The sequence below is a fragment of the Arachis hypogaea genome, chromosome 10 (genome assembly GCF_003086295.3).
Source record: "Arachis hypogaea cultivar Tifrunner chromosome 10, arahy.Tifrunner.gnm2.J5K5, whole genome shotgun sequence".
In the NCBI taxonomy this organism is placed as follows: Eukaryota; Viridiplantae; Streptophyta; class Magnoliopsida; order Fabales; family Fabaceae; genus Arachis; species Arachis hypogaea.
Genome location: NC_092045.1, coordinates 24,958,726 through 25,030,814, shown reverse-complemented (window position 1 = coordinate 25,030,814; position 72,089 = coordinate 24,958,726). Strand labels below are relative to the sequence as shown.

The following is a 72,089-nucleotide window of genomic DNA, read 5'->3' as shown; positions in this document are numbered from 1 at the left end:
TAAAAGCAGAAATACTCTGCTTGTGTCCAGTAAAAGAAATGAAATTGAAGAAAGAGAGATGAGACTCTTGGTAGAGTTTAAATCTGCATTCTACAATCTATCCGGGCTCTTAGAAAAACTCCCTGAAGGAATAAAAAGGAATCTCTGCTATTTGATAAAAAACAGAGAAGACCACAAGTGCCAGCTGTGTGTCTCAGAAATATCTGAAGAAAGCAATAATGAAATAGGATCCACCCACATGATAAAAGAAGAAGACAGCTCATCCACTCACATAAAAGAAGAGGACAGCGCATCTGAAGCATCTCTCGACATTATTGCATAATGACGTAAGCGCTTAGGTCATAGAGCACCGACAATGTAGCTGGTGCAAGATAATAAACAATGACGTAAGCAATGGCGTCATAAGAAGGGTAAGGATGGGAATTGTCCATCAGACCCAACCATTATAAATAGATTGCTTAGGCAATTGTAGAAGGCATCAAACAATAGAAAGCAGGAGGCTAAGAGTACTCATATGCTAGGAGAGCAAGGAGGAAGCTGCCGAGGCGATTCTATAGTTTGAAGAAGAATTCCCTTAGGAAAAACCAATTCTAAACTCCCCTTTGGAGTTAATATCTACAATCTCCCCTCTAGAGATAAAAACATCTTATGTAAAATATACTAAATAAAGGAAGTTTTTCTCCAGAAAGGTACGTCTTTATCCTAATCTCTTAGTTATGAATTATTTAGAAAGTTTAGAATTAATAGAAGAATCTGATTATTATAGATTAACTGCTTTATTAGATAATGAAAAACAGGCTGTTTTAAAAACAGAATTAAATCTCAAATCAAATGAAAATTTTAATAAACAAAATCTTTTAAAAGAAGTTTTTAATAGAAAAAATATAATATACTATGGAAAAATTCAACTTGAAGCCCCTATAAAGATAAAATCCGTCAATGGAGAACTTGAAATAGCTTTGATAAATGATGAAGAATTGAGTAAACAGATTGGGAAAATTAAGGATCAACAAAAAAGATCTAAAATTGGATGGATTCATATTAGTACTATACAAGTCTTAATCAAATCTACATATATGAAAGGAATTAATTCACCAATAAGCTTAGCAATCTGTGACAAAAGAATTACTGATGACCCAATAGATCAAATAATTGAAATTGTTTATGGAAACTTGGCAAATGTAAATGTTAAATTCAATGCCCATCTTGGATATGCTATACCTTTATCTCGGATCCAAACATGGTTAGATTCTTTCAACTCATGATTTGAGCCCTATGCTTCTCAATAGTATCGCTTTCGTTATTTGTAATTCTTTAAACTATATTTCACCACAAATTCTAACTATAGAATTATTCAACTACTTTTCAGATTGATTATTAGATCTTACTACATACATACCATTTATTCATTAAATGGTTGGATGATCATAGCTATTTTTTCTGTTTATTCATTTTCTTCTTCTATTTTAATGGTCAATTTAAAATGGTCATTTTAGTAAGTATGCAGATGATTATTTTAATTTTTATGTAGATGATTATTTTGATTGGATTGAATTTAGTTATATATAATTAAAATATGTTAGATGTTCAATTCATTAGGTAAGTGGATGATTATTTTTATTCTTAAGTAAATGGTTATTTTTACTAAGGGTGAGTGTCGTATGCCAAGTCAAGTAATTACGGTGAAATGGGATGGTGAAGGTGGCGGTGGCCGCCGATTGAAAAAGAAAAGAGTGAAATGCTCTAGTAAATTAGGATTTCAGATGGTTATTTTTTTAAAATAACTAATTAGATTTTTTAAAAATTTGAAGTTTGAAATTAAAAAATTTAAAATTTGAAATTTGATGTTAAATAATTGAACAAAAATTTTTGAATTTCGGTCATCTGTAAAGTGATTTTTATTATTTATTTTTATTGAACTAAATAATCAGTCCATTGTACATATTGTTAAAATTTTTTATTGGTTCTCTGATAGAATTTATAGAAGAAATATTTTTCAGACACAAATATTTGCGAGTGGTACCATTACAACTGTTCATCCACAGCCCGTCATCAATCCTTGCCTGCTCCAGTGCACTGCATTAAACATTTAAACCACCACAATAATAAATTTTCGTACCTGGCTATATACATTCATTTATTTATGCTGCTCAAATCATTCCGTACCAAGGTATTGTCTCATTCGATCTGTTAATTGTAATAAAGAGAAACAGGCATATTAAAATAATAATAATATTACATTAATTTGGGTAATATTTGATCTTATATAATGGTGAATTGTAGCATGATTACGTTTTCTTTGTCTATATTAGTTATATTTGTCTGACAACGTATTTGTTATAGTGTTTAAAAATTTGATGTATAATTATAAAAAAAATAATTAATATTTAAATTAAAAATTAATAAATTTTAAATATTTTATTATAAAAAATAAATTTAATAAAAATTTAACACCAAATAATGAGTACCAAAGAATGGAACATTATTGAGACATATAGCAACAATTTAAATGTTTTCTTTTTGTTTAGTTGTATTAAATATAGTATTTAGGTAAGTTAAAAGAATTATGAATTGTATTTAGGTGAATTAAAAAGAATCTTCTTAGGGATAATTGGTTACTACAATGTGGCATTTTAAAAGATATACTTTTAAAGATTTTTTTGATATCAAATCAAGAAGAATTTGTCATAAGAAATTATAGTTTTTAATATGAAATAGAGTGGATATATATAGGATTTTCAATGAAGACGAAAAATATTTTAATCGAAATAGAAACTAGTAAACCGGTTTTATGAAATTTTACAGTAAGTCAAATTAATAACAAGAGAAGATCGAGTAATGCGAAAATTCTGGAAAAAGAAGTGTGTACTTTACTAACTTTTTTTTGTGTGTAAATGTTGCAAACAAAACCTCTTTCAAAGGTTATAACCAATTATAGTTTTACTAAAGTTAGGTGCGTTCAAAATCAGCTCAAATGTTTTAAGTTTATCTGATACTCTATAAAATTTGAAACATTAGATTATATTGATAAATGATTTAATGATTTATATTTAATTTATTAATAACTTATTAAAAATTACACTAAAAGATAATAAGATTTTTGATATTTTAAAATTGTCTCCATATAAAATTTGAGAATCAAACCCTCATTTCAGCTGCTATCTGCCTTATTATTGACCTCTTTACGATGATCCTGCCGCTTGTTTCTCTTCGTGATGACCTTGTCACTTCTTCCTCTACCTTCTTCCTCACCAGGTATCTTCCTACTATTTTAATTCAATTTTTCGATTTCATCCAAATTCATTTGAATTCGTTTCAGACGTGGTGCCTCTTCAATTCTTCCGGAATCCTCCTTGGCGCCATGATTCTCCCTTCTCTTCTACTATCCAAGTTGACACAATTATCAAGAAGATTCTCACTAGCACAAGTTAATCTTTAAGATTTTATACTTTCGCAATTTTAATTCTGTGTATTTTACAATTAATGTATGTTGATGATGATGACTGTTTTGTTTTAATTTGTGATTTGGTGAATTTTTATTTAATCTGCAACCAGCTTCGTATTTCTCATGTTTCTTAATTTGTTCTGCTGCACCGCACTCCTCTTCACATAAGGATTGGAGTTTAGGGTTTGGCTTGTGCACCCATCTTTCACGGTGCCCATTTTCAACTGAAAATTTTTTCTTTTAATTTTCTCTTTTTTCATAATTCAAAGTTTCATCGTATGCTTTTTTCTGCTAATGGCTTGTCGGCAATGATTATTGTTTCCAATGGAGGAAAATGGATTACTTTTGGAATTGGAGTTAGTTTTAGCCATGGCTCTTGATAAGCTCCTAGTTAAAGGAAATTGCATTAAAAGTGTCGATTTCCTCTTTTCTGGAGAGAAAGAAAACTGCAGTCCAAAATTGAAGAATTGAAATACAAAGTTAAGGAATTCAGTCAAAGCATTGCACTGCAAAAAGTATATTACTTACAAACATAGAGCAACAATTGAGCAATTTAACAATATTAAAGAAAAATTTTAGCCTTTGTTATGAACTATATAGTCTTATTCATGATCTGTCTTAGTAGATAAAAGTTTTTTCACATATTTGTTTGGTATCTGGATCATCTTTATAATAGGGCACTAAGTAATCTTAAATATTGAACACTCATCCAAATTTATGTCATTGTTTTGTAATGGTCTTCTTGAATTAACTGTAAATAGAAATATGGCACTTTTAAAGGTATATGATTTATGATTTCTCTATTTTACATTTTCTTAGGTTCAGGTGACATTCCTTAGTTAGTACTTGTTTAAATGCGAGAAGTTCTCACTAGAGATTGATTAATTGATGTAGACAGTGCAATGCCAACCAATGAAAAGTTTTAGAAAAGTTGTGTTATATACTAATGACAACGACACTGACTCGCTGAGACCCATGCCACCATTGCTTACTAAGGACGACGCCACTGAGGAGTGAGAACGATGATACTAAGCAGTAAGAATGATGACTCAAGCGGCAATGGAACGATGCAGGTGCCACGACGATGGCAAAGAGAACGACGGCGCTCTGAGGCTGAGAACGAACGACTCAAAGAGAGAAGAGAGATACTAAAAATGAACGATGGGGAGAGAGAGGCTTAAAACGACGCCAGGAGATGGGTTGAGACCGGTCGTGAGTGCTAGGCTGGATGGCGACGGCAGAGACCAGAGAAGAGTGGAGTAGGTGATGGTAGTTCTGTGGATAGAGAGGAGGGCGTAGTGAGTTTACAGGAAAAAGAAATTAGGGTTCTACTAGATGAATTTTAAAAATATTTGTGGTAAATATAAAAAATAATTATTATTTTTTTTTTGAAAGCAAAAGCTCAACACAATATTGTGGAGCAACAGTACTAGATAAACACTATACCTTACTTGAATAAATAAAAATACTACAAATAAAGATAAGTTCCCACGTCATCTTCAGCATTGCCATCAACAACAAAGGGGATCAACACCTGTCCACTCATTAACGCTAGTCATGGTCATGTGGATTACCTCATTGACACCTTTGCTTTTATTCTGAAAGATTCTCATGTTCCTTTCCAACCAAATGTTCCACACAATGGCACAAAAACATCTTAGCCGCTGCTTTCGATCCTCTGGACTCCTTTGTTCCTCTGTCCAACTTAGAAAATGCTCTTTCATGGACCCCGGATAAGACCATTAACGACAAAGCCTTGCTATCCAAGCACTCCAAACCTGCCACGCAAAAACACAGCCTAGAAACAGATGATGTACAGATTTCGTGTTGTTATTACAGAACACACAGACACTATCCTCCGGGCTGACAACCCCAAACTGGCTTAGCCTCTCCTTTGTATTCACCCTGCCGATCACAATAAACCAAACGAACAGCTCAACTCTTGGTGGAACCAATCCTTTCCAAATTGTCTTCGTGAAGCTGTAACTGATCACCTCCTCTGGGAGCATTTCTTCCTGTAGCACCTGCACAAAGGAGTTAGTTGAAAAAATACCTTGCCTATCATATTTCCATACCACTCTATCCTCCCTATTATGTACTAGTTTCACAGGTCTCAATACCTCATGTAATTGATCCAGTAGTTCCAACTCCCAGTGGAAGAGCTCTCGCCTCCATTGGAAGTTCTAGATCCACTCTAGCCCATCCCAAAACCCGCAATCCCCAATAACAGATCCACATTGGTTTGAAACAGAGAAAAGCCTCGGGAACTGATCCTTCAGAGATCCACAAAGCAACCAGACATCCTCCCAAAACCGTGTCCGTCGCCCATCACCAATCTCCATACTCAATCCTGTAACCATCTTGTTCCTTATACGTTGATCCGAGATTTGTATTTTGTAGCTAACAAATATCCTTCCATGGGCCTCCTCTAGTAGGCAACACTTGAGTTGACAGGAGCTCATTTGGGTTCAGTCTATTACACGAGCATACAACCTTCTTCCACAAAGGGCAATCTTCCTTCGCGAACCGCCACCACCACTTGAACAATAGTGCTGTGTTACGGATTACAGCATCTCCCACTCCCAACCCTCCTAATTTCTTAGGGGCCTGCACCACTTCCCATCTTACTAATGCTATACCATTTCTACCATCCTCCTTACTCCACGGGAATCTCCGTTGCAATGAGATCAATTTCTCCGCAACAACCTTAGGCATTTTGAACAAGCTCAAATAATATACTGGCAAACTATTTAAGACTGATTTAATGAGTACTACCTTCCCAGCTTTGTTCAGCACCTTAGCTTTCCATAGGCTGAGTTTCTCCTCCACTTTATCTAGTACAGGCTTCCAGGTCTTCACCAACCTCGGATTTGCTCCTAACGAGATCCCCAAATATTTTACTGGAAGGGTGCCCCCCTTACAACCCAGCAAGTTGCACATACGCTGTACCCACTGCTCATCACAGTTAATAGGAATCAAACTGGACTTATCAACATTAATCCTGAGCCCTGACATCAACTCAAAACATCGCAAAAGTCGCTTGTAGTTCTTAATAGTCTCCTCCACAGGTGGACAGAAAAGGATAGTATCATCCGCAAACTGCAGGTGCGACAGTTCTATACCATCTCTTCCGACCAACAGCGGTAAAATACGTCCATTTCTGATTGCCTCTCCAATCATACGATGTAGCACATCAACAACCAGAACAAATAAGAAGGGAGAAAGTGGGTCACCTTGCCTCAAACCTCTTTCCATCTTAAATGGCTTAGATGGCGACCCATTTATCAGAACCGACATAGATGTAGTTGTCACGCACTCCATAACCCACGCTCTCCATTTATGTCCAAAACCCATCTTTTGTAGTGTAGTGTCCACAAAACTCCATTTGACCATATCGTATGCCTTCTGGAAATCTAGCTTTATTATTACTGCCTCCTTTTTCCTCAATTTCAGCCAGTTTACTGTTTCACACGCAATAAGTGCTCCATCATGTATTTTCCTTCCCTTAACAAACGCACTCTGAGTCTCCCCTACTAACCCCGGCATCACTGCCCTCATCCTTCTAACTAGCACCTTCGAGATAACCTTATAAACACATCCCACCATACTAATGGGTCGTAGATCTTTGATCTCCTTCGCACCTACAAACTTTGGTGTTAGCGCCACCCATGTGATGTTGGTATCCACTGGTAAGCTGCAAGTTTGAAAGAATCCCATCACTGCTGCCGTGAATTCAGCCCCAATCTCACCCCAGCACCTCTTGATGAAATTCATGTTGTAACCATCACACCCCGGCGCTTTGGACGACTCGCAATCCCACACAGCCTCTCTGATCTCGTCTGCAGACGGCATCCTTTCTAAATTCATAGCATCTTCGTCCTCTATCTTGCTTACCAAGCCATCTCTGGACCCCATTAAAGGAGAAGCTTCTTGATGATATAAATTCTTGTAGAAGTCTCTGATAGCTATCTTGATTCTCGCTTGATTCCTGACTTGTCTGCCATTTACTACCAGTACATCAATCCTGTTATTTCGCCTCCTTGATGAAGCTATATTGTGGAAGTACCTAGTATTTTTGTCCATCTTCTTCGCATGCCGGGACCGAGACATCTGTTTCCAATGTACTTCCTTCCTTACATACCATCTCTCACAACAAGTAACCAACGCCTTTCTTCTAGCCTCCATCATTTCATCATACACTCCATTGCTCACCAGATCGTCCACCTTCTTGATTTCTCCCTCAAATCTTGTAATTTTGTTATCCATCTCACTAAAGTTAGCCTTATGCCACCTTCCTAACGGAATTGTCAGCGCCTTTAGTTTATCTGTGAACTGTACGTCCCCCAATCCTCTCCACTCCTCCTTGACCATACTAAGGAACCCATCATGTGTAAACCACGAATCAAGGCTCTGGAACGGCCTTGGCCCACCCCTCATCTTTTTGTCCTCCACTATTATAGGGCAATGGTCTGACAACCCCCTAGGTCCACCTCGTAGCCGAGTCTCTGGGAACTCTTCTAACCACTCCACATTTACCAGAACTCTATCTATACGACTGCAAGATCATCCTCGAAACCATGTAAATTTACGATCAGTGAGCGGTAAATCCACTAAGTGCATATCTTGTACCCAAACTTTGAATTCCTCCGTAGACCTCGGTAAGCTAGTTGCATCTTTCCTTTCCTCCACCTGTAAAATTTCATTAAAGTCCCCCAAAAAACAACAAGGGACCTGACAAAGTCCGGCTATATAGCTCAGTTCTTCCCAAACATGAGTCTTCTCATCCCTACTATGTGCACCATATACCAAGACAAAAGCGCAATTGAAACTATTCTTCAACATTACTCCTTCAACACACAACCATCTCTCCCCCTTATAGCAATTATTCATGTTAAAAACACATTCATCCCATATTACCAACAATCTACCAGAAGCACCATCCGAGCCTACAAATCCCCAACCTGAACCATCATGCCCCCAAATTCGTGTAACATCAAATTTTGTCACAACCTGGCATTTAGTCTCAATCAATCCTAATAGATTCAAACTATATTTTTTCTTCAAATCCTTCACCATTTTAAACTTTCCTTCCCCCCTTAGCCCCCTAACATTCCATGCACTAATAATCATTAAAATATTCTCTTACACACCTGGATTTTATGTTTGGGCCTGCATCGTCTCATTTTCTCTTTCTGCTTAGTCACCTTCCGTTTTCGTGCTATTTCTTCATTCTATGCTTGGAGAATCGCCATGATATCGTCCTCCTCATTGTATAGCATAGCACCCGACTCCCTGGCCAGCTCCCAGGTCCTCTCGTTCTCAAGTAATTGTTCCTTCAATATTGAACTCTGGCTACCGTTATTTTTCGCTTCAACTTCGGTTTCTTCGTCCCCAGCTTCATCCTCCACATTGTCATCATGACCATGGCTGCCCACCACCCTTCTTTCATGTTGAACCGGGTACTAGTCCTTGTAACCATCATTCAATGTCACACCTCTATCCTCAAGGAACACAACTTCCCCTCCATTACCCGCCACTTCCACCCGCTGCTGCTCCGCTATGTTAACGCCGCCAACCGCATCCCTGTTCGCTGCAATCTCTCCTCCGCCCTGCATCCCAGCGTCGTCCCAAGCCTCCTCTTCAGCGGTTCTCGGCTCTTTCTCCCCTCCGTGAGTCAGCCGGCGGTGTGGGTCAACAATCGGCCGAGTTCCGCTGTGGCTGTCCCGATCGTGCACGTCGTTCTCGTCTTCACCAGTTCTGGGTACTTCCTCTCCTCCGCGAGTCAGCCGGCGGTGTGGGTCAACAACCGGCCGAGTCTCGCTGTGGTTGTCCCGATCGAATCCGTCGTTCTCTCCTCCACCAATTCTGGGTTCTTCCTCTCCTCTGCAAGTCAGCCGGCGGTGTGGGTCAACAACCGGCCAAGTCCCGCTGTGGCTGCCCCGATCGTGCACGTCGTTCTCTCCTTGGACCAGGACTGCGCCTTCCGATCCACGCTCCTTCCTTCCACCAGACCCGCGCCCAGAAAGATGGCTTGGTACCCGGCTCGGTTGCATCAGCGCCCTACCCGGTTCCATCAGGATGGGCCTTATGGCTATCTCCTCAGGACCTCTTGGTTTTAGGCCCAATCGTGCTCCCTTTCCATCCTCCATCTGCTGGTTACCTGGGGCCCAATGTTTGTTTTGGCCAACATTTTTTTGTTTCTCGGTAATGGACCCCCTGCCCAGCCCAATTGCCTCACATGTCAAAGTTTTTTCAGAATTTACCTCATAGCTTATAACGTTCTCTCCTCTCAAATCATGCATTCCTTGATTCTCGTCGCTAACTGATTGATTTGGTACGGATTCTCCGTGCTTTAGATAATTACTCCCATTAATCCACTCATTCAAAATTGCCTCTGAAATTACGACTCTGCCCCTGTCTTCTTCCTCCTCCCGTGCTACCTTCATCACCACCGCTTCGTCCTGGCTTCCTCCTTGCAAAGAATTCGTCCCTTGCCTCTGCCTTATGACCAGCTCTGAAATCTTAGTGGTGTCGTGATTCCATGCTACTCCCTTTTCTTCATCTCTATTGTTTCCTATGCATTGTAGATTACACGTCTCATGACCAACTTCCTTCACCAGAATATCAAAACCTTCTGAGCCAATTGTAATATGGATCCATTCTTGAATAACATCCATTACACAAGTATCAATCTGCACACGTCCTACCGTGAAAGAATTAAATAATTCTGTCTCCCGATTACATCCAACCACTTCACCCCATTGGCCCCCGATTGTTTTGAACGTGTTGACTGACTATACATGCAGTGGAACCCCGTAACATTCCAGCCATACTCTACGGGTTTCACTATGGTTCGATTCCTCCCACCTCCATACACTGTGAAACAACTGTAAAAGACTATTCATATTAAACGTGTATGTTTCCTCAGCATGTATGACGCTATCAAATGTTAAAATCGCTTTGTATGCTCCCATTTTCCGAACCTATACGGCATTTGGGATATTCTTTGCAACCAATTCCTTCAAAGAACCAAAATTAATAGCCTTCGTCCTGCCTCCTACAAGACTTCGTTGCAGCCATTCCAAATTTTCTGTGGCCACCGCTATCTCAACCTTCTTTGTCCATCCTTTTCCATGCGGGTCCTTTACAACCTCCTTGAGTCTTAGTTCATGTCCAGATGACACCGGATCATGTTGCACTGCTTCCATACGTGGTTCTCGAGTATTGGGTTTTTGTGTGACAGTATCTCCATGCCATCCGGTAATGTTCGTTGCCCCTGACATTCTTCTGTACTTAGCTTCTCCCACAAATACCACTTTTCCTCTCAGCCTCAGTCGATTCATGTCTGCAATAGCTTTCAACGCCCCTCCTTTGGTTGTGTATCGAATAAAGGCAAACATGTATATGGTCCCCTGTTTATGTTTTTGGGATAAATATATATCATTGATGCGTCCCGTCCAGTTGAATAATTGGAACAATTCTTTCTTCGATGTGTCTTCAGGTAGATTACTCACAAAAATGGAGAAAGATTCATGCTCCAGCCGCCGATACTCTTCTCGGTTCCAAACCCTTGGATCCTTACCATGTTCCCTCCCATGTTTCCCACCCACGCTCTCTCTCGCTCTCTCTCGCGCTCTCTCATTTGGAAAAGTCCCTCCGATACTATAATTATTATTATTATTATAAACCCCTATATGGATCATATTTATAAAGTATTCATTGTGCACATAAGAAAAGTTCAAAAGACTTGAACTTATTAAAGACACACCCACTAAAGTTATATGAAAAGGACTGGTGTCACCTAGGGGTGTTCATAGATCGGATCATATACGCAGATCCATAGTAAATATCCGCATCTGATCCAAAAAATGCAGATACGATCCGATTGGTATATTGCTCGGATCAGATAGGATCTGATCCGCATCCTTTACGGATCGGATTGCGGATATCTGCTCTACATCCGCATATACGATCCGCGGATCCGCAGATCCGCACAATAATAATTGAATATATATATATATATATATATATATATATATATATATATATATATGTTTGGTATTATATTTACTTGTTTGTATGTTTTAGTTAGTAATTATTATTCATATATTGTATTATTTTATTTTTGTAATTTAAGAAAAGTTTGATTAAAAATACTTTAGGAATAAATAAGTTTAAAAATATGAAAGAAATATTTTTATTAAATTTTTTACATAGAAATATGATTAAAAAGAGAAGGTTCAATTATGCGGATATATCCGATACTCGATACGATCCGATCCACACATTTGCGAATTGGATCGGATCGGATCCAACACTAAAAATCGCGGATATAATATCCGATCCGATTCGATGGGAATTGTGCGGATCGAATCGAATTTTCGGCTATATCCGATCCGATCCGATCCACATACACCCCTAGCGTCACCAAGGATTAAATTTTTTACTTGGCTTTTCTTAGTTGACAGAATAAATACTAAGAAAAGATTGTATAGATTAAATGTTATTGAATAAAGTAATAATATTTGTGTATTATATAAAAATGATGTTGAAAATTTATATCACCTGTTTTTTGTTGAGTGTTCTTGACAGGTATAATGTGTCTAGTTATAATGTGTCTAGTTGAGTGCCTCTAGTAGATTTTTTACTGTTTTAGATATAATCAAACAACCGTTTAAGAGTTGGACAAAATTACCATGTAAAATGGATGAACTCAAGAAATGACTGATTGGTTTCTTTGTCATTATTTAAAACATTTGATTGAAAAAGAATCAAAAAATCTTCCAAAACAAAAAATAAAGTGTAACAGATATTATCAACAGATCATCTAAAAACTACCAAAAATAAAATGGTGTTAATCTATTTTATTATTAATGACACTGCTAGAGATAATAATGGATTATGTCTTTTAGTTTTGGTTTAATTTGTTTTCCCTATCTTTTATCAGATTAATAGTAAAATTAGTCTCTAAAAAATAAGTCGTTATTTTTTAAATTTATTCTTAAAAAATTTTTATCAGTCAAATTAATTTTTCAAATATTATAAATTAATTTTTTTTATTTTTCAGTCACTTTACTAACAATTTTTATCAATAATTAATAATATAAAATATTAACTAATAACAACATATATAATATTTAACATATCTAATTAGATATTAACTAAATATATTTATAAAAATTTATCAATTTAATTTTTTTTAATTACATAAACTCTAATTTCAATATATATATAACTTAACCAATATAGACTATAGTTAAGATTTATATATTCTATCTAACACTAAATGGGTTTTTATATAGGTGGTTACTCCAATGAAGATTTAATGATTGTCATCATGTGAAGATATATCATTTTGACCATTGGATGATAGATTGTAGGACTTGATTTTATTTGAAGTAAAAGTGTTACCTTTATTTAAAGTGTTACAAAATAAATAAGTTACACTTTTTAAACAAGGATCATCACGAAAAGATGTTTTTGGCATCTTCATGGGAGTAGCTGCCTTTTATATATGTATGTTCACATAAGGATAATGACTTGTCATTATTATTTTGATATAGGCAAAGAGATTTAGATCTAATCGAAGCTTACTGGGGCTCGACAAAACACCATACAACTATGCAAACATAAACGAATAACATAAGAAAGAAAAAAAAATTAAAACTATTAAAATCCAATACGTTTATTAATATCAGATCAGATACGTTTGTCTACTTTTCAAAAATGTCACGATTTCACGTATATACTAAAAATTAATTATTATTAACTATTTATATATAATATCTATTAAAATATAAAATATATATTAAAATTAAATTAATCAATACATATATAAAAATTTAATAAATAATTTTCTATATATATATATATATATATATATATATATAAAAGAAGAGAGAGAAAAAAATCTTGTACTAAAATAAATAATTTTGAACTTTCTCAAATTATGTATAGAAGTGATAACGAGACGGGTAGAGACGAATTTTTACTTTATCTGACCTCGCTTCGATGTACAACAATTCACATAAAACCTGTTTCACTTTTACCCACGAGTAGTAAAACGTTGAACCCTAATCCATTCTTGCGGATACCCGTTCCGTCCCTACTCGCTCCTATAATTATTAAAATATAATAAATAAAATTAAATTTTAAAATTTATATAACCATCATCACATACATAACATAAATTAAAGTAAAAATTTAAATATGATACAATATTATTAATTATTTACTAATTATTTTACATATATTATATATATAACGGGACGGATAGAGGCGAATGTTACCTAAATCCGATCACGTCCCGTCCCTCCCAAGAACCTGTCCCGCTATAATTCCGTCCCGGTGTGGGACAGATAATTACCCGTCCCAAACAGATAAAAAAGAGATAGATACGCACGAATCCGGATAGTATTGTCATCCCTAATTATATAGTCAAATACATTTATGAATAACAGTGAAAAGAAGCCCAAAAAATTAATTACATAAGATATACATTGAATTTCTCAAATACAGCAAGAAATCGTTTAAACTCTTGAAAAGATGCACGCACCAAATTGAATAATTGATAGAATAAATCGTTTTCCAGGAAAAAAAAGGAAATTAATCTTATGGAAATTATTTTAATGCATTCTCTAATCCTACTTTATTTCTATTTCTAAGAGTAAGAGTCAGCGCCTCACATTTGAAATGTGCCTTCTCTCTCTTTTAACTTTTTCCCGTGGAATAATAACAAACAACAGCAATATTATTATTAATATTCTTATTATTATTATTATTATTATTATTAAGATTTTGCTATCCTATATCTTAAGAGTATAAGTTAAATATATTATAAAAAAAATTAATTTTATTGATTACAAAAATAATTTTTTTACTTTTTTAATACATAAAAATAATAAATATTAAAATTTTTTTATGATATGTTTAATCTATATTTTTAAGACATAGGATAACATAATAATAATAATAATAATAATAATAATAATAATAATAATATTGCTGTTGTTTGTTATTAATGTGTGGAATTAAATATATTTGAAAAATATCATGACTGGAATAGAAAATCACTGAAAAAAATAATAAAGATTCATTACCTAAAAAAGAAATGTGAAAATTCCAATGTACTAATAACTGATAGACCGATAGATATAACTTCTAAATGCTTCCATTGGATCTCTGCAACTGGTACTTGCTCTTCTTTTTTTTTTTTTTTTTTATCATCATATTATAGTTATCTGAACTACCGATCCATTGATTCTTGTATTCTTCAGTGTCATAACTGAAAGAGAATAACACCACCACCACCACCAACAACAACAACAACAGAAGCCTCAGTTCATTGAAAAAAAATGCTGTCTGCAACAGCTTCTATTTGTCTGAATTTGAAACCACAACCAGTAATATATGCAAATGCCAATTATCCAATGCATTCCCTAAGATTCTCTCGCCGGTTGGTTCTCTCCGGCGGCCGGAGTCTCACTAGGCCACTTCCCTCAGTTTCTCTTACATTGAGGTGTTGTTCTTCACTCTCAAGTTCATCATCATTCTCTGGTAAGTTGGTATTTGCTTCTTATTTTTTCCCCTGATTCTCTCTTATTTTTTAACAATAAAAAAATGGGTAGATGATTTGATAGTAAAGTTCTAATCTTTACTGCATGTTTAAATAGAATCTTGTGATATATGATATAGCTGGATTTTTATTCTATCACAAAATTGTCATCTTTATTGCTGCGTGAGTGCTTTTTTATTTGAAAAGAAGTAATATCTCAAATCGATGCTTAATAGAGATTTTTATTAGGATAATTTAATTATCAACAAATTTTAACCACCAAAGTAACCTTTTAACATTTTATTTTTTTTAGACAAATTAATTTTTATGTCAAATTTTGATAAAAAATTAGATAAATTAATCTCTATTATTTAATAAAAATATAATCGTCTCAAAAAATTTAAATTTTTTTAGATTAATTTCTCTATATAGACGAATAATATGATATGAAAAATAAATTGTTTAAGAAAATAAAAGTTAGTTTAAAATTTATTTAAAATTTGTTAAAAAATAAAATATGGGACTAAAATTTTTTTAAAAACTAATTTGAAGTATTTGTGGGATGATGGCATGAAAATGGGTGCTGTAAAGTGTTGAGTTTGGAGGCAACGCCAAATTTAAGTATGAACAGTTCTGGATAACTGAATGAGTCCCAGCAAATTCGATTTCTTTGGTGTATTTGGTATGGGGTAAAAGAGTAAAAACGCTGTAATTTCTGAAAATTTAACCCGGTTTTCATACATGAAATTTCGTCCGTCGTGATTTTACTGCCATAGCGAAACACGCTACACTTACTATTCAGTTCAGTAAATAGTGAAATTAATTTTTAAAAGATCATTCATTTTTTAAAATGAGTTTTTGAAATATTTTTTTAATTAAATTTGTTTTTGAAAATTTTTAATTAGTTATATTAGTCATTTTATCACTTTTTTTTGTTAATATTGTCAAAATTTACTAATACAATACGTTAAATAACATCACAACACATACCTAGAGTCTTAATTGACTATTAACATGATAAATTTATAAACTTATATCAAATTAATTTCAAATTGAAAGATTTCAATACCTCAAATTTTCTTTTTAATTAGGTTTTGACTTGATCTAATTTTATAATAAGTTTATGAAATTAGATCAAGTCAAAACCTAATTAAAAACCTAAAAGTTTTAATTAACTATTAATATAATAAGTTTATGAAATTAAATCAAGTCAAAACCTAATTAAAAAAAAACTTGAACATTAAAATCTGCCAATTTAATTTGATCTAATTTTATGAATTTATTATGTTAATAGTCAATTAAAACTTCTAGATGTGTGTTGGGGTGGTACTTAATATGTCATATTAGTAAATTTTGACTAGTTTAAAATCTTTAAATGACGAATTTGATTAAAAAAATTGGAGATTAATTTGGAGAACAGGTCATCTTTTAAGAATTAATTTGATCATTTATCCTTCTTTTAATTAGGATTTGACTCTTCTAAAGGTATATTGTAACTTTAGAGAAAAAAGTACATCATTAATCACTATTAAATTAAGATAGTGAGACTCATAAATAATAAAGAGAAATGCTAGAGACCCAGTAAATTTTGTGATTTATAGTTATCAATTAACTATCATTAGTATTTTTAATGGTGTGAGATTTCATTCAATGGTATGAGATTACTCACTTTTCTTTTGCCGATTAAGTATAGACCATATTTTAATAAAAGTGTTCTCTAAACTTTCTTAATAATAAATATTATAAATTTAAAAATGATTAAAACAATACTTTATTATTTTATTAGTATGGTCACTTTAAAAAAAAATTAATTAATATTGTCAAATGTGACTTTTTATTCTCTTACCTAAACTCATTAAATGGGACAAGAAAGAAAATACACGTAAAAAGATATTGTCACACTTGAAAATTTTGGAGGATTTGTTTCTAAAAATTTGTGTGGATGAACATTATTTTCATCCATAAAAGTTTCTGTCTAATCTTTATCCCAACCAAATACACCAACGATTATATATAATTATACTAAGTGTACACAAAAAATTTAATAATCGCTATAAGATATATATCAAAATATAATATATATATATATATATATATATATATATATATATATATATATATATTTATACTAATTTAGTAATTAATTGTTTAAATACACATAGCATTTTTGCGATTGCGAATGACATGTCCAATGGTTTTGGTTTTGTAACTCTTCACATGTACAATTTTAACATTTTAGTATTTGAGTAAGCATGTACTACTTTTGCAGTTGATGAAGCAAGGGAATTTGTTGAAGCTTCAAGAAATGGGAACTTGATTCCTCTCCAGCAATGCATATTCTCCGATCAACTTACTCCGGTTCTTGCCTACCGGCTTTTGGTTAAGGAAGATGATGGCGAGGCTCCCAGCTTTCTTTTCGAGTCTGCAGAGCCAACTCTTGATTCCTCGAATATGGTGAGTGTGTTTTGTCATGTTCATTATTTTTTCTTGTAGTTCTAATTTTGTCTATTACGCAAAGTTATGGTTGGATTGAATACAGGGGCGCTATAGCGTTATAGGAGCTCAACCAAGTATGGAAATTGTGGCGAAAGAAAATAGTGTTACAATAATGGACCATGAATTGGGGAAGTTAACAAGAGAGACTGTTGATGATCCTATGACGATTCCTAGAAGACTCTCGCAGGGTTGGAAGCCATGTCTTAGTAATGAACTTCCAGATGCCTTCTGTGGTAAGACAGTCTATACTATCAAATGTGTTATATGATATCATCTTGTTAAGTGTACACCAAAAATTATCTATCTATATAAAATATATATTAAAATATAAAATATACATTAAAAATAAGTTAAATTAATACATATTTATATCAAATTATATAGTGATTGATTTAGTAGATGATTTTTTTGTGTATATAATATTTTCGTATATTCATTTATTGATTGCATTTAAATTATTAAAATAGTATCCTAAAATTTATATTATTGGTAAAAACATCCAGTGAAATACAAAGAATAAATAAATTCAAAAATATTTAAAAACATAAAAAATGATAACAATGCTATCTATAAAATATATATTGAAAATGAGTTAAACAATGAATGTATCTATACATAAATACAATGTTTCTGATTTTAGTGTATAAGTAGTATTTTTATAAAAATAATCTAATATTAAATATATTTTTTCAAAAAAGTTAAAAAATTAAACTTTAATGCAATTTTTTTCCGGCATGATTAGAAAAATGATACCTATTATCATTAAAATTTGATAATTTTAGGTAATTTTTTTTTTATTTTGAGTAACCGAAAATTTAAAAAAAAAATCAAGGAATAAAATTCTGTTCTAAAATTTTTCATGCACATTTAAATGCAAATATCCTTTGCTAAATATAAAAGTCGTCTTCCACATATAAAACAAAATATATTTTTCATTTGTTATTTTTGTCATATTTTAAAAACTTTCTAAGATTTATTTGTCTTTGATATCTGTGGGATTATTTTTGTCACAATATAAACTCGAGATACAATGTTGGTAGTTTATCCTATTTCAACATAGATTGATCCTTTTGAAACCAATGCGTTCTTCCCGGTCTCGGCAAGCGCGGCTATATTTCTTGAAAAAGAATAGAGAGCATTATATGAGGCATTCCTTTCTCTTGGAGAGCTGAAATTTTGTTGAACTATGGTTCTGAAATTGAAATCTTGGTTTATAGACTTTGTTCTACAAATGCTTAAACTGCATCATGTCAATATCTAAACTTCTTAAGCTGCTCTTTTAGGTGGCTGGGCAGGTTATTTCTCCTATGACACAGTTCGTTATGTGGAAAAGAAAAAACTACCATTTTCGAATGCTCCGGAGGACGACAGAAACCTCCCGGACATACATCTCGGCCTCTATGATTCTGTGGTTGTGTTTGATCATGTAGAGAAGGTAGCAGCCTTGTTTGCTTGCTTCACAAGTAATATATCATGTAGCAAAATTTCTTCCTTATCTTTTTGTTAGAATTTTGTGCATTTATTCAAGAAGGTAGAAAAAAGTCTTCAAGTTCATTGTTCTTGTAAATTCCTTTTCATCGGCTAATACTGATGAGAAAGAACATGAAAATACTGATTCATAACTAAAAATTGTTCACTCTTCATTCAATTTTTACTTGTTCTATGCTCAACAGAAAACATATGTTATTGTTTGGGTGAGAATTGATCAATTCCCTTCGGTGGAGAGTGCTTACAACAAGGGAAAGGAACGGCTTGCGAAATTAGTCGCCAGATTACAGGATAGTAAACCGTAAGTAATTCATTCTTGCATATCATCATGCGCCGGTTTTTATGGTCCAGTAGAAATTAATTTGAAATTTGGATTTGCTAGTCCGAGGCTGGCTTCAGGCTCAGTGAATTTGCATACTCACCATTTCGGTCCTCCTTTAAAAATCTCAACCATGGCACCTGAAGCATACAAGGAGGCAGTCCTTCAGGCAAAAGAACATATTAAGGCAGGGGATATTTTTCAGATTGTGTTAAGCCAGAGATTCGAGCGAAGAACATTTGCTGATCCGTTCGAAGTTTATAGAGCCTTGAGAGTTGTGAATCCAAGTCCATATATGACTTATTTGCAGGTTTATATGCAACATCTTGATATAATTCTTCATGTAATTTAATTTTTTGAAGTTCAGGTCTTTCATGTTGCGCTCTATATATTTATCAAACAGGCTCGGGGATGTATTTTGGTCGCTTCAAGTCCGGAGATTCTTACGCGTATAAAGAAGGTATGTTTTTCACAATACTTGATCACTAAGTTATTTGCTGTAAATCTTAATTGAATCATCTTAGGTTTATTGAATTACACTGTCATTTTATGTTATAGTGGATACTTATTTTGGTCTTGTTATGAACAGAACAAAATTGTGAATCGTCCATTGGCCGGGACGTGTAGAAGAGGGAAGACACTAGAGGAAGATAAGCAGTTAGAAGTGAAGCTCCTGAGTGATGAAAAGCAATGTGCAGAGCATGTCATGCTGGTTGATTTGGGACGCAATGATGTTGGAAAGGTTTGCAAAATATATTCACTTTTGTAGTCGTAAAATTCCAGCCTCGTTTCTTGCATTCTCTTAATCTATAATCTCCTCCTCTATTGGAGTTAAAATCTTATTAAACTTCAAAGTTAAATCAACCAATATAACATTATAAAGTATGCATATATGTAACTTCAAGAAAATAACATTTTGTGAATATCAACCTTAGAATATTATCTTGAATCTTGAAGAAGCAATATGTCCGATGGTTCTGATATCGGAAATTCTTTCTTTAGGTATCAAAACCTGGTTCTGTGAAGGTGGAAAAGGTTATGAACATCGAGCGATATTCGCATGTCATGCACATAAGCTCGACGGTGAGAATTGAGAACCATCTCTTGTTAAAGCCAGGATATTATATGATGTTTCATTGCTATTGTGTAGTTTCAACAAATAATATTAACATAAATGCATTATGTATTAAAGGTTTCAGGAGAGTTGCAAGAACATCTTACTTGCTGGGACGCCCTCCGTGCTGCTTTGCCGGTTGGAACTGTCAGTGGGGCACCAAAGGTTCATAGTTTTCTTGATATCTTTGACAATTTACAATTTTTTTTTCAAGCCTTGGATGCTCTTGAAATGCATGTTCCAGAAACGTCTACAATTCATGCTTTGGAGGTCCGTTGCTTCTGATGATGCATACTTCATTTTAACTTGATGGCTTGAGCATGCAGGTGAAGGCAATGGAGCTAATTGATAAGTTGGAGGTGGCGAGGCGAGGCCCTTACAGTGGAGGATTCGGATACATATCTTTCACCGACGAAATGGACATCGCTCTAGTTTTGAGGACAATTGTATTTCCAACCACAGCTAGGGATGACACAATGTACTTGTACAAAAACTTGAACCAACGCCACGAGTGGGTCGCTCACCTTCAAGCTGGTGCTGGTATAGTTGCGGACAGTGACCCTGATGATGAGCACCAAGAGTGCCAAAACAAAGCTGCTGGTCTTGCTCGCGCCATCGACTTGGCCGAGTCAGCATTTTTAGACAAATGAGATCTCTGGTGCCTGCTATGACTAGATGTTCTTAGAAATCAAAATTTAATAAACATCCAATAGAAATAGGATTACAGCGTTACAGGGAAGCTCCATACATAATTTTGAAGTTCCTGAACAGTACTATGCATGTTGGATGAGAGCTCTCTCGTTTGTCTTTCTATACAATGCATAGGTGTTTCTTTAAATTAATACCGATAAAATTGCATTACAATTAAGTCATTGCTTTTGATTATTTATTTGTATGAAAATTTTGAAGCTCTTAAGAGATGTACGGAATGTTTAAGATTAAAATTAAGAAGTTCGTAAATTCTATTAAAATAAAGTCAAATTTTAAACGCATGGCTATCCAATTTCCTTGCTATCTTAGGCTCTCAGAGAAAGTCACCATGCATTTACAAAAGATATAGCTAATGGATTGAAGATAATGAGCCAAATTTCCATAAAATAGAATATTAACCTCAGCTTGTTTCAAAAACTGAGCACTGCCTCCATAACAATGACATACAAGCAATCTACCTAAATCAGAGATACCCATTACATGATGTTACATCACTTTCAATAAGCTTTACATAAGTAGAAGCAATGTTAGCTCCATATGCAAATCCCATATGGCTGAAACTAAGGATACGAACACTGGTACTAATTTGTAGGTATATGCAGTTTCCTATGTGAGAACTTAGAACAGTTTACCTGCCTCTTACACTGGCAGGAGATTGGCCACATCTCTCGCTGCCTATATCATCATCTACTTCACTACTATCTAAACAAAGACCATTTTGGTTTACACTCACTTCAGAACTGGCGTTACTGCTTGTAGCATGAGGAGATCCTGAAATGCCTGAAACACTAATTGTTCGACCACGCTGAGGACCTGACCTCACACTATACAAAGAAGAAGCTGGAATGTTTGTCATTAATGGCCGTAAATTGCCTGGAATTGTTCTCCTTATATCCTATCCAATGAGAAACAAGTAAATTGGTGAGAGAAGGATTATATTGCTAGAAAAAATCTATCCAATTCAATAATTAAGCAAAATCATCATAGAATGGGAAATGGATTCTCTCAATTGTTAAGCATAATCTCTCACTATACACTCTCTTTAAATAAGACTAAGAAAAAACATGAGAGAGAAGATATTATATGGTAAGAAATCGCTTAACAACATCAATTGAGAGAATCTATTTCCAAAATAGAATGAAGGTACTTTGATGCCATAAAATCTCTAAATCTTGAAATGCCATGCACTAATTAACTACAGATTGCAGCATTGAAATTTTTAACATAGTTATTTTCATCTAGTGCATAAAATGTTGGGAAGATACATACCATGTGCCTAATAGCCATATCCAAGGACTTCTTTGAAAGTGTTCTTCCAAAGCCCGAGCTATCTGGAGATGAAGTGGACTTGCCAGACAAATTACTAAGGGGAGAGTTTTTGTCATCAGACATTGGTGGTGCTAGTTTTCGCATATTTATTACCCTCTCGACCATTTTGTTCCCTATTACAACAGGACTGACATTATCATTCACTTTGGAATGCCCGCGGCTAACTGCTGGCATAGAATTTCCGCTGATGTGAGCAATTCCATTGGAAGATCGCCCCCTTGAAGGAGAACACGATTGCCGTCTGGGTCTTCCGGTGGAAGCAGGCTCAATAGATGAAGACCGAGAAGTAGGGGCTCCAGGCCTGCCCCTAGTTGCTGACAGTGGCCTATCAGGAAGTGTTGTCCTTAGGTTGGGTGGAGCATCAAGTGAAAAACCTGGCATTTCAGACGGCTTCCATGGTCTAGATCTCACTGTTGGTGAAGTGCCACGTGACGGTACCGGCTTTGATGTCACAGGAGCTGGCTGCCTTGATGTCACAGGGGCTGGCAGCCTTGATGTCACAGTAGCAGGCTGTCTTGATGTTGCAGTAGCAGGCTGCCTTGATGTTGCAGAAGCTGGCCTGGAGTTTGAAGGAATCTTAATTGAAGACGAAGAAACATTGAGTTCACTTGATGGTGTCAATGGTCGCCGAGTAGGGGTAGATGCTCTTGATGTGGACCTGGAAGGAGGCAAAGTAGGTCGGCTAGTTGGTGTTGATGATCTTGCTGTAGATCTTGACAAAGGGGTAGAGGATCTCGATGGAATGGTGGATTTAGCTGCAGGAGTTGCGATCTTAGTAGCAGAGGTGGAAGTCTTGGTGGCAGAAACTGCCGACCTGTTTGTGGAAATTATAGTCTTGGATGTAGGAACTGTGGTCCTAGATGAAGATAAAGTAGCCCGAGTAGGTGTTGAAGGCCTTGATGGTTTTGAAGTTGTGGTCAAGGTAGGACGGCCAGTAGGAGTTGCAGGCCGTGATCCAGGACCTCCTGACGAAGATGGCCTCCTTGTTCCACCACTTGAAGAGCTCAATGGGGAGGAAGCTGATTGTTTAGATACTAAGTTTGTCCTGCCAGCAGGCTCAGACTGAGGATTTGCCAACTATAAAACCACAAGGAAACAAATATAAGAAAAAAAATACCTGAAACTAAAACAGACAACCAAGCTTTATCCCAGTTCGTGGCATCAGAAAAATAGAAAAATCAATGCAATTGGACTAAAATGTTTCAGCAAAGCACTAAAAGAACCCTACTTTATTATTTAAAAAAAAAAAAAACAGTACAACAATAGAGCATCAACAATTTTCTTATCATTATAAAAGGTAAAAACCAAGACTTATAAATTTACTCGAAGGTAACAATGAGATCAATGCATATTTGCCATAGTGCGGCACTCAAAGCAAGGGGTTCTTAGGGAATACATATAATAAGTCATTTCTAGTCAAATCACCTTTTTCAGCTTAAAGTCAAGTTTGTCAATTGTAAGGATACTGCAAAATAATGACATTCAAACAAAAGTTCACTCAAAATACGAACTTATAAGGAAAATTACAATTTCATTAACAATGTCAAATCAGATACAAATGGTGAATGCCTGCCATTTGATTGATAAGACAATTCACATGATCTGAAGTAGCTGCTTACTCTAGATTTTACTGCTGTGGGACGTGCGGCTGGAGTTCCAAGCTGACTCATAACAGTCTTTCGAGATTCCATCTCCAGAGATGGAAAAAGAGGAGTACCAGGAGGAGTTAAAAGCCTGAAAAGATTAACAATAACCATGATAAGTGTCAATTCAAACAACAATCATCACTAGCATATACATAACTTAAACAGGCGAAGTCAGTTACAAGTGTAGGAGGACAGATACTAAATTACATGTGGTAACAGAAACCAGCAATATTAATAGCAGTTAACTATTTAATTTCCAGATAGTTTAACTAATTTTTAAGCTTTTGTTTTAAGTGGTAATTTGGTCAGTTTTAGAGTTCTGATGTCTTATTTGTAAACCCGAAAGATTCTTAACTGTGCTAATGGGTTTCGAATTGCATTCTTAACTGTAATTTTGGGACCAATAAAAGAATTAAGCTAGAAGGTCATGTTATTGGAAAGATCTTAGCAAGCATGGTAAAGCCTAAGCGTTGTCCCAAATGATTCATCCAGTGTATGGAGACCTTTTTCTTGAATCTTGAATGCAGAATAATTAAGAATCTGTTGCTTTCCAAATTGGCTAACAAATTCATTTCTCATCAAAGCATATAAGTTAGCCATATGCTTCTCAAATTTTCTATTCAAATTTTATTATGGGGACTGCCAAAAAATCGACTAACAATGCCTTTATCATCATAATTATGAAAACTTAAAAAGTGGATAAGCAATTGAAAAAAAGTGTATAGTAAAATAAAGAAAAAAGCAACCACAACCTCATCATCCCAACCTACAACTAATTCTTAACAGTTTTTAAAGATCTTTTTGAAAAAAATTTGAAATTTGTCCATTATTCTACATTATTCTCTATTTCTTTGGGAGATGAACAAGAACTCAGATTCATCTTTTGAGAAAGAGTTGCACAAGCTGTTGTTGCTTCCAAGTTGAATTAATCATTTTCAGATATCAAGAGCTTCATTTTATCATTTTCTCAAAGAACAGAATGTGTTCTGACTTTTTGTGAAGAATTTCAAAACTACTCACTTGAAGAAAGTCACTATTTATAATCACATCAAGCCTTGAAACAAGCAGGGTTCAAGGTAGAAGGGACATCACATCTACTTCCCCCAAAAAGGAGGAAACTCAAATAACAAAATCAAAATCCATATACTTATACATATGAAATATCGTTTGGTGTAATATGGAAATGAAAGCAGCCAACACCAACAATGGTACCGTGTATAACTCAGAAAAATATGACAATAGTGAAAATCTATGCAAGACAGGGTCGGATACCGGCAAAAACACTGTTAAATTGAAAAACAATGCTTAGGGATCTAAGGTCCCATAAAAAGGAAAAAGAAATGTCAACAAAAGAAACTTAAAACTCCATAATTGACACTAATAAACACGATGGCAATTGGCAAGCAAGATAAACGCGTTGGATAAAAATTAGGCAAGCCATAAATAGAAAGGTAAGAACATACCAGTCATAATCATTTTTATCATTTTCAGAATTGAGAAAATCATCAGCACCGGTCTTCCTCATAGGTGCCGGCGTTGATGAAGAAATGTTGAATATTGGAGAAGTACTCAGATTCGAATTTGAACCTGCAAACCATTAATCTCGAAATAATAACTTATCCAAGTTCAAAGGCCACTAATCTCAGTCAACTAAAGTCATCTAAACATTAGAAAATAATTAAAAAAAAAAACGAAGAAACTCTGAACATGAAATCTATACCGAGAGCTGAATCGAACTCTTCTGAGGTGTGAAGCAGAAGATCGTTGCGCTCCTTCTCACGTTTCTTCATCTCAAGGAACAATGCGAGTTCCTCGTCCTTCTCTTTCGCGGCAGAAGAACCCCTCAAACCCCCAAATTGTTGCTGCCTCTGCTTCAACGCACCTTGCATTTGCGATTCTTGAGCCCTGAAACTGCGATTCATCTCCTAAAATCGAAAACTCCACGAACCCTAGGGGCAAAATAGTAACTACAAAAAACCCTTCTAAAAAAGCCCCAATCCAAAAGCCACAAGAACCTAACTCACTTCTCTTTTTCCTTTTTCTCGGTAACGTCACCCGAAAAGAAGGTTCCAACAACCGAACGCAACGGGAGCTGAACGAGAAAATGAATCTCACTTTCTCGCGCGCGCTCTCTCTCTCTCTCTCTCTCTCTCCCGAAGTTCGAATCTGTTCGAGAAAATCGAAGATGCTCTTTTCTAGCTGGAACAAAACGGCATTGTAGCTTAAAGAAAAAAATAGGAAAAACCGAAACTCTTTTACACTCTAGAGAAGAAGCGTTGGAGCTGAAACCGCCATTGTCGCGTGGCGAAGGTGAGAATGAGAAGCGCGTGCGAGAAGAGAGAGATCGGGAAACGTAAAACTTTAGCTAACCGGTGAGGAGAGAGAGAGATGAGAGTGAGAGAAAGGAGAGAGAGGAAGTGGCACTGTGTTGTAATTGCAAACGAAGGTTGGAGGGCAAGATTGAGAATATAGGATGAACAGAAACTGTAACAGCTGTTGTTGGTCCTGTCTTCTGACGCCACGTTTTGCGTTGGGGTGTGTAATTACGGTAGTACCCCTTATGCTGTATTCCTTGTTTTGAATTTTAGCAATAGTGTGTCTTTGTAGCCATTCGCATTCTTGTTTATGCCCGTGAGACGGTGAGAGAGTAGGCTTTGACGAATGGTCTTAATTAATTGTTTTAAGTAAAACTTTTAACCCCGCCAAAAAAAGAAAATAAAAAATAGACAATTTATATTTATACGAATAAAACAAATAGTCAATTTTTGAATGAAAAATATATAAATTTGGATGTACATGTACTTGCGTTTAAGAATTCGATTAATATATAACCAGTTATAAATCAATTTTAAATTTGTTATTCAATTTTATTCGATTCAGATCACCCTCTTGGATATGAATAGGGGTGTAAGTTACCGAACCAGATCGAAAATTATCGTAGAATCGAGCTGAATTTTACAACAATCGATTAGAAAATCAAAAAAATCGGTTTTTTATTTTTTTGAACTAAATTGATCGGTTTGGTTCGATTCTCGGTTGACTCGACAGAAATTGAACCAAACCGGACCGAACCGAAGAATGAGGGTTCAGTAATGTGTGTTTTTACTTTGTTGCCCTTTAACCTAGGTATTTAAGGGACACTCAGCCACAACCCTAGCTTTTTTCTTCTCCCTTTACGCGAATCCTAAACGGCTCACCCACAAAAAACTTTTCTCTCCCATTCTTCCACGGTTCCACCTCCGACCTCCATGCTTAAGAGAAGGAGAGCCTGAGGGAGCCAGAGAGTGTTGTTCAGTGTCCACCATCAAGGAAGTCGCCAATCCTTGCTCGAAGGCGTTCATTCATCATCGTCGCAGGGTCGCCGTCGCTGGGTCGCCGTCGCAACAAAGCCAAAGCCGAGCAGCACTCCAACCAGTCCGTCGCCACATTCGCCGAGCAGCAGTCCGTCGCCGAGCAGCAATCCAGTCGCCAAGCAAGACTCCAGTGGCCGAGCAGTCCAACTCGAGCAACACTCCTGTCACCAAGCCCTCCCCTGCAAAAAGCAACTGAACTGAAGAATGTCTTCTTCGGAGGGTAGAGTTTGTGCTTGGTTTTTTTACAGTAAATAATGTATATATTGTCAACAAAATCCTAGTCTGCAATATTTTTAATGATATTTGTACTTGATTTAGTGGGATTTATAGTGATATTGTACTTGATTTAACATGAATAATTGTTTTTAGAAATTCTATTTGCGGTTCTGTTTTTAGAAATTCTGTTTGTGGGATTTTTAGTGAGTTGTACTGTTATGTGAGTTTCTTATCTTTTAATTTCTTCCAATTTACTTTTGTTTTGGTTATTTCTTATTTTCTGTGAGTGTTGTCCACTTGTATAGGGTAGCTTTCCAATTTATCAACCATGAATGATATCAATTTTCCTCTATCTCATTTTCTCTCGAATTCTGGTTAAGTGTTTATCAAATCAAGTTCTTGTATCTTTTATTCCTAGCCTTGCCGTAAGTCCATTGGATCCTTTAGGTTCCTTGAGATTCATTTATTTTTTTTCTTAATCTAAGTTTTGTATTGCCTGCATCAAGAATTCACAGGATCATGCATCGCTTTCTTTTTTTATTTTCATTTTTTTCCTGGATGAAAAATAGAGACATTCATTGAATACATTGCTTGTGAAATAATAACTTGCCTTCTAGTTGTTAGAATATGTTAGCATTACTTATGTATCCTACGTTTCAATTCATAAACACGAATAGAGAAATGGGGAAAAAATAAATTAGTTATGGTTCTGTTTATGAGCTGCTTTGGTTTTGCTTATGAGTTGTGTATCAGCTGCTTATGTCTTAAATTGGTTTTGCTTATCAGTTGCTTTAGTTGTACTGTTATGAGTTGCTGTGGTTTTGTTCTGTATATATATGGCTGTATATAATTAAAAATGCTAATTTTTCATAAGCTGCTTATGAGTTGTTGTGGTTTTGTTGCTGGAAACAAAACTTTTGGTGTTGTTCATGAGTTAAAAATGCTAATTTTTCATTGTTCTGTTTATATATATGCATCCAACAAGCAATGAGGTGCCCAATAAGTGGACGCCTGAAGTTGGGGGTGAAAATGTTGAGTTCGTGGTACGTTCTTCAACGGACAGCGGTGTGCTTACCAAACCCCCACCCCATCCTAGATCAAAGAAGTGGAAGGTTGACTCAACTAATGTGGGTGCAATTCCGGGAGCAACTCCTACAATTCCAGCTCCAAGCACTGTGGAAACTAATAAAGAGGATGGCAAGGATGAAGCTAATGAAGGTAATAGAAAACCTTCTAGACCTAGATCTTGGACTTGGAAACACTTTACAAAGGATCCTAAGTCCAAGCCATCACATCCTAGGGCTAAATGTAATTGGTGTGGTGCATCATATGCATGTGACTCTCATAGAAATGGTACAACTAATATGCGTTATCATTTGTTGAACCAATGTAAAAAATTTTCTAGGAACTCGGGTGACCCTAGTCAAATAATCCTTACCTTCCAACAAAAAAAAGGGGTGAAGGGGTATTTACTGCAGTTACTTTTGATGCTGAAATGTGTAGAAAAGCCCTTGCTAGGATGATAATTATTGATGAGCTACCGTTCAAGTTTGTTGAGGGTGGGGGATTCAGATTCTATATGAGTATTGTGCAACCTAGATTTCCACTTCCAGGAAGGATTACTGTTGCTAAGGATTGTTGGAATCTTTATATTAGTGAGAAGAATAGGTTGAAAACTGTGTTCAAACAACCGAATCAATCTGTTTGTTTAACTACTGATTGTTGGACTTCTGTGCAAAATCTGAATTATATGTGTCTCACTACTCATTACATTAATCATGATTGGAAATTACAAAAGAGGATTATCAATTTTTGTCTTATTAAAAACCACAAGGGAGAAATAATTGGTAGAAAAATTTAGAGATGTCTTTTGGGGTGGGGGATATCTAGAGTGTTCACAATTATTGTTGATAACGCTAGTTCTAATGATACTGCAATATCTTATCTAAGAACTAGAATGGAGGATTAGAATTTACATCCTTTGAAAGGAGAGCATTTGCATGTTAGGTGTTGTACACATATTCTTAATCTTGTTGTTAATGATGGATTGAAAGAGATGCATGAATCTATTAGCAAGATAAGAAATGCTATTAGATATGTGCGTGCTTCCCCTAGTCGTATGAATAGGTTCAAAATTTTCATTAAGGAAGCTAGGATACAAGACAAGTGTACTGTTCAACTCGATGTTCCCACTAGATGGAACTCTACATACACCATGCTTGAAAGTGGTTTGAAGTTTCAAAAGGCGTTCAAGAGGCTAGGGGAGAGAGATACAGAATATGCTCTAATGCAAGGTGGTATTCCGAGGAATATTGATTGGGACAATGCAAAACACTTTATGGAATTCTTGAAAATTTTTCATGATGTTACAAACAGTGTGTCTGGTAGTTTGCTTGTGACTTCTTCTCAATATTTTCATGAGTTTTGTAAGATTTTGCGAGTGTTCAAGGCTTCTTGTGGTAGTCGAGATCCATTACTTGGGAGTATGGCTGAGAGGATGAAGCTTAAGTATGACAAGTACTGGGGTAACATAAAAAATATCAATATGATGATTTTTGTTGCTGTGGTTCTTGATACTAGATACAAGTTGAAGTTTGTGAACTTTAGTTTTGAAAAGCTATGTGATAAGGATAATGCTGATTTTTTGGGTGCAAAAGTGAAAGAGACTGATAAACCACTATTTTATGGTTTATATTGTGTTTAATTATGTGGTTTTATCATGATCCTTACCCACTTATTCATTAATTTAGCATGCATTTATATTTCCTTCCTGAAATTACTACATGGTTGAAAACTGCTTCCTATAGACTTTTTAATTATGCATTTTAGTTCTCCTTTATCCCATTCCATGCCGTAATCTTTGTGTTAAGTGTTTCAAGCTTTATAGGGCATGGATGAGTTGGAGAATGGAAGGGAAGCTAGCAAAAATGGAAGGAACACAAGAAATTGAGGATATAACTAGCGAGAAGTGACGCGGCCGCATGACTCACGTGTTCATGCGAAAGAGGAGAAATCGCAGTGACGCGGCCGCATGGCTCACGCGACTGCGCGGAATGGAAAAGCACAAGTGACGCGGAGGCGTGGATGACGCGAACGCGTGGCAGGGAAAAACGCGAATGACGCATCCGCATGGATGACGCAATCGCGTGACGTGCGCGATCTACATAATCTGCAGGATTCGCTGGGGGCGATTTTGGGCCCTATTTTGACCCAGTTTTTGGCCCAGAACAGCATACTAGAGCAAGAGAACATGCAGAAACCAGAGACAACATTCATTCTACAGAGTTTTAGTTTTAGATCTAGTTTTTACTCCTCATCTAGGTTTTTCTCTCTAGACATTCATAGTTCTTAGGATTTTATTTTTCTACCACTTTTTGCATTGGGATACTGAGAAGGGTTATTACCTCATCAAGACTTCGTCATTCTAGTTCGTTTTCTTTACTTGGCTTTACTCTTCCATGTCCTTTGCTTTGTTTAATTTTACCATTGGAATATTTTTAGGATTATTTAATACAATGATTACTTTTATTTTTAATTGATTATTTTTTTATTTTTATTTACAATGTCTTTCCTTAATTCCTTTTCATATGTTATGAATTTTATATTCACAATGAGCGAGTAGTTCCCTAACTTGATGGGGAGTTGATTGAAAGGAACCCTTGAGTTGGAAGGCTTGAAAGAAAGATTATAATTGGGTTATTATTGGCTTGCCCTCTAGTCACTAACACCAATTCCTTTTAATTAAGTGGGTTGCAACTTGTGAACGGGCATAGCATCCCAACTTGTTTGACATTCCCTTACCTAGTAAGAGATAACTAAACAGGATAACCTTTAATTATCAATTAATCTAGAGAGTAATCCAACAACAGCGGGACTTCCAACTAATCAACTCACAGTCAAGGTTTTTATTTATATTATTCAAATTCTCCAATTTAATTTCCCGTTTACTCAACTCAAACCTTTTTTTTCTGAAAACATCTGATTAATAAAACAACACACTTTCCTACAACTCGTTGGGAGACGACCTGAGATTCATACTCCAAGTATTTTAATTTTAAATTTCTGTGACACTTTTCTAAATTGATAAGTGGATTCGGACGAGTTAAGAACTATACTTGCAACATATATATTTTAATAATTTTTAATTCGCCAATTTCTGCTCGCATCAATTTTTGGCGCCGTTGCCGGGGAGTTGCAACAGTGTGTTAATTTATTGATTGGTATTTATTTTTTATTGCAATTTTTCTTCTCATTCTATCACTATGAGCTGTACGTTTCTTTCGTTAAATGACGCGTTCACTTCCTGATCCAAGCTTGCCAGCATTTGACCCTGAGATTGAAAGAACTCTTTCACATATAAGGCAAGCTAGGCGTCGGCGACTCCTCTTTGAGGACGAACCGGAACTATCATCTAAGGAAGAAACAAGCTCCCTCTCTACTGATCCAGTTCATTTACGTGCAGGTGACATGGCAGCCCCCAGAAGAGTCACTATCCAGGAGGAAGGAGCCCCTGATTTTACGCTCCAACCATTCCAGGCGCACCACCCAGCAGTAGCTGTAGATTTTGAAATAAAGTCTTCACTACTCAACTTGATGCCCAAGTTTCATGGCTTACCTGCTCAAGAGCCTATCAAGCGTCTTAGGGATTTCCAGACCGCTTGTTCTACTGTTAACCAAACCAAACCGAACCGATTACACCCCTAGTTATGAATAGCATTTTCTGTGTGTGTAACTCTGTTAACATTGGGAACCCAGAAAAATAATTAATAATGACAATATATATATATATATATCAATTAAATTTTCTAGAAATTAGTTAGCTTATTAAAAAATATCAATCTAAAATAATAAAAAATTAGTTTATAATTTTTTGAAATAAAAAATACGATTATAATATACTCTATTATGTGTAAAATAATTTGTTATTATTATTATATTAAAAGACTAATATAATAAAAATTTAGCTAACATATGTCCTAAATACATTATAAATATATTGAAAATTTCATTTTTTTATATTTTCAATAAAAATTTTCTTGTTTTATAATTAACTTGAGCCTTAGGCTGCATTTTATTTTGAGAACATCACAAGATAAAACACTGAAAATAACACACAAAGAGTAAAAATATAAAAATTAGTGTTCTTGTATTTTATTTAACGATAAACTAGAACAAATTATGAAAAGTTCAATTTTTTCTTTCATTCAAAAACTTTTAAAAAAAATATAATAATAAAAAATATAATTGTAAAAAATCAACAAAAATATAAAAGAAAAATAAAATATAAATTGTGTCTCTTATTAGTGTTTTTGTATTTTTTTTCTGTTAGGATAGACACAAAATACACTAATTCATTGTCTTTAGACATAATATCTCTGTTCATAACTCATCTGTCAAACACGATTTTGTCTCTGTGTTTCTATCTCAGTATCCCGTATCTATAAACAAACACAGCCTTAGGGCACATGATAGAAAATCCATATAATAAAATCCTTAATTAAATTTAGAAATTTATCATTATGATAAGTGATTATAATAATGAGAGATAAATATTTTATTATTTAATCTAATTTTTTCTTGCTCATAAAATTATTAAAATGAACATTAATAATTCGAATAGGTCAATATATATATAATGGTTTTCATTGGATGAAAAATAATGGATCTCATATAAAGATATGACCGTTATATTGAACTGGCTCTCTCTGAGAATTCCTAATGATTATAATTATTGCAAATTTATCAATAGGATATTCTCAAGATGAACATGTACTAAAGTTCCTTTGACTCGCGACTATCATAGTAATTAACAATATATTTACCATACATTAATTTTGGATACCTAATACAGTAGGGTACTAGTTTAATGGATATTGGGTATATGAATAAAATATTGACCAAAAAAAATTGAATGAATCAATACATGAATTTTTTAGGTCATCCACGATTCATTATAATAATGGTAATATGTTAGAGTTTGATAATTAAATCATACCCTAAAGGTTAACCAAGAGTTGAAAAGATGGAAGAAATTATACTTTGTTCTTCTTTGGTTCTTACTAAAAATATATTACATCATACTATCGAGTCGTTAAGGAGTATTGCTAGACGCCAACCTTAATTAGTAAATTTAGTATGACTAATTTACTATCCATTTAGTGTTGAACTTATGAGGTCACATACTAACAAATATTATGATATTTGCTAAGGTATTATTTAATTATTATTTTAATTTGATCAAATAAATAATTATATTTATTTAAATAAAATATTATTATATTCTTTATTAATACTAAGAAGATAATAATAATATAATAATTGAGAACATTAGAATAACTAGTTATTCTATTTCTAAATTTGAATTCTATGTTTGGATGAGATTCTAACTGATTTTGTTTTAACTTGAATTGTGATATGATATAATTCATAAGATTTTAATTTAAAAATCAGATAAGATAAGATTTAATCTCAAAATCAATAACAAATCTCATTATATATAACACGACATGGGATACATTGACACATGAATTTTAAAATTTTATAAGACACGAAAACACACATATGACATATATAAAAAATATAAAGTACTTTTTAGTGATATTTTAATATTTTCTTGATATAAAATATAAATTAATTTTTAAAATATTTTTAATATTTTATTTTAATTATATAAAGTATTTAAAATATTTTTTTAATAAATAATAGTATATACTATTTCTAAATTTATTTAAAGAATGCATATTAAGAATAAGGTTGGATATACTAACACGTGATGGTATTTTGGTATGTCCAAGTGTGTTTGGAAAAGAATTTTTTATTTTTTATTAAGATACCGTTAAAACAACAGACACGCGTATCGAATGAGGGTGTATGATCACGATTTTAATGCGTGACCTAAAAAGATCTATAGTCACGGTTTTAAAAAGTGACCTAAAAGAGTCTATAGTCACGGTTTTATAAAACGATGACCTAAAACAAATCTATGATCACAATTTTATTGCGTGACCTAAAATGATCTATTTGATATTAATTTGTAATTTGATAAATAAAAATATTGTGTGCTTTTAAAATAATTTTATTAGGTTAATTTAATCCTAAATTACTTTTTCAATCTCATATTTTAATCTAATAAATTAATTTAAATATATAAAATAATAATAATAATAATAATAATAATAATAATAATAATAATAATAATAATAATAATAACAAATTAAAAATGAAATAGAAAAAAGAAGTTGAAAGTGATAAATAAAATAGAGAAAAAAAATAAAGTGTATGTTGTATATGTTAACTTGTTATTGTTAATTAGAACTACATGTAGGCCAGGTTTAATATAGAAAACTAAAATTGAAGAGCGGTAAAAAGGAGAAAAAGGTGTGCATTGAACTACAGTGTCATCACTCTTGCCATTCATTCTCCAGCCTTTCTTGCTCCAACCAACCCCATTGAATCCGTCGTGGCTTGTCACTCGATTCCGTTGCTCAGCTTTCGAAACCCCCTTTTCGAAACTATAATTTTATTCCAAATTTAACCCTATTCATCGTTTCTCTTGTCAGCATTCACTTCAAGCTCGTCGTCGAATTCGGCTCCTCGGGTAGAGGGTGCTATCACCGCTGGTGATTAAAGACTGTGGGTGTCGTCGTTTCTCTTCTTTTCTGCTCAACCCTATTATCATTATTCATCTTCTCCTCGTTGTCGTGAAAGGTTGCTCGTGGCATCGTCATTGATGAGCGTAAATTGAATATACTCGGATACTGGCAAGTGCATTAGGTCGAATCAAGCAATAGCAAGGTGAGTGGATATCGTTCCTACGAGGATTACGAGATTGAACAAGCAAAAATCATATTGAATCACTAACTAAATCAATTAAACCTAGATTATTGAAAGTTGGAAGCGTGTCTTGCTTGAAACTTTGAATGAATCCTGAATGCTGAACGCTTGTGGAGGCAGTGATGAACGTTTACTTGATTGAGAGAAAGGAGTGATTAAGAATGTTAAAGGTTTCAGTGATGTTTATTTTCCAGAAATATTAATCCGTGTGATTATCTATTTTAATGCATGCAAAGATCTTTTCATAATAAACCATATATAATTGAATCCCAATTCCTTGACAATTCAATTTCTCTTTAATTAACTAATCACCAATTCCTTGGTTAACTAATTAAAATAAAGTTTAGCAAAATTCTGATTTAAATTCAAATAATAATAAAAAAGTAGTTATAGTTCAAATTATATGTCACATATTCAAAACTAGTCCTAAACAGTTGAGAATTATAAGAATGAAAAAGTCTCACACTCTTTAAAATACTATTCTCAGTCAAGTTAGAAAGTTATGAGAGAACGTTCAAGCTAATTTCGATATTAAATTTTTCAAATTAATAACAGAATTCTAAATAGAATTAGAATATTTTTCAATACTTCTAACCTTTAAAGAATGAAGACTGAAAACTCAATCTTAAAAATAGGTTAATGCATACTTTAAAATATAATAAAACACTTAGATTAATAATCCATGAAAAAGAAAGCAGAGCTCCTAAGCCTTAACAAAAAGGAATTAGTTACTCATGGAAAAAGATGAAAACTATGCTAACACTACAACAATTTCAGGTTGAGGCAACATTTAAAAAGTGTTGCCTAAAGACTGACAAAAAGTTGCTTTTGATCTATGGCAACACTTTTGGACCTAAGGCAATATTTTTGGGCGGCGTTTCATATGCAGCCGTTGCCTTAGATCAAGGCAACACTTTTTTGTTTCAAAAGCAACGCTTTTGAGAGCAACACTTGGTAAGTGTTGCCTTTGGTTGAAAAGCAATAACACTTCAAAGGTGTGTTTGAGACAACACTTTTGCAGTTATCTCTTCTCTCGTATTTTGGTCACTACTAAAAAGTGTTGCCTATTTGCAATAAAATGCAACTCTTTTAAGTATTGCTTATAAGTTGGAATTTGCAATCCTTTGTAGTGTTGCCTATTAGTTTTGAATATGCAACCCTTTAAAGTATTGCCTTTTCTTTTGGATATGCAACCTATACAAGTGTTGTCTTTTCTTTTGGATATGCAACCTAAACAAGTGTTGCTTTTTCTTTTGAATATATAACCATACAAGTGTTGTCTAATATTTAAAATATGCAACTAATAAAAGGGTTGCCTTTTTGATAAAAATAAAAATTATTTTTGTAATAAAAATACAAAAAATTAAAATTTACAATAAAATTATTTTTTGTTTATACATGTGCAATTATTTTAATTAATAAATAAATTTGTGCACAATAGAAAAAAATTATAAAAGAGACAAAATAACTAATAATAAAATTCTAATTAAATTAGATATTAAAAAATTCAATTAGTATTTCAAATACATGTTCATCAATAATTCTCAACAAAATAATAAAATTCTTGTCTAACAATAATTGTCATAACAAAATAGTAATTAATATTTATCAAAAAGATGTCAATCTACTTGCATATTTTATATCCATACTTGACTTGTCTCATATGCTAAATCTGCAAATAATACATAACAAAAAATAAACAACTTATCATTAAAACTGAAAAATTATAATAAAAATTTCTTTATGATATTAATAAACAATGATCAAAAGCTGCTACTTTACCAATAAATATGATCAATGATCCATAAACAATGATCAAAAGCATAGGTAAATTCTGTGTTGAACAATCTATGTTGTACTCGCTGTGACTCTCGCTCAAAGGATTAAAGACTTAAAAGTAAACAAAATGGGAAAGAAGAGCAATTAGGGTTGGGCAATGAGAAATTTATATTTGATTGAGAAAATTCCTAGAGAAGAACAATGAGTTAATGTATGTACTACATTAACAGTAAGTTATTAAGTTGAACAGAAAAGCTAGTGATAAAATGAAATCAAAATTGAAAACTGAAAATTGGCCAAAGATAGGGCTAGGGATTTTATTCCGAATCAAAATAGCTAGAGAGTGACAAGAGGCAGGGGAGAGAACGTACCATATTTGTGTGAGATAAAGTAATGACAATGTTCTAGATATGGTGTATTAAACTATTAATTGATGATCTGAGAAAACAACACTTCACCACCAAATTTAGAGTATAGTTGCGAAATTGTAAAATAACATATAACCAGAGAAAAACACAACTAGTAAGTACTTAATTGTTGATCAGAGTTTCATAAATACTTCAGATTTTCTCACTTATGTACCAGATATGTGCATTGTATAGTATTCGATACTCGTATTTATATTCGTGCAACATAAACTATAAAGAGAAAAGTGTCATTACTTGCTTGTGATAGAGGCATTTCCCTCAAGCTGGTCATATAGAAACTTCACAAAGTCTTTGTAGAATAAAATAACACCTGCAGTAACACAACAAACCAAAAAGTTAGATGAATATTTTTTTAAAAAAGAAAAAAGGGAAAACATAAGCAAACAAACAACAGAAGCCATATCTGGGTTCCCAGCACAAGGAGAACATGCATAATTGGAGCAACAGCGCGAATCTCCAATATTTCAGATTTCTAACTAAACAAAATATATATATTATAACACATCACCACATGAATTATAAAATAACTCAATTAATTAAAAAATTATTATCTAATAGGTAAAAAATTCACATACCCTTGTAGCAAATTATTGTCTCTTGAAAGGGAAAAAAATTACCTGCCTATACATATAACAAATTATTGTCTCTTGAAAACTTTACAATGACGAGACAGAAAAAAAAAAGTAAAAACACAATAAAATTTAGTTTCATCTACTGATTTTTGCCAAGACTAAAGATCTAAGATGAACAGATTGATAATTAAACTATAGGAAACAAAAAGACAATTAGTAAAAGAGAAAAAATCTTAGTGAAAAAAAAAACTTATTTTTTTAAATTTACCTGTGATTTTGTGTATGTATTTTTAGTGATATTGTAGAATTCCTACACATTCGAGGGTTGATTTTCTCATAATTCCTGAACATTGAGAAGTGAAAAAGCAATAATTAATTAATTAATCAATTAATTAGAATTATGAAGTTTGATAAGATATATCATAAAGAATTTATAGATAGAAATTTATCAATGTTAAAAATGGAGAGAAAAAGAATTTCTATAGCACACAACGCATCACTAATTGCTTTATTTTCATGAAAGTTCTAAGTATAACAGTTTTGACCACTAGCATGAATTCAAAGTTTACTGAGAGTTGAAGAACTTGTCAAGAAACTCTCTTGAACTTTGCTGAATCTATCAACCTCTTACTCCTCCCTGAAGAAGTGATTTAAGCCGGCAAATTCACAATAACAATAAAACATTGCAGTGATTTAATAGGATCATAATTAATTAAACAGTAATTTTTCATCAATGAAGAAAAATTGTCGTTACCAGAATTTCTCATCAACTTCAGCCATAACAAAGCTGAGTAAAGCAAGGAGCCTATCTGTTGTAGTGCATGATATAGGGGGAGAAAGAAGAGTAAAATAAAATATACATCATTGAGTCCAGGAACTCTGAATTCAGGTTATCTTCCTTGACATTGTTGGAGTTAGATTGATGATTCATGTAATTCTCTAAAGTCACTGATATAATCTATTATATAAGCCAACCATCCAAACAAGAAATAAGACAGGAAGTCATCTGATTAAAGGGGGAAAAACAAAAGTTGTTGCAGCGAGTCCAAGGTAATCTTGAAATTTAATAGCCAAGTTTTGGTTCGAAGTTTAGAAAATAAATAAATAACAAACTGAATCACAATGTTTAAGACAACATTCCTTTCTCATATATAACTGTTTGTATCATTGAGCAATAGCCAAGAGTCAAAGTATGAAAAATATACTCACGTCATCGAAATCCATGGAAAGATGTGAGTGCTCACCCATGACACGCACCTAGCCATGGAAACATAGGGAAGAGAAAAATGTATGAACATGGGATGGTACAAATGACCTTAGGAAACTACCAAAAGGTACCAAATGGTATTCAGGCATGAATAACTGACTCAAATAATTTAAATGCCTCCCTCTTATAACCATAAGTTCACCCCAAATATGTCCTACTCCACAAAGAGTTGTGTTCATAAAAAATAGTTAAGGGGTGCATTTCTTTGTGTGCTACTATATCTTTAATAAATTTTCTTGTGTGTATTTTATTAAGAACAGTCCTAAATATATTGAATTATGGGAATGGAACGAGAATTAAGCAATTTCCAGAAGTAAAGGAAGAACCAAAGCAAGGAGCAGTACCATATATGATAGAGCTTGTAGTCCTGCTGAACGTAGATGCAGAGCTCGTTCATCTTTGCCCACTTCTTGAGCCAATTGGCATAGTTTAAGTATAAAATCCTCTAAGTTGAACACGTATGTACCATCTGTCTATTTTTAACTCAAAAAGTCAGAGATACAAAAATTGTTCCTTTTAGAAAAGAAAGCAAATATATAGGGCTAAAACATGCAATATCTATAGAAAGAACTCTGGTTTTTCTTTTTGAGCTAAAGGGTACCCACTTTTACCACCAAAATTAACTTCCACACAGATACTTTTCAAAGGGATTGCATATCGCTGCACAGTATCCACGGAAACCAATCATACAGTGATGTTAACCCTAAAAAAGGTTTAATAACCAAATACCTGGCATTCTATAAAATCAACAAGAGTGTTGTAGCCTAATATCCTAATTTCATCTATTCGAGACTGTTTTAGAAGAGTCCGAATTATCGCTAATAAACTACTGGCATATAGTGGCCTGCAAAATAGGAGTATCACTTGCATACTATTACATATTTTGATTATTTGAAATAGAATGAAGTGGCAATCCAACAATCAAAATCAAATGAACCAAAGCTTTATAGTACAGCAAAAATTGGCTGTCTGAGACTGGTTCAAAATATTTGGCAAACTAAAAAAAAGTAAAACCACTCATTAGGAGGGAATTTATCAGAATAATGACAATTAGTTTAATTACTATATATGTGTCACTGAACTTACATCTGCTCCTTACATGACGATAAGAATTTCCTATATATGCACAAGACAAATTTATTTGAAGGATTTAAGTATTGCACACCACATGGCCAGTTGGGAATCTATTCAGGAGATTCTAATTACGCATTACAAAAACAATACATTTTTTATGCAAGTTATGTTCAATTAAGTTAATTGCCAAAAAAATTAGACCACTATATGTATATCACTTAGCTTGAATTTAAGAAATTAATACCACTGAGCCTGGAGCTAGAGAATCTGTGTGCAAAATGGAAGAATCTCCTCATTATTTTCCATCAGAAGAAGAAAATCTTGGCAGGAGCATCAGCAACTCTGAAAGCTTCTGCGGTTGCCCGTACTAACCACAAGCTAGGGAAAACACTGTAAATTCAGCACAGTACATACATGATGATGAAAGTGAAAATAGAAAGAAAAGAAAAAAATACACAGTACATACAGTTGTTTCTGAACATGTTTAGGCCTCGAACCTCAAAGCATAGCATTATATGCTAGCGACTCGAAAAAGCATATTCAATAAGCACATACACTTGACCCTCTCAAAGAACATATATACATCCTAAACACATTCCTCAATTTCCCCAATCTGAGAATAGAATTAGCTTCCTAAGGTTACCGAGGAGAAAAAAACCCTAACCTGAGACATGATTGCAGCGAGCAGTGAGGATTACAGCAGAGACGGTTCAAGCAGAGTTAAATTCCCAAAAGAGCGGTGGCAGCCTCCAACAACTCAAAACAGAACTAGAAAGAGCGGTGGCAGCCTCCAACAACTCCGGTGAGCTTCCTCAATGACAGTGGTGGCAGGAGCTTCGGCGGTGCTAACCGAGGCTTGACGGCGGCAGGAACGGCGGTGGTCAAAGCTCAGCAGCAACGGAGACCAGGTGCGGCGGCGACTCCACACGCGACGGTGACAATGACAGCTTCACCTCCTCCGAGCGCGCTCTTTCTTCTCCGTCCGTGGCTATGGTTCGCGCTCCCTTCTGTTCGTAGTTCTGTTTCCGACGCGGCTCAAGGACGATCGGCAGTGACGACTAGATCTCCAGCGACGGCAAGAGGATGCACGACGGTGCCTTCTCCCTCTCAGTCCTGGCTTGTGCTCGCACTCTCTCCCATGGCTCCCTCCGCGAACGCTCTCTCTCTCCACGGTTCGACAACGACGCGACGGCGGCGGTGAGGCCCAGTGCGCCGGCGCAGTCTTCTTCTCCGCTCTCCTTTGCTTTTCCCAGATCTCTCTCTCTCTCTCCGGTGATGGTGGTGCGACAGCAAGATGCAGCACGGTCCCTCCTCCCTTCCTGATCTCCCTTCTCCCTCGGACTCCCCCTTTCTTCTTTCTTCGTTTCTAATTGTTGGAGTTAGGGTTTTTAATTGAAAATAGGGCTTGCAATTTTGTTTTGAACTCTAAGGATTTGAATTTCTAAATCGGTAAATAATATATAAATTATAAAGATGTATTTTGTGTTAAGTTAAAAGAAGGAAAAAGTATTTTTTGTTAAAATATTTAGAGAAAAGGTCAAAATTTTAGAGGAAAAATTTTAATTTATTTTTGGCAACATTTATAATGAGAAGTTTATTAACAATTTAAGAATAACACTTATAAAGTGTAGTATATAAATATTATAAATGTTGCTTATTTAATTTACAAAAGCAACACTTTTTATTTGTACTTTTAATTGATCAAAAGGAACATTTATAATCTGTTGTTAAAAAAGAGTTGCAACAACTTTATTTTTATGTAACAAATATTAAGTGTTGTTTTTAATTAGTTTAGATAACATTTTTTTAGTGTTATTTGCAATATATGTTGCAATAGCTAAAAAATGTTGTAGTGTAAAGGGATTCTGATGGAATTCCCTCTCTGTGAACGATGTTCACTTATTTATATCCTATGTCTACCTAAAATTCAGATTCAAAACTAAATCTTATCTTATCTTTTAGGAAGAATAAGATAACTAACAACAATAATTCAAATTCTAATTAAAAACCAAATCAAACCAAATATCTTAACAAAATCTTCCATAATCTTGATCGACATTACATCTCTTGGGAGTGGGCCTTGATTGGTGTTGCATTTGGCATTGTGGCGTGACACACCAACTTCTTCTGGGCTTGGGCTTGGCGTTGCACTTGGCATTGTATCATGGAACACCAACTTATTGTCTTCCTTGAAGGCATTACACGCCCTTTTCTGGCGTTGTATGCCAGCTTCTTCTTGGTTAAAGGTGCTACACGCCCTTGTGGTGGCGTTGCACGCTAGCTTCTCTGCATTGTTGAAGGCGTTACATGCTACTCCCTGCATTGCATGCAAACTTGATTTCATGGCTTGCTGGGCTTTATGGCGTTACACGCCATTCTTTGGCAGTGCACGCTACTTCTCTGGTGTCTTCAAAGGCATTGCACGCTAGCTTCTCTATTTCTTGGGAGGTGTTGCATGGAAACTCCTATGCCTTGGATGGTGCTTCTTGTATTTTCTTGAAAGTACTTAGAAAATATATTAGCAACAGAAAATACCTCAAATCAATAAGTGTAGATGAAAGAAACTGTAATTAGCTTAATGAAAACATAAAAAGACTGCAAGAAAAACTACTAAAGATACAAATGTATCACAACACCAAACTTAAAATTTTGCTTGTCTCCAAGCAAAAAGAAAAGAAAATAGGGTTAAACTTAATGAAGAAGAATTGAATATGTTTGTACAGTCAAGTCCAACTCAATAGTGGAGTTTTTCAATAATCTCTGTGATCATAAATGGTCTTCTCTTATCTTAATGAATCTTGTAATCTTGGGAATCAAGAATTTTCAAAAACTTGAATTTGGATGGTATTATGAGACTCCTCTTAAGCTTATATGATCCTTGAAGTCATTAAATTTACTTTAAACCGAGAGAGATGTTTGAAGTGTTGACTCTAAGTTCATTGTCTCAAGACAAGTCTTAATGTGGGCTTTCAATCGGTAATCCCGAGCCAGTTGACTAAAGTTACCAGGTGATAAAGCACCCCTCAGATTTAATTACCCAAGTCTCTCCTTGACACAGTCACATCACAAGTACATAACTAGGGTTTTATTTTCCCAGAGATCGATGCTCAGAGTTTCTTTGGACTTTTAAGTATTTTGTTTCAAGGTGACTCTTTATTGTGGGCTTTCAATCGATAATCCTGAGCCAGTTGGTCCAAGTTATCGAGTGATGAGGTACCCCTCAGATTTAATTACCCAAGCCTTTCCTTGAAACAATAAACACTACAAGCATATAACTGGGCTTTAGTTATTGGTACTCAGAGCCTTATTGCTTTTTGATCTTTTTCTTGCTTTTCTTTCTTTCTCTCTTTTTCTTGCTTTTCTTTCTTTCTCTCCTTTTCTTTTTGATTCAAGAATTTTAAATATTCGAAATTTTTGTTTATGGAGATTCTGTCTCTCCTTTCTTCAAGCTACTACTGACCACCACATTTTAATAAAACTTCTTTATTCATTCAATTCTCTCTATTAAGAGCAACTCCTTTTTATAATCAATGGAGTGCTTTGGAGGACAAGTACAAGCAGTAAACACTTGGGAGAAGAACAAAGAAAAATAAGAAAATAGAAATATCATGCAAAAGAAAGAAAAAGAAAAAAATAAAGATAAAATAAAAGAAACGAAAGAGGAAAGAATTAACCACCATAATAGAAAAAATTTCATCTTACCAACATTACCTACTTATCATCACTACTATTTTTCTCATCCTCCATTTCAATGGTCACTTCCCACATTCGAGCATGCCATAATTGTTGTTTTTAGAGTTTTTCTTGTCTCCTCCTTTCATCTTTCCTTTCTCTACTAGCTTGGTCCAATCTGGCTTTAATCTCTGTGTATGACAAAAGTTGGATGTGAGTCATGTGCGACTATACAGAGATAGTTGAGTCTAGTCATTGTTTCCAAATGGAGTTATTGGGTGGTCAGCTGAAACTGTTAGAATTTTTTGTAGAATTGTTGTAAGTCAATCTCTTGAGCTTGGAATTGACTTCCTGCTTGAAATTCTAGCGCAGGATGAAGAGAAAACTCTGGTGCAGGAGGAGGAGGAGGTTGTTGTTCTGGTTCTTCTTCCTAAGCTTGCTCCTGAGGGTGCCTTTTCCTTACTCTCTTTATGTTTGTTGTAGAGATTGGTTTGTCTCATAAAATAGGAATGTCTTTCTCAATCACTACTCTCACGGCTTGACAAAGACGGTGAATTAGGCTTAGAAATATGAGCCTTGTTCTGGTATCTAGGCTCCCAGCAATGTGATATATACCTTTGGGAATGAGCCTATCCACCCTCACTTCTTCTCCTTGCATTATAGATGATATCAATATTACTCTCTCTCAACAATGACCTCTGAATTGTCAGTGCGGGGATGATTGAGCGTCAGATGAGCTCAAACCATCCCCTAACTATTAGGATGAGGTCACTCCTTTTTAGTTGATTTGGCCTCCCTTCTGCGTCAAGCTTCCATTGTGTATTCGACATGCATATGTCAGGAATCACATCATCATACCTTGGATTCGTCCTCAACCTTGATTCATAGGTTACTGTTGAAGGGGAAGAAGAAGATAGAGCTCGTAAGCAGAGGACCTTAAGAATGTTTTAAGATCCGAAGTTAAACTATTTGCCCTTTACATAGCTCATGCAATCAGGGTCATTGTCCATCTCCTCGTCAGCCATCCATGCGTTAGCATAGAATTCTTGAACCATCAGAAGGTCCACCTTTTGGGGTGTGTTACAGAATGTTTTCCAATTCCTCTGTGTGATCTTTGCTTAAATCTCAGAGTATTGGTTAGGTTCTAGATCAAATTTTACTTTAGAAATGGCCACTTTCGAGTCTATCCAACTGTTGAAACAGTCTTGATGAGATTTGGGCTGGAATCTTGTTGTGTCATGTGAGGAAGCAGTAAGTTCCTTCCCTTTTCACTTTCTGGAGGATGACATTTTAAGGCACGAAGAACATCAAACTTAAGATCTTTGCTTGTCTCTAAGTAATTAATATGGAGCTTCAGGTGATGGATGATGGGTACAGGGTATAAGTAAAAGGTGTTTGAAGAGTATGAGAAGTGGGTGTGATAGTATGTGTATGATGAGCGTTCAGAGAAGTGATGTGGGTTTATGTAGAGTGCTACGTGATTTCTAGAGGGAGACTTGTGTAGTGTGTGGATGAGAATGAGCAGTGAACTTTGTGGCTTGCATGTATGCAGAGGGTATTAGGAAGGGACAAGGACTAGGTGCCAAAATGGAATATGTTGGAAATAGAGAAAGCATGCATATAACGTGTAGCAGGAGGTTGATGTGGGTGATGCGTGAGCATCTTTCTTATCTTTTCTTAGTAATTTGTATGTGAATTTGCTATATTATTTTGAGATTTAGGTGTTTTAAACCACTATGAATACTACTTTGGGTTGTTTTACAATTTGATTTATTATAGGTAGTATTTAGGCAAGTTTGGCAGAGTTTAGAAAAGAGAAAAGACCAAGAATTGAAGACAAGTGCAAAAAGAATTCGTGGATGCTATTAATCCTGACCTCTTCACACTCCAACGAGCATAACTTGAGTTATAGAGGTCCAAATGACGCGTTTTTAGCTTCACTAGAAATCTAACTCCCAGATATTTCCAACGATATATAATAATCTATGTTTATTCTTTGGATTTGGAGCAGAAGGTGATGCCAAACGCCACATCACGGCGTTTGGCGCAATGATTAGCGCCATATACATCATAAGTCTCAAGTATGGCACCTCACATGCCAAGTTGGACGCCATCATCACAAGCTTCAAACAAAGCAAACTCAAGGATCCCAAGTTAGGCGCCACTCAAGGAATCTTAAGGCAAACTCCAAAGCCCTTACACCAAACGTCAGGCATTTCATAGCACTTCAAATTAGGCGCCACCAATTGCATCCAGGGTGTGGTCTCACATGTATTTAATTTATATTTTAATTTATTTTTAAAATGATATTAATTAGATTTTTTAATTTAATTTCTAAGTTAATTATGTTAGATATAAAAGGAAAAAAGATTCAGTCCTTCGGACTTCTCTTCTCTTCTTCTCCTTTTCTGCACTTTACACTTTTCAGTTTTTACAACTTTTAGGATTCTCTGCACCATGAGCAACTAAACTTCCATTGTTAAAGTTAGGAGCTCTATTTATTTGAATGGATTAATAACTATTATTTTCTACTTCTGATTAATGCATTGATTTACATTCAAGAATCTATTTCGTTCTTCATCCTACGGATAAGTGTTATTGGAAAATAACTCTTTTTTAACTTGAATTCTTGTTGAATCTTGGAAAAGTTATCTCACCTGAATAATAGCTTGAAACTGAATTCTCATAACTCTCTAATTATCTGGATTTATGTGATATGTGATATGTGACATATAATCATATCATCTTTGGATCTTTAGAGTTTTGTGTGGCTTATAAACTAGGGTTCGAACTTAAACCCTCTAATTAGATTTAGTGACAAAAAAATTGGCGGTTAATTGAGTTAGAGGAGGATTAAATTACCTAGGAATTGGAGTTTAATCACTTAAAGTTTGCTATGAATTGAATCTTTGTATGATCAAAGTGGTTAATGAGAATTGCTAATCTTAAAATTTGAACATCTCCAAAACCTTAGCTGTTTTCTCATATAATTCCTCACATCCAATTTACTGTTTATTTTCTCAATTTCTCTTATTATTGTTTAATGCAATTTGAACTCAAAACACTCCTTTGTACTTGTCTGACTAAGTAAATCATTTAATTATTGTTGTTTGGTCCATCAATTCTCGTGGGATTGACCCTCACTCACCAGAGGTATTACTTGGTATGACTCGACGTATTTGCCGGTTAGTTTGTGATTTTCTAAATCCGCACCAGTGGGCTAATCATCGGTGCAGAATTTTACCAGTTTTAAACTCAATTATGCCACAAGTGTAGTCTAAACTCACAACCAACTCACAATCAAAGTTTAGAAGTGTAAGACCCAGAATCTTTGAAAAGTCTTATTATGAGCAAGTCTCAAATCCTACAATTATTTATAGCCTTAATTTCAGAGATTATTTTATTATAGATAATTAAGGCAAGTTTTGATTTATTGGATTTGAGATAAGTTATGATTATTATCCAATTTTATAATTATTGGATTATTTTCTATACTTAAAGTATAAAGTTGATAGTTATGAAATAATAAGGATTTTATATGATTTGGATTAGATAAGTAATATTTTAAATATTATTACTGCTATTTTGGAAAATGAAGAAATTAAGTATATTATTTCTAATTTTTGGATTTGGACATTTTATTGAAAATAATTTGTGAAATTGATGAGCAAATAGTATTTTCTATGTACAAATAGTGTTGGATTTAATTTGGATTTCAATTATTATATTATACCCAATTTTATTTGAAATTACCAAATTACCCCTAAACCTAATTTTGCCTAAACCCTAACCTAGCTACCTTTTTCCCCCCAGAACCCAGCAGCTATAGCACGCACAGTTTCCTTTTGTTCTTTCTTCATGAAAGAAAGGAACAGAAGCAAAAGAAAAACGAGATAGAGGGGAGAAGAGGGAGGCGGCGCGGTGGGAGTCACTGCCACCGTCGCCGCCGTCGTTAACAAAGAGGAAGGGAGATCTGAACGAGAAGAGAGTGAGTGACGCGAGGGAGGGAGATGAGGCTTCGTTGCCGTCACGCTCTGCCGCACGCGGGGAGCGCCGCCGTCGAAGCCATGCCCTGCGTCCCTGCCCGGTCGCGATTCTGCCACTGCCAACTCTGCCGTCACTGCTTCCATAACCTCCAACAGCACTGCTGTTGTCGACGATAGAGCCGCCGCGAAGAGGAGGAAGGGTGCTGCTTCAAGCCTCGCCGCCATCGCTGCTCTGAAAGGGTCTGTAGTGGTCGCCGTCGAGCATGACAGGTGGATGCGAAGGAGAACTCGCGTCTGAGACTGGGAGGAGGTGGGGATCCGCCGCTGTCGCCAGTGGAGGCCACTGCTGTGCAACGGACGTGTGAGAGGGAAGCAAGATGAATCCTCTCTGCTTCTGGTGCTCTGGTCTGCCGCCGCCGCCGCCGCCGGGATCCTTGGGCGCTGCCATTGTTCTTGTCGCCATTAAAGAAAGCTAACTGCTGCTGCCATTCAGATCCGCCACAGTCTCTGTCGGGAGCCACCATGGGAGCCGTGGAAGGAGGGGTTTCTGCCACCTTTGAAACTCCACTACTGTTGTTGTCATGGCTGCCACGCCTTTGGCTGCCGGGATCGGTATTGTGGCCGCCAGAAACTGTTTTTCTTGGTAAGCGTTTGGTTTCCGAAACCCCTTAAAGTTAGTGCCCTGATACATTTCGTTAGAGATTCTGAGATTTTGGTTACACAGGGTTGAGTTCCGATAAATGTGCATCGAAACTAAGGTGGTTGTTGAGCCACCGGAGCTTTCTGCCGCTACGGGGCTGTTGTCAGGTCGGTTCGGAGTCGCAGTTGTTCCTTTGTGTTATTTCAGTAAGTAAGTATATTTCGAAAGCCTCGCGTTAGTATTCTGTTGTGTTCGGTTAATGAATACGAGTTTTGATAACGTGGGGTAGAGTCCTGATTATTGTATGTTACGATTAGTGTTGCTATGGTTGTTGCGAACGTGACTGGGAGCTGAGGTTTTGGCTGCCGGAATTGTGATTGTGGATTTCGAGTTGAGACGGAAAGGACTCTGTGAGACGTTTGGGTTATGGATTTGCGTTTTGAGGTAGGGGCGCTTTCCAAAAACTATGTTTTATGTATTGGAATTATTACATATGGATACTGATGTGAGATATTGTGTATTTGGTGATTGTATCTGCCTTATGTATTATTTGATTGACTTGAATGATTATGGATGTTGGTTTGGTTGAGTTGTTGTATGGCTTTGTGAAATGTAATGTTTTGAGTTGATTCTTTTAAAGCTTTGAAATCGGGTTTAATCCGTTGTGAATGGAATTGAGTTGAGTTGATTTTCTGGACAAGAAAGTCGAATGCACTTTTGAATTCAGCCTGGTTTATTTTAATTGATTTGGTTTTGGACAAATGATTTGTTATTGAACCGCTTCTTTAAAGCTTTGGAAATGAGTTATATCGCTCGATATTGAGTTGATTTTGAAATGGTATCCTTGAGATACGCCACTGAGGCGATTGTTGGATTTAGCTTGCTTTAAATTGATTTCTGGTTTTGAGCTGTTGAAAAGGAATGAGAAATGGTTTAGTTGGGACCCGAACCGGGTGGCAAAAATCCAGGTTTTAGGGGAGGTGCTGTCGAAATTTCTACAAAATCCTACACTTGTTTGTAAGGTTATTTAATAAGGGTTGGATTTGAGAAATTGTATTATTTGATTTTTTTTTAAAAGAAAATTTATGTTTTCAAGCTTAATTTATTTGATGAACCTTATACATTGAGTTCGGCTTATTTAGAACTGAACTATTTTTACCGTTTGAATCACTGAAGGAAAGAATGATGTTTTAATATTGATTTCAATATAAAAAGGAGTTTTAGTGATTTTTAAAGGAACCTAGACTTTTGATTGAGTAATCAAGTTTGAGGCATTTTGGAAGAGTTGGAAAAATGGGTTCCAAAAAGAAACCTGAAAATGGTTTGATTCAAATGAACCGGTTCCGTTTCAAATGAGTTGATTTTTGGACCGGGTTGGAACTTGTGATTTTGTATGATCGGTCTTATAATAAATTCAGTTTTATTTACTTGAACCGAGGATTTATGATTTTAAGAGTTTCAATGAATTTTAAGGAATTTATATAAGTTGACCTTCCCTAAAGACTTGGGACTCTGCCGAGAAACTTTTGTTATAAAATCCCATTGTTGGATGGGTGATTTTGAATGCTTTGAAATAAATCCTTAACTTGCCATGGTTTTGGAAGTTTTGGAAAGAGAATGCCGAGAGTGGCTCTGTTTTAAAAAGGAAACTCACTTTGAGTAAATTTGGCTTATGAGCCTGAGATGATTTAAGAAACGAGATTTCTAAAGCCAAGGCTGAAAAGAGTTGAAACTTGATTTCAAAGTGAAATGAATAGAGAAAATGATTTATGGCTTAAATGCCAATTTCATGAATTTGATGATTTTGAATGTGGAAGTGCTGTTTTGTTGAGAGCCGGATTGGCTGTGTATGTTTATACATATTGATTGGTTCTGGATTGAACCGTGAGCCGGAATGGCTGTGTATGATATGAATATTGGCTGGTTCTGGATTGAACCGTGAGCCGGATGGCTGAGATGGATGTTGATCCATGATTGAGAATGAAAGCATTTATGCTGAGATATTGATAAGTTGTGACGTTTGCACTTCCACTATCGGAGTTACGAGTTTCCCTGGGTAGTAGCAGTGGCTAGCCACCACGTGCTCCAGGTTGAGACTTGATACTCTTTTGACCCTATGTCATAAGTGTGGCCGGGCACTGTGAAAGACCCGGATGAGCTCGCCCCCGTATATATTCACCAGTGAGGGTGATGGATATAGATCATGATTATGATCAAGTTATGACGAGTATAACTCGAGTTGGGGATGCATGACAGAGGGACAGTCCAATGGTTAGCTACCAGGACTTGTCGGGTTGGCTCTATAACCGACAGATGATATCATCAGCCACTAGGGACAGGCATGCATCATATGCATCTATGTGACATTGTTTGGGTATGCATATTGTACTTGGTTTGCCTATGTGATTAACTGCTAATTGTTCTACTTGCAATATCTGTTTGTTTGTGTTTGCATCTTCCTACTTGTGTTTGCTTCTGGATCTATGTTGGGTTGTGGTGGATTGGTTGTGGTTGGATTGTTTGGGCCTAGGGCCGTGGTTGAATGAGATGGACCGATGGTTGATTTCGGTTTTGTGGTTCTGGTTTGGAATAAGATATGAAAGGTTATTTTGGTTCAGTATAGATAAACCTTTTTGAAATGCTTTGATGTTTTGAGAATTGAACGGTTCCTCTTTCAGAAAAGATTTCTGACTTTACGTTTATCGTAAACTGTTGTTTTTGAAAAGAGGCATAAGATGGTTAATAATCACTGGTACGGTTTATCTTCATGTATCCTATTACAGTAATTCCTAAAAACCCTCTACTGAGAACCCTTTCGAGGATGATGTTCTCACCCTTTACATTTTTCCCCTTTCAGGATATGGGCGCAGAAGTTACGAAGAATTTATTTAGTTATTGTTGTGATGTTCTGTATTGATTTAGCTTATTAATTATTGTACCCTCGCCTTTATCTTGATATATTCTATAAGAGGGATAGGAATTGTATTGGTTAATGTCTGTAATATTATTTGTATATGTATGTATATATATGGATGTACTCTTCATGAGTTTTGTAAGTTGTATGGTTTCCTTGGATGTACGTTATCGAACGAAAGTATTTTTGGGAACGGTATTTGCGGTTTAAAGTTTCAAACAGGCTCATATTTTAGTAATAAATAGTATAAGAGTCGTCGTAATGTCCGAGCTATCAGAGTAGCGCAGCCGGAAGCGTGAACTTTGGTAGTTAGGGTGTTACAATATGGTATCAGAGCAGTCCTTCCTGTAGAGCCTGAGGAATGGACCAACTATGCTTCAATTGCATACTCTGAGCGCTTATCATGTATTAGGTCTTGTCGAATGACGAGAATTAGAGCTTTATGCACATGGCGGTCTATTGATTAACGCTGTTAGTCTTGCATTGCATAATTCTTGGTATTAAGTTTGGCCGGCTTAATACTAGTGAATTATGTACATGAGAGCACTGATGGGTTATCATAGGCGATATACGAGTCTCGAGTAAAGCGAATCGCGGGTTTTGGGAACGTTGGAAACTATTTCTCGAGGCTATTCAGTTGTGTGTTTTGGATTTTGTTCGAGTCGACCTGTTCTTTCATAGCCTAACTTGAAGTTCTTGTTTGCTACTTCCCTTGAAAAGTAATTTGATGTTTCCACTCTATTTCTCTATTCATATGCATTCTTGTTTGATCTCAATTGCATATGCTTGTTTGAAATCCTTGTTGCATCTGTCTTTCTCTGTTTGAGTCCTTCCCAATTCCAATATTCCTTGATATAGCTTTGAACTTGTCTTGACGTGCTGTGACTTTTAACTCCGGGTTCTGATTTCATTTCTTTGAGAAATTGTTGATTCAGTTTTTCTCTTACTTGACAGTGATTACAGCCAATTTTGAGATTTTATAAATTGCTGTTGATTAGATATATACTTTTCTATATATGAGACTTTGAAATTATTTATACAGTTTAACAACTATTTCTTGCTAATATCTTGCCTGTACTTTTACTGGTTTACACAATTGCACTTACTTTAAAAGTAAATTTGACTTTCTAGTAATTTTACTATAGTTCCAATGGACATCTTTAATTGATTGTGTGTTTGGATATTTTTCAAAATTTTGGAAAGGAAAGCTTTTTCACTTTTATCCCAGTTGAGTCTCATTTGATAAGCTTTACTTAACTTATTTTGAATTGAGTTTGATTTAGCATGCTATAAGATTTATGCCCTTGTTGTTCTTTTGAAGATGTTGGACTCATAGCTTTTTTCTTATGAACGGACTTATTCTCTATTAAACCTTCCATCCCTATGAATGTCATACTTGACTTTATTTTTAACTAATTTCTTACATTTTGTGAACATTACCATTGAACTTGGTTTTTCCGATCTTGTGAATCCCATTCTTATGTGAGTTAGTTTGATTTGTTTCAAAATAGTGCATCATTTATATATCCTCTCATTATCTTTACAAAAGTTTTTAGTCAAAGATTTATCCTTGAGAAATTACTAATGATTGAGTTGTCTTTTCCTACGACTTTTCTTTTGGGTCAATTGGAAGCTTGTTGGATGTTTCACGACTAGTGAATCTTGTTTGAACTACCTTGATTTAAAACCCTCTTTTGCATGGCTTGACTCTTTTTAAGTACATCCTAATTTTCTTGAATATCCTTCTGAGATGGTGATTTCAAGTATACTTTGGATTCTTGTTTCGGACTTTTTGAACTTTTGAATTCCCTTTGAAAAGGTTCGACACTGAATTTATTTTTCTGTTGCTTGATTAAGATTGAAACCATTGTTCAATTTTGACGAAATTAATTTAAAGTTGGCATACGCTATTTTAAATGAAATTCTGAGAAGTTTCCTTGCTTAGTGAAAACCGGTTCGTTTGTAACGCACCACTTATTTCCTTTACCAAATTGTAAGCAAATTGGTGTCTCGGAGTTTCTTTTCAAAAAAAAAAAAAGTTTAACTTCCTCTTTCAGTCTCGCTATAAATGTTATACACGCTTGTTTGAATATGGACTTTGATGATTTTTGAACAAGCATTTGATTCTTCTTCCGAGTTTTATGAACTGCTTTTGGTTAAGTTGTGCACCTAACTATCTTTCTAAAATAGTTGAGGAAATATTTTTTGCTCTGAGCTAAATCTGTGTACATTTGCTTTTAAAATTCTACATGATCTGTTTCAACATGAAATTGTATTAAAGCAAAGTCACGTTTATGTTTTTGTTACTCTTTTGAAGGATGTTTGTTGCTTAACCTTCTTTTAAACTGTGAGGTGACTTTCTTGCAAGTTTTTGATTCTTTTAAAAACAATGTATTCGAAAGTATTTGTAATCGTGCTCTTGAGTTCTGTGAGCTTTATCTTGGGTTGAAATATTCTCTTCTGTAAACCTCATACTTCATCGACTCAGTTTGAGTTTGTTTCAAACTGATGCGCTGGTTTTCTTGTTGAGCCTATTGAACTTCTTTTATCCAAGGTTTATCTTGAAGTTGTCAATTGAATTGAGTCTAGCAAACTTCATTACTTGAGTGTCCTTGTTTATTGGGAATTGGATACATTCCCTTAAGTTTTTGAGTACTATCCTTGGCATTTGACTCTCCTTTTTAAATCTTGTATCCTTCTGAGTAGACTCGAGAATTGTTTTGATATCACGTGCGACTTGTAGACGCAGTGACACGATGCGTTAGTTCTTTAAAACATGATATGTGTATACGGAAGTTGAAACGGTAGGTGTGCAACGTTATGAGTTGTGGGTGTTTTGTTCCTTGCGAACGGGTTTGCGGTTGCTAGGCTTATGATTGGTCATGAGGTTGTAAAATGATTGGTGGAGTTGAGGAACTTGAAGTTCTGAAGTGGGAATGAGATTCGTCAGCGAATTATGCCGCAGTTTAAATACCAACATGCTTTGTATCCTTTTACCACAATAATTATCACCTTGCCTTGTGAACGCCTATCCTGATTTGCACCCTATTTTGGCACCTCAAGTGTTTGTAAAGCCTTGAGATCATATGACCTTGTGCATTGAGCCTATCTTGTAACACTTGCTTGGCAATCACACTCCTACCTTGTATCTTTATGCATACGCCCATCCAAGTATTTGAAAACAGTATATATATGTTTATATGTTAAGATATTTTTGCTTTTTCCTTAAATGTATTTAAGGGTGAACTGTTATGGAACTTCTTTCATTTTGTATCAATTTTCGAGGGCGAAAATTTTTATAAGGTGGGTAGAATGTAAGACCCAGAATCTTTGAAAAGTCTTATTATGAGCAAGTCTCAAATCCTACAATTATTTATAGCCTTAATTTCAGAGATTATTTTATTATAGATAATTAAGGCAAGTTTTGATTTATTGGATTTGAGATAAGTTATGATTATTATCCAATTTTATAATTATTGGATTATTTTCTATACTTAAAGTATAAAGTTGATAGTTATGAAATAATAAGGATTTTATATGATTTGGATTAGATAAGTAATATTTTAAATATTATTACTGCTATTTTGGAAAATGAAGAAATTAAGTATATTATTTCTAATTTTTGGATTTGGACATTTTATTGAAAATAATTTGTGAAATTGATGAGCAAATAGTATTTTCTATGTACAAATAGTGTTGGATTTAATTTGGATTTCAATTATTATATTATACCCAATTTTATTTGAAATTACCAAATTACCCCTAAACCTAATTTTGCCTAAACCCTAACCTAGCTACCTTTTTCCCCCCAGAACCCAGCAGCTATAGCACGCACAGTTTCCTTTTGTTCTTTCTTCATGAAAGAAAGGAACAGAAGCAAAAGAAAAACGAGATAGAGGGGAGAAGAGGGAGGCGGCGCGGTGGGAGTCACTGCCACCGTCGCCGCCGTCGTTAACAAAGAGGAAGGGAGATCTGAACGAGAAGAGAGTGAGTGACGCGAGGGAGGGAGATGAGGCTTCGTTGCCGTCACGCTCTGCCGCACGCGGGGAGCGCCGCCGTCGAAGCCATGCCCTGCGTCCCTGCCCGGTCGCGATTCTGCCACTGCCAACTCTGCCGTCACTGCTTCCATAACCTCCAACAGCACTGCTGTTGTCGACGATAGAGCCGCCGCGAAGAGGAGGAAGGGTGCTGCTTCAAGCCTCGCCGCCATCGCTGCTCTGAAAGGGTCTGTAGTGGTCGCCGTCGAGCATGACAGGTGGATGCGAAGGAGAACTCGCGTCTGAGACTGGGAGGAGGTGGGGATCCGCCGCTGTCGCCAGTGGAGGCCACTGCTGTGCAACGGACGTGTGAGAGGGAAGCAAGATGAATCCTCTCTGCTTCTGGTGCTCTGGTCTGCCGCCGCCGCCGCCGCCGGGATCCTTGGGCGCTGCCATTGTTCTTGTCGCCATTAAAGAAAGCTAACTGCTGCTGCCATTCAGATCCGCCACAGTCTCTGTCGGGAGCCACCATGGGAGCCGTGGAAGGAGGGGTTTCTGCCACCTTTGAAACTCCACTACTGTTGTTGTCATGGCTGCCACGCCTTTGGCTGCCGGGATCGGTATTGTGGCCGCCAGAAACTGTTTTTCTTGGTAAGCGTTTGGTTTCCGAAACCCCTTAAAGTTAGTGCCCTGATACATTTCGTTAGAGATTCTGAGATTTTGGTTACACAGGGTTGAGTTCCGATAAATGTGCATCGAAACTAAGGTGGTTGTTGAGCCACCGGAGCTTTCTGCCGCTACGGGGCTGTTGTCAGGTCGGTTCGGAGTCGCAGTTGTTCCTTTGTGTTATTTCAGTAAGTAAGTATATTTCGAAAGCCTCGCGTTAGTATTCTGTTGTGTTCGGTTAATGAATACGAGTTTTGATAACGTGGGGTAGAGTCCTGATTATTGTATGTTACGATTAGTGTTGCTATGGTTGTTGCGAACGTGACTGGGAGCTGAGGTTTTGGCTGCCGGAATTGTGATTGTGGATTTCGAGTTGAGACGGAAAGGACTCTGTGAGACGTTTGGGTTATGGATTTGCGTTTTGAGGTAGGGGCGCTTTCCAAAAACTATGTTTTATGTATTGGAATTATTACATATGGATACTGATGTGAGATATTGTGTATTTGGTGATTGTATCTGCCTTATGTATTATTTGATTGACTTGAATGATTATGGATGTTGGTTTGGTTGAGTTGTTGTATGGCTTTGTGAAATGTAATGTTTTGAGTTGATTCTTTTAAAGCTTTGAAATCGGGTTTAATCCGTTGTGAATGGAATTGAGTTGAGTTGATTTTCTGGACAAGAAAGTCGAATGCACTTTTGAATTCAGCCTGGTTTATTTTAATTGATTTGGTTTTGGACAAATGATTTGTTATTGAACCGCTTCTTTAAAGCTTTGGAAATGAGTTATATCGCTCGATATAGAGTTGATTTTGAAATGGTATCCTTGAGATACGCCACTGAGGCGATTGTTGGATTTAGCTTGCTTTAAATTGATTTCTGGTTTTGAGCTGTTGAAAAGGAATGAGAAATGGTTTAGTTGGGACCCGAACCGGGTGGCAAAAATCCAGGTTTTAGGGGAGGTGCTGTCGAAATTTCTACAAAATCCTACACTTGTTTGTAAGGTTATTTAATAAGGGTTGGATTTGAGAAATTGTATTATTTGATTTTTTTTTAAAAGAAAATTTATGTTTTCAAGCTTAATTTATTTGATGAACCTTATACATTGAGTTCGGCTTATTTAGAACTGAACTATTTTTACCGTTTGAATCACTGAAGGAAAGAATGATGTTTTAATATTGATTTCAATATAAAAAGGAGTTTTAGTGATTTTTAAAGGAACCTAGACTTTTGATTGAGTAATCAAGTTTGAGGCATTTTGGAAGAGTTGGAAAAATGGGTTCCAAAAAGAAACCTGAAAATGGTTTGATTCAAATGAACCGGTTCCGTTTCAAATGAGTTGATTTTTGGACCGGGTTGGAACTTGTGATTTTGTATGATCGGTCTTATAATAAATTCAGTTTTATTTACTTGAACCGAGGATTTATGATTTTAAGAGTTTCAATGAATTTTAAGGAATTTATATAAGTTGACCTTCCCTAAAGACTTGGGACTCTGCCGAGAAACTTTTGTTATAAAATCCCATTGTTGGATGGGTGATTTTGAATGCTTTGAAATAAATCCTTAACTTGCCATGGTTTTGGAAGTTTTGGAAAGAGAATGCCGAGAGTGGCTCTGTTTTAAAAAGGAAACTCACTTTGAGTAAATTTGGCTTATGAGCCTGAGATGATTTAAGAAACGAGATTTCTAAAGCCAAGGCTGAAAAGAGTTGAAACTTGATTTCAAAGTGAAATGAATAGAGAAAATGATTTATGGCTTAAATGCCAATTTCATGAATTTGATGATTTTGAATGTGGAAGTGCTGTTTTGTTGAGAGCCGGATTGGCTGTGTATGTTTATACATATTGATTGGTTCTGGATTGAACCGTGAGCCGGAATGGCTGTGTATGATATGAATATTGGCTGGTTCTGGATTGAACCGTGAGCCGGATGGCTGAGATGGATGTTGATCCATGATTGAGAATGAAAGCATTTATGCTGAGATATTGATAAGTTGTGACGTTTGCACTTCCACTATCGGAGTTACGAGTTTCCCTGGGTAGTAGCAGTGGCTAGCCACCACGTGCTCCAGGTTGAGACTTGATACTCTTTTGACCCTATGTCATAAGTGTGGCCGGGCACTGTGAAAGACCCGGATGAGCTCGCCCCCGTATATATTCACCAGTGAGGGTGATGGATATAGATCATGATTATGATCAAGTTATGACGAGTATAACTCGAGTTGGGGATGCATGACAGAGGGACAGTCCAATGGTTAGCTACCAGGACTTGTCGGGTTGGCTCTATAACCGACAGATGATATCATCAGCCACTAGGGACAGGCATGCATCATATGCATCTATGTGACATTGTTTGGGTATGCATATTGTACTTGGTTTGCCTATGTGATTAACTGCTAATTGTTCTACTTGCAATATCTGTTTGTTTGTGTTTGCATCTTCCTACTTGTGTTTGCTTCTGGATCTATGTTGGGTTGTGGTGGATTGGTTGTGGTTGGATTGTTTGGGCCTAGGGCCGTGGTTGAATGAGATGGACCGATGGTTGATTTCGGTTTTGTGGTTCTGGTTTGGAATAAGATATGAAAGGTTATTTTGGTTCAGTATAGATAAACCTTTTTGAAATGCTTTGATGTTTTGAGAATTGAACGGTTCCTCTTTCAGAAAAGATTTCTTACTTTACGTTTATCGTAAACTGTTGTTTTTGAAAAGAGGCATAAGATGGTTAATAATCACTGGTACGGTTTATCTTCATGTATCCTATTACAGTAATTCCTAAAAACCCTCTACTGAGAACCCTTTCGAGGATGATGTTCTCACCCCTTACATTTTTCCCCTTTCAGGATATGGGCGCAGAAGTTACGAAGAATTTATTTAGTTATTGTTGTGATGTTCTGTATTGATTTAGCTTATTAATTATTGTACCCTCGCCTTTATCTTGATATATTCTATAAGAGGGATAGGAATTGTATTGGTTAATGTCTGTAATATTATTTGTATATGTATGTATATATATGGATGTACTCTTCATGAGTTTTGTAAGTTGTATGGTTTCCTTGGATGTACGTTATCGAACGAAAGTATTTTTGGGAACGGTATTTGCGGTTTAAAGTTTCAAACAGGCTCATATTTTAGTAATAAATAGTATAAGAGTCGTCGTAATGTCCGAGCTATCAGAGTAGCGCAGCCGGAAGCGTGAACTTTGGTAGTTAGGGTGTTACAAGAAGGTTGTCACAAAATCAAATCAATAATCGGAAGTTAAATCCCAGATCATTCTTCTTTGGACTTGCAATTGAATGCACATCATTAGTTATAGAATTTGGGGGGTTGAATAGGAATGCAAAAAGGTAAGGTAACTAGAATTCAAAGAGAAACCAACAATTAAATAGCAATAAAAAAAGGAAATAAGCAAGTAAATAACTATCTAGTAAGTATACAATTAAGAGGGAAACAACTAAGAAGTAACTATACTAAGAAGCAATGTAATTAAACTAAAAGAACTACGAGAATAACAGAGATAGTAATCAAATACTTAAAAGGCCTTGGCTAGAGTTAAGAGTTTAGACTTCCTATCCTTATTATCAACCACAAAAATAGTAATTATTAAGAATTATTTCCACTTCGTTATCCCTATGTAACAACCAAAATTTTTATGCCGACATGATGTTTTTTAAAAAATGTTATTTTTACCAATTAATTTTATTTCGATGAGTTAATTTCGAGTTTCGAAGTAAAATAAATAATAATATCATTTTATTATTATGTTATTAATTTATTTTACATGCTATAATTATAACAGAGCTTAAATAATATTATTATTATTATTATTATTAAATCCGATATTTGCCGATATAAATAATTATCGATATTTTTTAATGAATTTAGAGTTGTTATCTTTTATCCTTAAGTAACTAATAATATTTATATTAGTAATTCATATATATTTAACCTTATATATTATTACTTGTATAATAATATATTCAATTTTTATAATTATTCGTTTAAAATTTTTATAACTTAAATCGTTAATTCAGTAGCTCCAGAACTTTGACACCTAACTACTGTATTATCATTAATGATTATTATTACCATTAGTTCCATTCACTTGGCCGAAGCCTCTAAGGGAATAAAGAAAAAGAAAAAGAAAAAGAAAAAGAAAATGAAAATGTGGTTTATATGCATATGTACATATATGTAATCATGACACATGTTTCATTCATTTATTAACCATGACACCTAATAACACTTAACATCACAAATCCTCGTATATTACCATCAGCCTTAATCATCTTCATTTTTCTTTCTTCATCACTGTATGAACTTGAAAGAAAAGAGACCGAGAGTTTGCTTGAGAAGAACCGTGACCTCTCATGAGCTTTCGACTTTGATTTCTTATCATTTATAACTCTAATAAAAAATTTAATTCAATAAAAATATTTATATCTTTTTTTTATACATTAGCGTCACTTTTGTTCGATAGATTTAACAGTGATGTAATTTTCCTTCTTCTTAAATTCAGCCAATTAAAATTTTAAGAGGTATGGACAATTTCTAATATTTTCTTCTTCAATAATTTGGTCAAAATTTTTTTTCAGAGTTTTCATTATTTTAATTTAATATAAAAGTAGAGTTTTACTAAATTTTCACCAATTAAATTTATATTTGATAAGTGAATTGCTATTGTAATTAATTATTAATTGAATTTACTTGAGATTATATTAAATTTTTGTGAAACTTTGATAATTAGTGATTGATAATGGTTCGGCCAGAAAAAAACAGTCCAAACCATAATGCATTGACGAGATTTGGGTTGTCACAATATTAAAAATTAAGTAAATTTTTTGATAAGGTTTAAGTGGTTAAGTGATTATATAAAAGCTATAGCGAATCGGTAACTGTAAAATTCAAAAAACGGATTATGATTTAATTGTATATTTTGAACAGAAAATAAGAAGGATTTCAGTTCTTTGTGAAGAGAAGAAACAGTCATAAAGAATGATTTTTAGGGGATATAAATGTATTTTTTGTGAAAAGATTGAGTTTAATATTATAATTATATAAGTTTTTCGGGTATTTTGGGTAATAAATAAAGTTCAGAGATAAAACTGGTATTTTATAAAAGTTCAGGATTATTTTTATAAATATGAAACAAAGAATGAAATTTTAAATATAATTTTATAAAATATTGAGGTCAAAAATAAAATATTAAGGAGTTTGTGGTTTAAAAAGTAATTAATAAAAGTTTGAAAATAAGGTTTTATAAAATAAGTTTTAAGAGTATTATAAATATTATTTTAAATATTTGTTTAAAATTACTCATTTATATTAGCGTAAATTATTATAATTATTATTTATCAAACATATTATCTTACAAGAATATTATTATATGTATTATGAAGAATAAAAGAGAGAGTGATCTTAAAAGTTTTAGAGAATCTTGTGATTTTTTTCCCATAAGATATTTAGTGAAAGATGAGAGAATAGTGCGAGATAGTTTAAACTATTGAGGATAAATAAGTAAAAGACTGAAGAAAGAGAGAAGATAAATCGACACGTGTGATTATGGAAAGTCACAAGAGGGTGACAATAGTATGATTATGGTACTAAAGGATAAAAGTTAATAAGTCATGGATTTTGTATGTGAATGATTATGCGGAGACGCTTGTAAATATAGAATGGCTTCTAGGAGAAAGGGTCACGTGCTTCAATTGGAGAATCAGCCTGCAAGAAGTAGAAACTTACAGAAATTATGTTGCTGGAATGCCTTATCCGACTTGCAAGTTGGATTGCGACGGGTGCGGGTCGAAATCTGTAAGACCCAGAACTTTTAAAAAAGGGTTATCATGAACTAATTTCAAATTCAATATTTTTGTAGCTTTAATTTTAGAAATTTCTTTATTAAAAATAATTAAAGTAAGTTTTGATTAATTGAATTTGAAATAAATTAAGATCTTTATTTAGTTTTATAATTATTGAGCTATTTGCTATATTTAAATTATAACGTTAGTAGTTATGAAATAATAAGAATTTTATATGACTTAATTTAAATAGTTAATATTTTTATAATTCAATACTTTAAGTTTTAGAAATAAAGAAAATTAATCTTATTATATTGTAATTTCAATTAAGGTATTTGATTTTAAATTAATTAGTATTTTAGTACAACAAATAACATTTTAAAGTAATTTTTAAAGATTTAATTAGAGTTCAAATTAATATCCTGTGCCCCAAGTTTATTCAAGTTATCCTACTCTAATTAAACCCAAAAATCTCCAAATCAAACCCTATTTTTCCAACTATCCCTAAATTTAATTTGACCTAATCCTAACTCCCCTAACCCAAGCAACAGCCGTAACCCCTATCCTAAACACACCCACACACACACACACACAGTTATTTGAAAGAAAGAAACAAATTAAGAAAGAGAAAGGGAAAGAAGAATCAGAGAAGGGGAAGAGAGGGGAAGACTGCGGCTGTTGCTGCCATTGGAGAACAGAATCGTGGTGGAAGGAGTGCCAGGGGAGGCGGAGCTCGCCGCCGCCACTGCGCCTTGATGCATACACCGCCGGTGTCATCCAGAGAGCCGCCACCTCTGTTCGTCGTTGCCGTTCGTCCTCACCACGTCGCCACCATCCTCGAGTTCATGAAGAGGGAGACTGACGGGAGGAAGTGACGCGCACGGGAGAGGAAGAAGTTGCCTCTGCGCCGCCATCGTTCACAAGCTCAACCGCCTCGCCATTGTCGTTGCTGAGCTTCCATAGCCGCCGCATTTCACCACAGTTGAGGGTGCCTCCACCACCGAACCTTGGTCGATGATACTGCTACTGCGCGCGAGAGGAAGAGGAGCAATGAGACAGAACACGACTGATGGAGAGGAAGGGGGTTGTCATCGCCGCCAGAATTCTTGGGCGCCGCCGTCATTCTTGTTTGTCATCAGAGAGAGCAAACTGCCGCCACCATATTTCAACTTAGCCAGCAGCATCCTCCTTATCCTGATTTCAATTTCCCCAATTTTGAAGCTGTAACCCCTTTTACCTTTGTTTTGTTCTAAATTTTATTCTCTGCTATGTTCCTGTTTCACTCATGGTAGCATGTATCTCTAATTTAATTCAGCCCCTTTGCTTCACCTGTTTGTGTACTGCAATCATCTGGAATACTGGCGTTGGTGCTATTATGGATCTGCTATTTACACATTTTATTGTCACTGTTATGCTTGTTCTGAGTCAATTATGGCATATACCTTGTTTTGAAATTCTCAGGGCAGTAATTGCTTTTAATTCCTATCCAATTTGGATCCTCTGTTTTGCTGCAACTATGATTACTACTGTGAGAGTTAACGCAATTGCTGTCCTGTGTTAGAATGCAAGGCTACTACTATATCGGTTGAACTTCTGAGTGGTTAGTAGTGGTCTAGCCAGTTGTCTCGCCATAATTTCGCCTCTAGTTTCTTTTAGTTGTGACATTGAGGTAGGTCTTTTCAGAAAACCACAGTTTATGAATTGGAATTATTATATATGGATATTGACGCGAGAAAATGTACCTTTAAGTGATTGTATAATTCTTACGTAATTGTTGGTTGTCTTGGATGAATATAAGTGCTTGTTTGGCTGGGTTACTGTTCAGTTTTGTAAAATGGACAGTTCTTGAAATGCTGCTTTAAAGTTAATTTGTAAAAGCTTTAAAATCGAGTTTATCCTGTTGAAAATTGATTGAGTTTGAATTGGTGTTCTTGAAACCTGATAATGATGCATTCTTGGAAACAACTTGATTTTGAACTCATTTGATTTTGGAACCGATAAAGATGGTTGCGGAATGATTTGGTTGGGACCCGGAAAGGGTGGCAGAGTCCATGTTTTAGGGGAGGTGCTGCTGAAATTTCTGCAAAAATCCAAGATTCCATTTGAAATGTTATTTGGAGAGTTATGAGTCTAAGACTTGTACTATTTTACTTGAATTATTTACAAAAGTGAAGAATTGTGTTTTGAAATGAATTATTGAATAGAGAACTATGATTCAACTTTGTTTCTCAATAAAAGTATTTTACTTTTGGGTGCAAGACATTTAGAAGGATCTTGTGTCTTAAGCTGTTTTAAAGGTGAAAAGGTTTATGTCTTTGAAATTAACTTGAGAAGTTCAATTGGGGGAATTTCAGTGGTTTTGAAAGAACTTGAATCTTGATTGATAAACCTTATTTTTACGATGTTTTGGGAAAAGTTTAAGGTATCCTTTAAAGTTCTGGTTTAGAAAAACTAAAGTGATTTCCAAGCCGTTGGAGACATGTCAGATTTTTAGCATGGGATTGAAATTAGTTTTAGTTTAAGTAAAAGAAAGGATTTTGAAAATGTGGTTGGAGTAACTGATTACATGATTTGGTTTGGCTTAAATTGTATTCCTATTTTTATTTATTCAAATAAAGAAAATTAAGGTTTTACAGATTTTAAACGAATTTGAGGAAATGAATTATGTTATTCTCCCCTAAAGACTTGAGACTCTGCCGAGGAACTTTTGTTGCAAAATCCTATTTTTGGATGGATGATTTTGAATATTTCAGAAGAGATCTTTAATTTTCCATGGTTTTGGAAGTTTTAGAAAGAGGATGCCAAGGGTGGCTTTGTTTTGAAAAGGGAACCTACTTTGAGTAAAAGTGGCTTATGAGCATGAAATGATTTGAGGAATGGGGATTTTAAAGCCAAGGCTGGAAAGAATTGATTTTTGATTTTGAAGTAAAGTGAATTGAGAAAAAGTGATTTTATGTCTTGAATGATGATTTTATGAGTTTGATGATGTTGGATGGTAGAAGTGCTATTATGTTTTGAGCCGGAAAGGTTGTATATGATAATGAATTATGGCTGATTGTGGAATATGTTATGAGCCAGAATTGCTGTATATGATAATGAATTATGGCTGATTGTGGAATATGTTATGAGTCGGATGGCTGAGTATGAATATGGATGATTATTGAGTTGATAAAGTGATTGTTGCACTTCCTATTATCTGAGATACGAGTTTCCCAGGGTAGAAGCAGTGGCTAGCCACCACATGCTCCAGGTTGAGACTCGATAATCTGCTGACCCTATGTCGTAAGTGTGGCCAGACACTGTGAAACTTCCGGATGAGCTTACCCCGTGGATAGACACAAGTGTGGGTGTTGTGTGAATATGATTATGATTGTGAATAACTCGAGTTGGGGATGCATGACTGGTGCGCATACGTAAACCCCCCACACTTCCATACGGGCAGTGCCAGCAAGTGCACTGGGTCGTCAAAGTAATACCTGAGCGAGTCAGGGTCGATCCCACGAGGATTCTGGCTTGAAGCAAGCTATGGTTGTTTTGCAGGTCTTAGTCAAGTAGAATCAAAAGGAGTTGGAATATTATGTAAACCTTGAATGATTTTATGTCATAAATGCTTGGATAAAATAATAGGAATTATATGATGGGAATAGAGTTGAAAGTCAGAGTTGCTTTGTCTTTCTGAATTAACTCTGGTACTACTGTCTTCTTTGCTTGTGAGTAATTTCTTTAATAGCAGGCTGTATGTGATTGACACTGGTTTGAGCAGCTGCCAATACTCCTCCGGATCTGAACCCCAGGGTTAGTGTGGATCCATCTCTACTTGAGGGTGAAGTTCCTACAGGCTATTCTCCTTAATGATCCTACTCAAAACGTCACAGACAAGGTCGGATCTTTCGGATTAGAGAATGCTGCATCTTTGAATTCTAGCCTCTACCACAGAGACCCTAATCTCCTCGGAAATCAGCTGAACAGATGTCGCGAGAAGTCCCCAACGAAGTCGTAGATTAGCCGTCTGAGAGATGTATATTCAAGCTGTTGGTCGTCATTGTCCGGTGAAAGACGCATTCTGACCCAAGTAGACGTGGGTGTTTGTCAGGCACGTTCATCTTAATTTGATGAACAGATCTAATTGGTTAGATCATCCTATTCACCATGATAAAGTACGAATATACATCTTAGAATTAATCAAACACAGATTGAATAGAAACAGTAGTACTTTTATTAATTCATAAGACTCAGCAGGGATCCTCTCCTCAATAGTTTTGGCATTTTACTATCCATTGAAACTCAGAGATGTTGGCATCTTTAGGAACTTAGAATCCAGATGATATTATTGACTATCCTAGTTAAGCTTATCTTGATTCTTGAACACAACTTTTTGAGTCTTGGCCGTGACCCTAAGCACCCTATTTTTCAGTATTACCACCGGATACATTCATGCCACAGACACTTTAACTGGATAAACCTTTTCAAATTGTGACTCAGCTTTGCTAGAGTCCCCAAATAAAGATGTTCAGAATTCTTAAGCACACTCTTTTTGCTTTGGACCACGAGTTTAACCGCTCAATCTCAAGCTCTTCACTTAATACCTTCACACCACAAGCACATGGTTAGGGACAACTTGGTTTAGCCGCTTAGACCAGGATCTTATTCCTTTGGGCCCTCCTAAGCACTGATGCTCAAAGCCTTGTGCCCTTTTACCCTTGCCTTTTGGTTTAAAGGGTTATTGGCTTTTGCTGCTTGCTTTTTTTCTTTTTTTTTGCCACTTTTTTTCGCATGCAAGCTTTTTCTTTTTCTTTTGTTGCTTTTTCTTGATTCAAAAATCAATTTTTAGATTTTTCATATTATCAATAATATTTTTCCTTTTTTCTTATTCTTTCAAAAGCCAACATTCATAAATTTCAACTTCAAATATGCACTGTTCATTTCATACATTCAGAAAACAAAAGTAAATGACACCATGTCAAACTAATTAAACTAATCTTATTTTAAACTTGAAATTCATACATCTCTCAATTCTTTTCAATAAAAATTTTCATTTAAGCAAGGTGAGAGATATATGGAATATTTTATAACTTAAAGACATCAATGCAAATGATCATGCAACTAGAACAAGAGAACAGATAAATAAACAGACAGAAAATAGAAAAATAACAGGAAAGGAGTAAAAAGGACGAATCCACCTGAATGATGGTGGCCAGTGCTCCTCCTTCAGGATCCCATGTAGTGCTTGATCTCTTCTATGTCCCTCCTTTGTCTTTGTTGAGGCGGCTGCATAAGTTCATGTGCATGCTCTCTAGTTTGCTCCATCCTCTTCTTCTATACTTAAGAGTGGTAGAAGTCATAAAGCAAAGCTTTTACAACACCAAACATAAGAGTTTTGCTTGTCTTTGAGCAAATATGACCAATGGGAAAGAAGAAGGTGGGGTAGATGGAGTTTCTGTGGGATCTCTTGGTCTTGAGAGGCTAGGAAATTCCAGATTTCCTGCTTTTCTGCACTGGTGTTTGAACGCCCAGGGGATGCTCCCTGGCTGGCGTTCAACGCCAGCAATGCTCCCCTCTTGGGGCGTTGAACGCCCAGTAGGGATACCCTGGCTGGCGTTCAACAATCCCCGGCAACGGCGCCAAAAACTTAGTGTGCGTACGCAAACCCCACACTTCCGTACCGGCAGTACCAGCAAGCGCACTAGGTCGTCCAAGTAATACCTAAGCGAGTCAGGGTCGATCCCACGAGGATTGTGACTTGAAGCAAGCTATGGTTGTCTTGTAGGTTTTAGTCAGGCAGAATCAGAAAAAGTTAGAATATTATGTAAACCTTGAATAATTATATGTCATAAATGCTTGGATAAAATAATAGAATTATATGATGGAAATAGAGTTGAGAGTCAGAGTTGCTTTGTATTTTTGAATTAACTCTGGTACTACTGTCTTCTTTACTTATGAGTGATTTCTTCAATGGCAAGCTGTATGTGATTGACCCTAGTTTGAGCAGTTGCCAATACTCCTCCGTATCTGAACCCCAGGGTTTGTGTGGATCCATCTCTATTTGAGGGTGAAATTCCTGCATGCTATTCTCCTTAATGATCCTACTCAAACGCTACAGACAAGGTCAGATCTTCCGAATAAGAGAATGCTGCATCTTTGGGTTCTAGCCTCTACCACAGAGATCCTAATCTCCCCGGAAATTGGCTGAACAGATGTCGCGAGAGTCCCCAACAAAGTTGTGGATTAGCCGTCTGAGAGATGTATATTCAAGCTGGTGGTCGTCCTTGTCCGGTGAAAGACGCATTCTGACCCAAGTAGATGTGGGTGTTTGTAAGGCACATTCGTCTTAATGTGATGAACAGAGCTAATTGGTTAGATCATCCTATTTGCCACGATGAAGTACGAATATACATCTTAGAATTAATCAAACATGAATCGAAGAGAAACAGTAGGACCTTTATTAATTCATAGGACTCAGCAGTGTCCTCCCTTCAACCTAGGAGGTTTAGAAACTCATACTGAAGTAAAAACAAAGTGAAAAATGAAAATATGGCAGACCTCCTTCAGTGAGAGGTGTAAGGCTATGTTTGTTTGAAGAGAAAATGGAAGGAAAGAAAAGAGGAAGAAAAATGATTATTTTTCATTGTTTGGTTGTGAGGAGAAATTGGAGAGGAAAGAAAAGGGAGGAAAAACTTATTTACTCTCACCACTTCCAATATTAACCGTTCACTTTTTTCAATATATTTTATAATACAAGGATAAAATTGTCTTTTTATAACATTTCTTTCCTTCTTATTTTCCTTTCATCCAGACACATCTAAGGAAAATAAAAATCCACTCAATTTCTTTTCTTTCTTTTTTTTTTATTTCTATTTCTTTCCTTTCTATTTCTTTCCTTCCAACCAAACATAGCCTAAAAGTTCTTTAAATACTAGGTTAATGACTAAGGATTACACAGAAAGGGTAAAACAGTCTATTTAGTGCTAAAATCCACTTCTAGGGCCCACTTGGTGAGTGTTTGGGCTGAGCTTTGATGAGATCCACGTGCTATGAGGCTCCTTGGGCATGGAACGCTAGCTAGGGAGTCCACTTTGGGCCTTTGGACGCCTGGAAGGGGGCAGAAGCTACCGTTGGACGTCAGTTTTAGGCCTTCTAATCCGAAGAAAAATATAGACTATTATATATTGCTGGAAAGCTCTAGAAGTCATCTTTCCATAGCCATTAAGAGCACTCCATTTGGACTTATGTAGCTCCAAAAAAACTCTTCTGAGTGTAGGCAGGTCAGATTTGGACAACATCAGTAGTGCTTTCTCTGTCTCTGAATCAGACTTCTGCTCCATCTCCTCAATTTCAGCCAGGAATTACCTGAAATTGTACAAAAACACAAAAACTCATAGTAGAATCCAAAAATGTGAATTTAACACTAAACCTATTAAAACTTAATAAAAACTAAATAAAAACTAAATAAAAACTATATGAAAATGATGTCAAAAGTGTATAAAATATCCGTTCATCTGTCTGTTCTCATTGTATTTTAAAATAAAGACAAATAAAATTAATTTATATATATTCTAAATGATACAAAAGGTCCTTCTGATAAATAAGTAAATACCAAATTTATATATATTCTCACTGTAACGACTTTACCTTCACGTATCCTATTATAGTAATTCTAAAAATTCTCTACTGAGAACCCTTTTGAGGATGATGTTCTCAACCCCCTACAAATTTCCCTTTTCAGGATATGGACGTAGAAGTCACAAAGAGTTTAACTAGTTGTTGTTGTAGTGATGTTTTGTATTACTTTAGTTATTATTTATTGTTTTCTCGCCTTCATCTTTATACATTCTGTAAGAGGAATATGAATTATATTAATTAATGCTTGTAAAATTATTAATATATGTGTGTGTGTCTATATATATATATAGTTATGTTATTTTATTATACTAATTAAATTATTTCAGTTTTTCTGAAAATTCGGTCACGCGCTAATACGATTATAGGCTTAATATTAAATACTTAGTTAACTTTTAGGTAAGCAAGTTAGTGACGCTTGATTTTCAGTATGATCATGACATACTGAAAATTGTGTCATTACACCCTAACATCGAAGAAAAGTCAAGTAGGCATAATTAATCTCAATCCACAAATCCTAATCAACTTACCAATCAAATTTGGTAAAAGATTAATGTTAGTGAAAACCAAATCAACTAACAACCCTTAATTACCACTAAATATTGGACGTTGATAACTCAAAGATCCTAATCACTCAACCCCAAATCAAGAGTTCAAAAATCTACTCCATATCTAAGGTAAGTATTTTATCGAATACTTGGTGAGCAATGAGAGAAAACATCATAAAATTGTGAAAATTAATCAAAATTAAATCCAATTACTACCAAATATCAACAAGAGCAACTCAATTAATACATGTAAATCATAAAAATATCAATGTATTAATAGAAATTTAAAATTAACAATATTCATGAACTAAGAAAATAACAAAGTAACTCAAGTAATTCTAAAAAAAATTAAAGTGAGAGAACAAGAAAATTAAAGCAAACTATAACTAAATAAGGTTGAAATTCAGAATTGAATGATAAATTGACAAGAACCCCAGAAAAAATCTAGAGAGAACCATGAACCAACTATCCAAAAACCATGTAGAAGGATGCCCCCCTTGAGTGTGTGTTCATCCCCCTTGGATCTAAGCCTCTAATACTTTAAAATGGGGCTGAAGTTGGCCTAGAATTAACTCCAAAATTGCTATCACATGCCTGTTTAAGTGAGGCACGCACTGTTTGTCGTGTGTACGCATGCACTATGCGTACACACGAATTGAGGAGAATACATACGCATGACCCATGCATACACTTGATAGTCAAAATTTCAAATCTTTAATTCTTCATGATTTCTTCACTTTTGCATGCTTTTGCTCCATCTTCTAAGCCATTCTTGCTCTATTAACCTGAGATCACTCAACAAATATGTCACAGCATCGAATGGAATAAGATTGAATTAAAATTGACAATTTTAAAGGCCTAAATAGCATGCTGTTAACTCTTAACCACAATTTAAGAAGAAATAATAATAGCATACATTTTTAGTGAATAAATGCAAGATAAGTTGATAAACTCCATATTTTCTATCAAAAAATTATCATGAAATAAGGTTTATCAATCTTCCCATATTTAGACACTAGCATGTCCTCATGCTAAGTATCAAAAGACAAAAGGAATTGAGGGAATAGTAACACTTATGGAATGCAAACCATCTACATGAATAGGGAGACACTTATGCAAACCAACTAATGTTAATATGCTTTTATCCACTTAGTTATAAATAAATCAATTTTCAAGAACATATATTAGCACATAAGGCCAAAAGCAACGCAGTAATAAATACAATCCCACTTATTTGAGTTCCAAAAAAAATGTAAACAAACTTGTAAGATGATAGTTTATGAAAGCTAAAAACATAGAGTTGAGCAATCGAACCCTCACTAGATGTTTTTACACTTTAGTCTCTCTAGTGTTTATGGTTGATTCTCTTAATTCTCTTCTAATCTTGCTTTCCAAAACTTGTTTTTCTTCTAACAATCGACAATTATTTAATGCATACATACAAGTATTAGGAGGACTTATAAGAGGTTGTAACGGGTTAGGGTCAAGGTGGAAATGTATTTGGCCGATGGACACAAAATTCAAACCTTTGATTAGCTTAGACTACCACCTAATCTAAGACTCCCTACTTAGTCCTAATGTGAAGTCCCAATCACCCATGGTTCACTCATGTATTTTTCAAGATTCATCACATTTGCATTTACTTTTCGAA

At 35.1% G+C, this 72,089-nt stretch overlaps 2 protein-coding genes and 2 long non-coding RNA genes across 6 annotated transcripts; 3 read left to right on the top strand and 1 right to left on the bottom strand.

The window, feature by feature from the left end:
* Positions 1-14,643: 14,643 nt before the first annotated feature.
* LOC112715413 (anthranilate synthase alpha subunit 1, chloroplastic) lies at positions 14,644-21,284 on the top strand. The gene is made up of 11 exons (XM_025767181.3): positions 14,644-15,001; positions 17,269-17,453; positions 17,539-17,728; positions 18,779-18,930; positions 19,169-19,284; positions 19,366-19,612; positions 19,706-19,762; positions 19,892-20,044; positions 20,305-20,385; positions 20,495-20,581; positions 20,743-21,284. Exons 1-11 carry the CDS (start codon positions 14,800-14,802, stop codon positions 21,064-21,066), a joined length of 1,794 nt encoding a protein of 597 aa, XP_025622966.1. The 5' UTR covers positions 14,644-14,799; the 3' UTR covers positions 21,067-21,284.
* A 200-nt stretch (positions 21,285-21,484) lies between these two features.
* On the bottom strand, positions 21,485-26,771 carry LOC112715412 (uncharacterized). Its single transcript, XM_025767180.3, has 5 exons — positions 25,823-26,771; positions 25,566-25,689; positions 24,076-24,190; positions 22,397-23,533; positions 21,485-22,022 (listed from the first exon to the last, which is right to left on the bottom strand). The coding sequence occupies exons 1-5, from the start codon at positions 26,022-26,024 to the stop codon at positions 21,756-21,758; spliced, it is 1,845 nt and encodes a 614-aa protein (XP_025622965.1). The 5' UTR covers positions 26,025-26,771; the 3' UTR covers positions 21,485-21,755.
* Positions 26,772-48,049: 21,278 nt separating this feature from the next.
* Positions 48,050-51,978, top strand: LOC114924605 (uncharacterized). Of its 2 annotated transcripts, none has more exons than XR_011866523.1 (4): positions 48,050-48,925; positions 49,007-49,132; positions 49,240-49,366; positions 51,780-51,978. It is a non-coding gene; the product is annotated as an uncharacterized lncRNA (long non-coding RNA). The 2 variants fall into 2 exon arrangements; XR_011866524.1 differs by having other exon boundaries at positions 48,106-48,925; positions 49,007-49,128.
* A 3,610-nt stretch (positions 51,979-55,588) lies between these two features.
* Positions 55,589-59,517, top strand: LOC114924604 (uncharacterized). Of its 2 annotated transcripts, none has more exons than XR_011866521.1 (4): positions 55,589-56,464; positions 56,546-56,671; positions 56,779-56,905; positions 59,319-59,517. It is a non-coding gene; the product is annotated as an uncharacterized lncRNA (long non-coding RNA). The 2 variants fall into 2 exon arrangements; XR_011866522.1 differs by having other exon boundaries at positions 55,645-56,464; positions 56,546-56,667.
* The last annotated feature ends 12,572 nt before the right edge of the window (positions 59,518-72,089 follow it).

Excerpts from the sequence above, each read along its gene's own strand:
- LOC112715413 (XM_025767181.3), top strand. The coding sequence starts at position 14,800 with ATGCTGTCTGCAACAGCTTCTATTTGTCTGAATTTGAAACCACAACCA. Across the intron at positions 19,763-19,891 it reads TTCTTACGCGTATAAAGAAG|AACAAAATTGTGAATCGTCC; the intron begins GTATGTTTTTCA and ends TGTTATGAACAG. Across the intron at positions 20,045-20,304 it reads GACGCAATGATGTTGGAAAG|GTATCAAAACCTGGTTCTGT; the intron begins GTTTGCAAAATA and ends TTCTTTCTTTAG.
- LOC112715412 (XM_025767180.3), bottom strand. The coding sequence starts at position 26,024 with ATGAATCGCAGTTTCAGGGCTCAAGAATCGCAAATGCAAGGTGCGTTG. Across the intron at positions 25,690-25,822 it reads AGAGTTCGATTCAGCTCTCG|GTTCAAATTCGAATCTGAGT; the intron begins GTATAGATTTCA and ends AATGGTTTGCAG. Across the intron at positions 23,534-24,075 it reads CCACAGCAGTAAAATCTAGA|TTGGCAAATCCTCAGTCTGA; the intron begins GTAAGCAGCTAC and ends GTGGTTTTATAG.